This window comes from Ochotona curzoniae, unplaced genomic scaffold (assembly GCF_017591425.1).
Source record: "Ochotona curzoniae isolate NIBS_2020 unplaced genomic scaffold, NIBS_Ocur_1.0 patch341, whole genome shotgun sequence".
In the NCBI taxonomy this organism is placed as follows: domain Eukaryota; kingdom Metazoa; phylum Chordata; class Mammalia; order Lagomorpha; family Ochotonidae; genus Ochotona; species Ochotona curzoniae.
The window spans coordinates 1-71,843 of NW_024466908.1; the positions used below are offsets into that span (position 1 = coordinate 1).

At 43.9% G+C, this 71,843-nt stretch overlaps 1 protein-coding gene across 2 annotated transcripts; it reads left to right on the forward strand.

Annotated features, from left to right (window-relative positions):
* The first annotated feature begins 982 nt into the window (after window positions 1-982).
* LOC121167160 (mediator of RNA polymerase II transcription subunit 20-like) lies at window positions 983-38,557 on the forward strand. Of its 2 annotated transcripts, XR_005885557.1 has the most exons (3): window positions 983-1,354; window positions 3,036-3,547; window positions 38,477-38,557. XR_005885557.1 is itself a non-coding variant. In XM_040996547.1 (2 exons), exons 1-2 carry the CDS (start codon window positions 1,118-1,120, stop codon window positions 3,249-3,251), a joined length of 453 nt encoding a protein of 150 aa, XP_040852481.1. In that variant the 5' UTR covers window positions 983-1,117; the 3' UTR covers window positions 3,252-3,991. The 2 variants fall into 2 exon arrangements, 1 of the variants encoding a protein (XP_040852481.1); XM_040996547.1 differs by lacking the exon at window positions 38,477-38,557 and having other exon boundaries at window positions 3,036-3,991.
* Window positions 38,558-71,843: the final 33,286 nt, after the last annotated feature.

A 71,843-nucleotide genomic window follows, 5' to 3' on the forward strand; every position in this document is an offset into this window, starting at 1 on the left:
CAGCTCCCTGCTTGTGGCCTGGGAAAGCAGTCAAGAACAGCCCAAAGCCTTGGGACCCTGCACCCATGTGGGAGACCTGGAAGAAGTTCTTGGATCCTGGCTTTGGATCGGCATAGCATCAGCCATTGCGCTCACTTGGGGAATGAATCACCGGACGGAAGATCTTCCTCTCTGTCTCTCCTCCTCTCTGTATATCTGACTTTCCAATAAATAAATAAATCTTTAAAAAAAAAAGAATGTATTATGAAAAAAGCATACATGGATTTAACAAAATTGTTTTGTACTGGATTAGACTAAAAAAAAAATAGCTTTGGCGCTGGCTTTTGGTAAAGTCACCAGGTGATACTGGTATCCCCTATGGATGTTGGTCTGAGTCCTGACTGCTCCACTTCCAGATCAGCTCCTTGCTAATGCTCCTGAAAAAGCAGCAAAGGATGTCCCAACTGGCTGGGCCCCTGAACCAATGTGGGAAACCTGGAGAAGGTTCCCATCTCCTGGCTTCAGTCTGGCCCATCCCTGGTCATTGTAGCTAACTGGTGGGTGGGAGACCTTTCTCTCTGTCTGTACCTATACTTGTCAAATAAGTAATTTTAAAAAATTATTTGAAAGAACAACCAAGATCTCTAATCAGCTAGTATATTTCTCTAACAGCCAGGTCTGGGAACTCCATTCTGGGTGGCAGAATGGGTGAGCCATTTCCTGATGCTTTCCCAAGTACACTGGCAGGAAGGTGAATCAAAAATGGAGTAGTTGGGGCTCAAATCAGTTCTCCAGGGTGGATGCGGTATTGTAAGAGGTGGCTTACCTAATGTACCCCAACAGTGGCTTCCAGTCTTCATTGTTAATTGCATTTTCTATGAGCTTTGTGAAGTACCCTCTCATGCAAAAGAGCTTATGGACATTTTATGTGATTTTTTCCCCTGTGTGAGTTACTAATCCTCATAGTGAAGTACTCCCTAAGCCCACCCTCCTCTACCCCATGCCTTTTCAGGACTGATGAAATAGTCCTCAGTTGTCCACTGGCCTTGCTGCATGCATTGAATCCCATTCCCTGGCCTGCCAGTGAAGGTGGGTGTTGAGGAGGTCTCTGTCCCTTGCAGGTCAGTCCGGGAAGCTGATGTATGTCATGCATAACTCGGAGTACCCGCTGAGCTGTTTCGCCCTCTTTGAGAATGGCCCTTGCCTTATTGCCGACACCAACTTTGATGTGCTCATGGTGAAGCTCAAGGGCTTTTTCCAGAGTGCCAAGGCCAGCAAGATTGAGACCCGGGGCACTCGTTACCAGTACTGTGACTTCCTTGTGAAAGTGGGCACAGTCACAATGGGTCCCAGTGCCCGAGGCATCTCTGTGGAGGTAAGACATTGGGGAATGAGGAGCAGATTGTGCTGAAGGATTGTCCTTCAGAGGGCGCTGGAGGTTTTTCCAGCCCAGGCCAATTCAAGCAGATGTTTGCGCCTCCATGACCCTTGATTCCTAGCATCTGGCTTCCTCAGTCAGGGACTTGAGAGCCCAGGATAGGAAATGAGAAGCTAGCCTCAGCTGAGGATGCCTGGCTTTCTGGGCAAGGGAAGCGATAGGTAAAGGAGACAGTGGTCAGGATGTACAGGGAGCAATTACCAGACCTGGGGCAGAGCAGGATAGCATTGGAGAAGTGACTCCGCGTCACATCAAAGATCAGGCTAATTAATATGCTTTGAGATAAGTCTCAGAATCTGTGGAGCAAAAATGTGCCTGCCCCCCCTTTTTTGAAAAGTATTTATTTATTTATTTTTATTACTTACATTGCATTATATGACACAGTTTCATAGGCTGTGCCTGCCTTTTGACATGCTGTCTGATTTCCTCTGTGGTGGAAAACGGAATGTGTGTAAGAGAGCTTCCTCCTTGAACACGAATATACATATTGATGGCCTAGAGGGAGTGAGGCAGTAGCTGACTTTAGGACCAGAGCCTACCACATATGCAGCATTCTGTGAGATTAAAAAATTAGTAAGCTTATAGAGCTGACTTTTTTGAAAAGCTTTAGTAAGAAAGAATTAGTAAGATTTAGAAAGATTTTTTTTAAGAGTGCAAGGGTGGAAAGCTGTTTCTGAAGTTTAATCTATGAAATGCCAGAAGAGGAGCACAGCTTTGCTCGGGGAGTTCAGACCAGTGGTACCTGCTGTCTTGGGTTGTGGTGCAGGAGGAACAGCCTTGAAGTAGGGACTTAAATCATTGAGATCTGGAGAGCAGAAGTCAGTCTGGGATGTGTCCCAGGAGGAAGAAAGGGCATCAGTGGTGTCTTCCGGTCAGGAACCTCTGGAGTGAAGGGCCCCTGACTCTCCAGCTTGTAAGACTGCTTGAGTCGCTGAGACCCAGGGAGCACCCACCACTCATCCTCCACTTCCACTGTTGTGCAGACACACTCAGCAGTGTCCCTGCTTATTTCTCTTTGGGACTACCAGTGATTCCCCTTGCTGTGCGCACAGTGAGAAACTAGGAGAGAGGAGCAGGAAAATCTGAGCTGGAGCTCCTTTGGCCCCTGCCATATTGCTTGGGAAATTTCTTGGACTCAGCATCCAGACGGGACCTGCCATGGGAGTAAAGTTTGGGCTTGAAGAGGCTTGTGAGCATCGATGTCTGCCGTGCCCTCTATTTACACCTTGAGTCCTGCTCTCTGTCTTGCTCTCCCTACACACATATTTTTTCCCCCTTCTCTCTGTTGTCTGTCTCAGATTTTTCCTAAGTTCCCCCTTCAGTCCTCACCCAGCATCACAGCAGGGTCTGCATAGGCCTGGAATCATAAGGAACCCCGATCTGCCTCTGAGGCTAGCATTGAGGGCTGCAGTCGGCACACCTCTGTGCTGAGAGTATCATGAAAGCTTAATGGGAACAAAGCGGGGTGTGTTGACCATTTCCTGCGGAGCATCTCTGCTAGCGGGTATGTTTGTGACTCGGGGCTGGGGAACATGGAGGCAGGGGGCAGCAGAGCAAGAGAGGCAGGCCTCGTCCACCCTGTCCCTTACCTTTGTTCTCTTGTTCTTTCGGTCCCCAGGTGGAGTATGGACCCTGCGTGGTAGCCAGTGACTGCTGGAGCCTGCTGCTTGAGTTCCTGCAGAGTTTTCTAGGCAGCCACACACCAGGGATTCCTGCAGTGTTTGGAAACAGACACGATGCAGTCTATGGCCCAGCAGATACCATGGTCCAGTACATGGAACTCTTCAACAAGATCCGCAAGCAGCAGCAGGTGCCAGTGGCTGGGATTCGTTAAGTGACTGGCAGCTGCCAGCTGAACCTTGCACACCAGGGACACTGCACAGGAGGAGCAGATGCTGCGCTCAGGTCTCCAGACTTCAGAAGTCTGGAACAGACAAGGAAGCTCCTCTTCTTCTCTGGTTTCCAGCTGTGGCTTTTGCTGTGGGACTCTGGACTCCCTGCTGTTGACCTTGTCCCCAACAGCTGTTCCCCCGCCTCCAGGCCTGTCCTCAGGAATGATTTGGCCTGTCTGCAGGAAGGATTATTATGAAGATTGGAATACTTTGGACCTTTCCTGCTTTAGGGGAGAAGGTAGGATGGGGTGTCCCTGCCCAGGATTGGTGGGCAACTCAGTTTGTATTCCTAGGTACTGAGGATTTGGTCTAGGCCCACATGCTCTTTGTTTGGGCTATGAGGGAATAAAAGTCTGTTCCTTAACTCAAAGGAGTAGCTGGGACTCTGTCCTGGAGGTGAAAGGGAAGCCAAGCTTGTTTGGTGCCTGGCATTTTCTGACCTGTGAATCGACTGCTGGGATGTTAGTTGAGTCTGTTGCAGGCTCTTGTTGACATTCTTCCCTCCTGTTGTATGTTAAGCCACGGGCTAAACTGCTGTGATGGAGACCCAAAAGGCCAGTGGCTCTTACGGATAGAAGTTTATTTTTCTCTCACTTGATAGTACATAGGTAATCAAATGGTCCAAAGCAGATTGAACTGTACCAGGTCATTAGGATTCGTTTATTTTTATTGGAAAGCCAGATGTACAAAGAGGAGAGAGAGAGAGACAAAGATCTTGCATCCATTGGCTTACTCCTCAAGTGGCCACACTGGCCAGAGTGAGCCCATCTGATCAGGAGCCAGAAGCTTCTGTCTAGTCTTCCATGTGGGTGCAGGGTCCCAAGGCTTTGGGCCATCCTCTGTTGCCACATTCAGGGAGCTGGATGAGACGTGGAGCAGCTGGGACATGAATTGGCACCCATATGGGATGTTGCCGCTTGGAGGAGGAGGATTAGCGAGTTGAGCCATCATACCAGGCCTCATCAAGAACTTAGTTTCTTTTTGTCTTGATGTTCAGCCACCCCCAGGATATTACCCTTAACTGACAAAGCTCAAAGCAGACTCCTCTGCTCCCATGTCCATATTTCCTGGGAAAGAGAGAAGAAAGTGATTTTTAAAAAAAACTTGTACACTGGAGTGACTCAAATCCCAGGGTCACTCTTTGCTGGAGAAACACTGGAACAAGGAACCTCAGATCCGAGCAGTCGAGGGGCCTGCGATTAGAAGATGGAGAGTACAGACACAGGGGCCCACTTCGTGGTTTTTGCTCTGTGGAGCTCCCTGGGTACATCCAGGAATGTTCTTAGCTGTTACTTTGCAGTCAGTACTGTCTGCAGCCGAAGTCTTTGTTCTGAGTGGCTTAGCATCGGGCTGATCCAGAGGCACTGTGAGCTTAGGGACAAGTCACATGAGGGGGACAGTTCGGCATTCCTCACAGAACTCTGAGCATTTCCATTTCTCATGCATGTGCAGCTCGGGATTAGAACACTTAACCCGGTTACTTGCACTGTGTGTGGTTTCCCAAGCTCTTTTTTCTCATCCATTGCCCCTCCAGGCTACTTGTTTGACCTGCACTGCCTGCCTACTCCGTCTCTGCTGCAGAGTGTTCAGCGAAGCTAATCTGATAGACATAGCGGAGGTCCTAGGGAAGCGGCTCAGCTCGTGTACAAGCCATGCCTGACTCATGGCACCTAAGGAGACGTGGTTTGCAGGCATATGCCAGGACAAGTCAGTGCTCCCTTCCAGTGGTGGCCAGCTGGGAGCTCAGTTCATAACTATGGGACCTGAGGCTTGTATTTTCCTTTCTCACCTCCTCATATTTTGTTAATGTTATTGCTTTTGTTTGTTTTGCTTTTTAAAATGGCAGTATGCTGGGCCCAGTGCAGTAGCCTAGCGGCTTTAGTCCTCACCTTGCATGTGCTAGGATCCCATATGGGCTCCAGTTTGTATCCCAGATGCCCTCCTTCCCATCCAGCTCCCTGCTTGTGGCCTGGGAAAGCAGTCAAGGACGGTCCAAAACTTTGGGACCCTGCACCTGTGTGGAAGACCCAGAAGAGGCTCCTGGGCTCCTGGCTTCGGATTAGTGCAGCTCTGGTTATTGCGGCTGCTTGGGGAGTGAACCATTAGATGGGAGATCTTCCTTTCTGTCTCTCCTCCTCTCTGTATGTCTGCCTTTCCAATAAAGAAAAAATAAATCTTAAAAAATTGCAGGGGCCCGGTGCGGTGGCGCAAGTGGTTAAGGTCCTCGCCTTGCACGCCCGGGAGCCCATATGGGCGCCGGTTCTATCCCGGCAGCCCCGCTTCCCTTCCAGCTCCCTGCCTGTGGCCCGGGAAAGCAGTCGAGGATGGCCCAAAACTTTGGGATCCTGCACCCGCGTGGGAGACCCAGAAGAGGCTCCTGGCTTCGGATCGGCATAGCATCGGCCGTTGTGCTCACTTGGGGAGTGAATCATCAGACCGAAGATCTTCCTCTCTGTGTCTCCTCTCTGTATATCCGCCTTTCCAATAAAAAAATGATAAAATAAATCTTTTTAAAAAATTGCAGTATGCTTTAGATAGCACTTATACCCAATTAAAACAATAAAGTGCTTGTTTTTCCCTTCTGATTTATGTTCTAGTCCAGATTTCCCTGAGTTTTTCTGCAGGCTGTTTCAACTCTTTGATGGAAAGAGATGAAGAATAGGCAGGAGTTGGAGCACAAGGTGTTCTTGAAAGAATGTTGAGGTGGAGTGTGGCCTCTTTGGGCTGAGGCATTCTAAGTAGGAGTTCTGTTCCCTAAAGCTGAAAACACTGATATCAACTCCCTTCTTGGGTTTTGTTCTGTATGTATAGTCTTGGCTCCTGTGTTTCTTTTTCTTTTTATTCATTTATCTTACTTGAACGTAAGAGTTAAAGAGGGAGGGTGAGAGAGAGAGTTTCCATATGCTGATTCACTCCGTACATGTCTCAGTGGCCAGAGCTGGACCAACCTGAAGCTGGGAACCAAGAGCTTCTTTTCAAGGTCTCCCAGATGGGTGCAGGGCCCCCAGCACTTGGACCATCCTCCACTGCTTTCCTGGGCACTTAGATCAGAAGTGGAGTAGCCAGGTCGTGAACAGGCACCAATTTGCCATACCAAAGCACCAGCCCCTAAATAAAATATCCTGAAGTCAGCTAGTTAGTGGAGATGCAGTGTCTTTTGGTTAAAATCTGGTATTCTTCCTTCTACACCAGACTCTTTCTGCACCTCTTGTGACCCTGAATGCTTCAGCCCTCTCCCCATCTGTAGTCACCCAGAAAGAAAAACTGGGAAGATTCTGAGACACCTCTACCCTGTCACTTTTTTGGAACCACAGACATCTGCCAGCCTGGGCTCTCAGAGAACTCCAATTCTTCCTCTCCATCATACAGGGTGCCTGTGGCTCCCACAGATTCTGAAGAGAGATGAGAGTGGAGTCAGAACACACTGCAGCTCAGGACTTGGTTGTGCTAATGTGTACTAAGAGTGTAACTAGTATTGTATTCCTCAGGAAGAGAGGGGAAAATTGGTTTTGATTCATTTTAAAAAGTTTTGTTAAGTTACAGTTCTGGTGACACAAGTGACCAAATCTCTGGGGTTGGTGGAGGGCGGCACAAATGGGGGCCTATTGTCATGCAGATTGTGTTTAATCTGGTTTGGGTGTAGGTTATTGGTTCCTGTTCTGACTGGTTCCCTCATGCCTCTCTGATGTTCTCTTCTTTGTTCCCACACTGCCGCCCCCCATCTCCTTACATTGAAGTCCCAAGGAGTCACATTTCCCCCACCATCAGTGTCACTGCTGCACTGAAGGACGTGCATAGAGACCAACCACTCCTTCCTAGTCCCAGATGTACACAGAAGAGTGTGTCCTGAAACTTCAGGTTGAGGGAAGAAGCTAGAAATTCTCACCTATGGACGTAAGAAGTATCAGAAGTCTCTCTCTCTCTCTTTTTTTTTTTTTTTTGGAAACATCTTTATTTTATTTTTTATTTTTGACAATCTTTACATAGTTAATTAAGGCACAACAGTTCAAGGGCTACAGGAAAGTGGATAAGATTATCTTTTCCACATTTTTTTTCCTGTATCTGGGGTAAAGGGGGAGATAAAGAGAGAAGCCCCACCCAGCCTCCCACCCATCCCAGGTCCCTGATGTGGAGCATGCTCCAAGGGTCTTGCTCAAGTGGTTTTGATAGTTCAGTGGTTATGAATTGCTGCCGTTCTCACCACTCCAAGCACAGAGAGGTCGCTGCGGAATCCTCTGATTGACATAGTCCATCTTAGAGTCTCTGTTTGCCCTGTTTTTCACTGCCAACATATGGCTGGGGTAGTTGATTGATTTGTTCTGTCCTCTGTCTTTTCATGGTTAGGGTTCTGAGTCCGGCAGTTTGATTGGGGGGATCCCTAAAGAAACTTTGTCTGAGGTGAACCCAGACCAGGTTCTTGTGTGTACTTGCAAGTACAGGGCCTGGTACAGTCCATCGCCCCAATCAGCTGGTGGTTGCAATTGCTGGGTCGGTTCTGTTTCCAGCCCTGTCTTCCACTAGAACCAATGGGTGTTGCAGTCCAGCCTGATTCTGCCCAGCACACACTTGGCCCTCACATAAACCAGTGGGAGCTGCAGCCTAGTTGGAGCAACCCACAATAACCCCCACCAGGCCTGCCCCCAGTTTCTCTTTCTTTAACTAAATTTTTTTTTAATATTAAGATTTTCCATTTCCTGGTTCACTAACCAAATAGCTGCAATGGCCAGAGCTGAGCTGATCTGAAGCTAGGGGCCAGGTGCCCTGGGCCAAGAGCTTCTTTGAGGTCTCCCACGTGGGTGCAGGGGCCCAAGGTCTTGGGATATCCTCTGTTGCCTTCCTAAACCACTAGCATGGAACTTCTGGGAAGGAGAAGACCGGGATATGAACCAGTGCCCATATGGATACTTGCACTTGCAAGCTGAGGATTAGCCAGTTCAGCCATTGCACCACCACTTCTTCCTACCATCCCCTGCCCCCTGCTCAAGTCTCACTCCTAAAATATTAGCATATAGAAAGCCAGGTGACAGGCACTTTGAAGACATTGACAGTAGCTGTAGAGCCTAGTGGCACTGATGAATGTCCCTACTGTCCATCTCCCAGTGCATACCTGGTAACTCAACATTGCCTTGCCCTTACCACAGCCACCCTCTCCAACTCTGTTGCTTCTGGGCACCTAAGGTTACAGCCTAAACGCTCTTGCATGTGGAACAGCTGAAGTCCATTGTGACAGTCAGCAATTTGAAAATAGGTCCATTTGGCTTTTGAACAAGGTTTTCCCCTGCCTTTTATTTCTTCCCCAAAATTGGGAGGGGAACTGGCATTGTTGTGTTGGGGGTAAACACCTGTTACCAGCATCGGTTCAAGTCCCGGTTACTCCATTCCAATTCAATTCCCTGTTAATGTGCCTGAAAGAGCAGCAGAGGGTGGTCCAAGTACTTGGGACCTTGCAACCATGTGGGAGACCTGGAGAAAGCTCCTGGCTTTGCACTAGTACAACCCGGGCCATTGCAGCCATCCAGGGAATGAAGCCGTTGATGGAAGATACCTCTCTTTGTCTTTCTCTCTGTCTCTCTAACTCTGCTTCTCAAACAAATAAACAAATAAATCTTTTTTAAAAATTGGGGGAACTGGTGCTGTAGCACAGCTTGTTGAGTAAGCATTCCATATGGGTGCCAGTTCATGTCACAACTGTTCCACTTCCAGTCCAGCTATCTGGTATTGTACTTGGGAAAACAGCAGAAGATGCCCAAGTCCTTGTGCCTCCATGTGGAAGACCCTGAACAACCCCTTTAGCCTGATCTAGACCCAGTTGTTGCTGCCAATTGGGGAGTGAACCAGTAGATGCAAAATCTTGCTCTCTTTCTTGTGACTTTGTCTTCCATATAAATGGTCTTTGTTAACACTTAAAGTTTTATTTATTTATATGAAAGTCAGGATAACAAGAGGAGGAGACATAGAGAGGTACAGAAATCTTCCATTCACTGGTTCACTCCACAAATGCCTGCAACAGCTGGGGCTAGGCCAGGTTGCAACCAGGATCCCAGAATTCCATCTGTGTCTTCCAAATGAGTGGCAGGGACCCAAGTACATTGGCTGTCGTCCACTGCCTTCCCAGGTACATTAGCAGGAAGGTGGATTGGGAGTGTAAAGGGACAAAGAATAACACTTCAACAAGGGATATAGGGGTCCCAAGCTGCAGCCCAGCCTGCTACATCATAAATAACACACATCTAGGCAGGTGTATACATTTTATATTAATTTTATAGTCATTCCTGCAGGATGTCAGACAATTTCTGGGCAGTTGTGCTCTTTTAGAAATAGGCAGGGGTGGACCTGGTGGCTAAAGTCTTCACCTTGCATGTGCTGGTATCCCATATGTACACTGTTCTAATCCTGGCAGCTCCACTTCCCATCCAGCTCCCTACTTGTGGCCTGGGAAAACAGTCGAGGACAGCCCAGAGCCTTGGGACCCTGTACCTGTGTGGAAGACCCAGAAAAAGTTCCTGGCTTCTAGCTTTGGATTAGCTCAGCTCCGGCCATTGCAGCCACTTGGGGAGTGAACCATTGGACAAAAGATCTGTCTCTCCTTCTCTCTGTAAATCTGTTTTTCCAATTTAAAAACAAAATCTATCTATCTATCTATCTATATATATATATAAAGGAATAGGTGGGGGTAAGTATGTGTTAATTCTATAGCTTATTTTGGGGACTTAGTTACTTATCCATTCTGACATACTCCATGGGATCTGAAAAATCCTGTTGTAGTAAAATGTGGCATAATGAATACGTTTTCATTTTTCAGAATTAGGTGACGGATGGCAAAGAAATAGTTCTGTGCCTTGGTGAAATCATCAAATTTAAAAAACTGGAACCTTGAGAGCAGATTCCTAATTTCCTTCTCCATTTCATTTTATAACACACCTCTGTCCCCATCAGTTAGCATAGGCCAGTTTTTAAAGCTAATGCTTACTTTGAATTCTTCGTGAAGGTTTTCAGAAGAATTTAGGGACTGTATTTATGTAGCCTACATTATTCAGAGACCAGAATTCAATTCTGGAAATCACTCCTCACGGAGGAAAGGCAAGGCTGGGTATGTAGAAGTGATAGGCATACCGAAGAGGCAGCCTGCCAGAGGAAAGAGGATGCTGCTTTTGGACACAGGTGACTACGTGATAACCATGGCCATGGCCTGGGCTTGCCAGATAACTTCCATGAGATTGGCGCTCTGGGTTTCATCAGTGTAATGACAATAATAATGCTGCCTCCCATATATCCTAGGATTAAGGAGAATAGAAAAGTGATTTGTAAACAGGGAAATGTCAAATCTGCCTTTGTATCTTTTTTAAAAAAAGATTTATTTATTTTTATTGAAAAGTCAGATTTACAGAGAGGAGAGAAAGATCTTCCACATGCTGCTCCACTCCCCAAGTGGTTCAACAGCTGGAGCTAAGCTAATCCAAATCCAGGAGCTTCTTCTGGGTCTCCCATGTGGGTGCAGGGTCGCAATGGTTTGAGCCATCCTCCACTGCTTTCCCAGGCCACAAGCACGGAGTTGGAAGGGAAGTGGAACAGCAGGACATGAACCAGCACTCGTGTGGGATGCCAGCACTTGAGGGAGAGGATTAACAAGTTGAACCATTATGCTGGCCCCCCAGAACTGCCTAAATTCTGAAGATACTGTGCACCCTTTTTGGTAGGTACTCTTTGTTTCCAAACTCATGATTCTCACACTTTTTGGTGTCATGACCTCTGGATGTTTGTAAGAAGTATTGAGAGACCTGGTGTTGTGGCACAGCAAGGTCAACTGCCTATTGCTGTGCTGGCATCCCATGTCAGAGGCACGTGAGTCCAGCTGCTCAGCTTCCGCACTATGCTCCTGTGAATGCAGATGGGAAGGCAGTGGTTAGTGACCCAAGAACTTGGACTTTTGGGTTCCTGATTTCAGTCTGGCCCAGCCCCTGCCTATTGTGGTCATTTTGGGAATAAACAAGCAAATTGAAATGGATCAGTCTCTCTCTGTCACTTTGCCTTGCAAATGAATACATAAATCTTATTGAGTACCCCCTAAAAAACCTTTGTGTGATTACTTGCTCATTATGAAAGTTTGTAATAAAATTCAGTCGAGGGCAATAATAAACTCACGTTAACAAGATTTTTATGGAAAAATGACTTTGTAAACAAAATTTAGTGATGAGAGATATTTATATTTTGCCAATCTCTTAAATGTCTGGCATCATAGAAGAAAAAAGCTGTATTCTCATATCTTAGGCTTTTGCATTCAAACTTGAAAGTGTTCTGACTGAAGAATATGAAGTAACTGACCTCAGAGATGTATATTTATAAAGGCGCTTGCGTATTTCTGGATCTCCCTTGATACTGCCTTGAGCCTCCACTCAGTCATTGTGGTGTAGAACCGAATTGTGTATCTTAATCACTCATTTATTTTGTACTTTGGATCTTTTACTGAGGCATGATTTTATAGCATTCTGCATGAGTTATTTGGGAACTACTGTTTATCTTGTAAATGTTGATCATTTAAAAAAATCTTGTTGGGCACGGCGGCGTGGCCTAGTGGCTAAAGTCCTTGCCTTGAACGCACCAGGATGGCCGGTTATAATCCCGGCAGCTCCACTTCCCATTCAGCTCCCTGCTTGTAGCCTGGGAAAGCAGTCGAGGATGGCCCTAAGCTTTGGGACCCTGCACCCATGTGGGAAATCCGGAAGAGGTTTCTGGATCCTGGCTTTGGATCGGCGCAGCACCAGCCGTTGTGGTCACTTGGGGAGTGAGTCATTGGACAGAAGATCTTTCTCTCTGTCTCTCCTCCTCTCTGTATATCTGACTTTGTAATACAAATAAATAAATCTTTAAAAAATCTTGTTAGGAAAGTCTTGGTACACCATCAAGGTCACAGCAGCAGATAAAAGTGTCCAAAAATTCTAAGTTTTGCCTGCAAGGTTGAGTTTTATCTTTGCTGAGATGGTGTCTCAGCTTGGCTGACTTTCAAGAAAATGTTTGGCAAATACTCAAAGAACAGCTAAATTTCCTGTTAACTATTCTTTCAGGTAAAACTGGTGTTCTGTGAAGAATGCTGTCCACTTAGCCAAAACTCGAAAAATTTCCCTCCTATTTTTCCTCAAAGCACACAATCCACTTAGTAGTACTCCTTTTCTGTATATGTCCATTTGATCACAGAGGATGGCATTATTACAGACAGACCCATGTACTTTCTGAAGTGGAACACGTATGTTGGTGTGTACAGTGCCCGTGGGGGAGTCTTTCATATATCTTCACCTTGATTTGTGCTAAGGCAGTAGCAGTTTTACCCACTGTTGTTTTTTATCCCCTTGCAAATGTCCTCATAGCGACAGAGGCACATATGTGTTTTGTTCTGAGGGACTGTCATGAAGGGTCCCAGGGCCGCCCAGGCCACGCCTGTGAGAACCACTGATCTAAAAACATGCTCACCACACTGAGAACTTGTTCCACTTGGAGGACTTCTCTCGCAGGGAAATTCTTTACTCAGCAGAGCATCTTGCTAGGAAACTAACACTGAGTAAGCTACAGTCTTTCCTTAAGAATTTTCTTATGAACTCTTCAATGACCACATCATGATTGGGGTGGCGAGACTGGCAACGACCCATGAATGGTGAACTATTGGAACCACTTGATCGAGTATCTCGGAGCGCACCCCACACCCGGGACTTGGGGTGGGCGGGAGACTGGGTGGGGCTTCTTCCTCTATATCCCCCTTTAGACCTTGAACCTTTTTTACCCCAATTAAATTTGTAAGGATTGTCAAAATTAAATAAAAAAAAAAAAAAGAATTTTCTTGGGGATTGTGGAAAGTAGGCAAACAATTTAGGAATTACACTTTAAGAATTCTTTGAGGAGAATTGATAATAATGGTTATGGTACAATAAAGGGAGTGCTAGATGGTGGATCTCCTTCCCACATATTGAACCACATGGCAAATTCTGACCAAAGGATTTTGGTCAAACCCTCCACTCCACATCCTGTTCCTTCAGGCAAACCTAAACATGTCCCAGGTTAATTGTCCTTGGAAAGCTTTCCACAGCTAACCTGACTTCAGCCACTGTCCTTTTCTTTGTCGTTACTCCTTGGCTTTTGTGCTGCCCTGCTTGGTATGTATATACTGTAACCCTGGGCCACTATTGCTGATGTGTTTCTTTTACTTGTCCTTACATTTAAATATATATTGACTTGCCTTACCATGTATGTGTTGGGTGTTACAAAAGTGTGGTAAGGTTTTTGTTGTTGTTGTTTTAAGATTTATTTATCTTGGGCCCGGTGTGGTGACCTAGTGGCTAAAGTCCTTGCCTGGAACACACTGGGATCCCATGTGGGCACTGGTTCTGGTCCCGGTGGCTCCACTTCCCATTCAGCTCCCTGCTTGTAGCCTGGGAAGGCAGTCCAGAATGGCCCAAAGCCTCAGTACCCTGCACCGTGTGGGAGACCTGGAAGAAGTTCCTGGCTTCTAGTTTTGGATTAACACAGCACCGGCCATTGTGGTCACTTGGGGTGTGAATCATCGGATGGAGGATCTTCCTCTCTGTCTTGCCTCCTCTTTATATCTGACTTTGTAATGAAAATAAATAAATCTTTAAAAAAAAGATTTATTTGTTTTGAGTGCCCAACATGGTACTCTAGCGGCTAAAGTCCTCACTTTGCATGTGCCCCGGGATCCCATATGGGTGCCAGTTCTAATCCTGGCAGCCCTGCTTCCCATCCAGCTCCCTGTTTGTGGCCTGGGAAGGACAGCCCAAAGCTTTGGGACCCTGCACCTGCGTGGGAGACCCAGAAGAGCTCCTGGCTCCTGGCTTCGGATTGGCTCAGCCCCAGCCATTACAGCTGCTTGGGCAGTGAATCAATGGGTTGAAGATCTTTCTTTCTGTCTCCTATCTCTGTATGTCTGACTTTCCAATAAAAATAAAAAGATTTATTTTGGGCCCAGTGGTTAAATCCTTGCATTGCAAGTGCTAGGGTCCCATATAATTGCTGGTTCCTGTTCATATTACTCCACTCTTCATCTAGCTCCCTAATTGGGGCCTGGGAATGCAGTAGAGGATAGCCCTAAACCTGTACCCGCGTGGGAGACCTGTAAGAAGCTGCTGGCTTAGGATTAATGGCTCCAGACATTGTGGCTCCAGGAGTGGAGAGGGTTACCAGCAGACAGATCTTTCTCTCTGTCTGTGTAAATCTGCCTTTCCAGTAAAATAAAAATTTTTAAAAGATTTGATTTTTACTTGAGAGGCAGATTTACAGAGAGAAGGAGAGGGAGAGAGAGAGATCATCCATTTGCTGGTCATAGTCAGCTGATCCCAAGCTAAGTGGGTGCAGGGGCCCAAGGACTTGAGTCATCCTCTGCTGCTTCCTAGGCCATGGCCAGGGAGCTGGGTCAGAACTGCAGCAGCCCCGACTTGAATGAGCATCCATACATGCTGGCACTGCAGGTGGAAAATTAGCTTTCTACGTAAGCAAAAGAGCAGGCCCCAACAGTGTTGTGGCAAGTTAGACCAAAACAGGACACCCCAAGAGCCTGACCAGGAAGGGAGCCTTTGAACTAGCTTCAGTCCTTTCTCCCCATGATCTCTATCCCCAGGCCCCTACAAGTTCTTGGAGACCACGACCAACTCCAGCCTGGCTCATTTCCCGTCTTTCATCTGCGCTTAAGTTCACGGAGAGATCTTCGTCCTTTGGGATATTTCCATTTCCAAACAGCTGAATCCCGCTGGGGTCCTCAGTGGCCCAAGTCTGACACGTGCTGGCCGGCCTGGGAGCCAGCTTTCACCAACCGCTGTCCAAAGAAACCTCACAGTTCCCTTGGCTGTTTCTTTAGGAACCACGCTGTTGAAAATAACAAGTATTTTCTTAGAAACAGAACAAAACAGGATAGCGAAGAAGCCTTTTACCCCTCACAGAGGAAAGAGATGTTCAACAAGAGTCCCTTCCTGCAAATGAAGCGCTGGGGAGAAGTGGGCGGATTTGGTCTCTGGCATCTCTGGCCCTTTAAGGAGGAGGGGCGGACACAAGACTCTGCACCTTTAAGAGTTTCTTTGTCTGGAATCCTTATTTACCCCTCGTGTGTTTCAACCAAACTTGGACCGGCGGTTCACAGCGTCCGTCCACACCGCCGCCCCTCACGCCAGGCTCGAGTGGGCCGCGCGTTCGAGGCTGACCCTTCACTCGGGCCCCGGCGCGCGAACCCTCCGGGACACGGTCGGGGCCCTGCGCGGCGCCGTTGGCGCAATGCGGGGCCCGAGGGGCGGGGCCGCGGCGGGCGGGCCAATGGGCGGGCGCGGGGCGGGGCCGGGGCCGGTGGTCTCGCGCTCCGGTGACAGCTCGCGCGTGCTGATGATGGCGGTAAATAGAGGGGGGCCTGGGGAGGGGGCGGAGGTGGGGGACGGGGACGCGGAGGCCGCCCTGGCCAGGGGAGCCCATTCTAACGCGCGGAGGCGGGGACAGGAGTCTCCGCACTCCGGCCCTCCCCTTTAAAGAAGCAAAATCCTCACATTCACACACCGGGTGAGGGGCGACAAAGGCGGCGCGCGCCTCGCGGGCGGGAGGAGCGGCGGTGGCAGGGGGCGGGGCCGCGGCGGCGGCGGGCAGGGGGCGCCCCGGGCGGGGGCCGCGGGAGGCGAGAGCCCGAGCAGGGGCGTGCGGGCGCTGCTGATGGCGGGGTGGGCGACGGGTGGGTAGGGGGTTCTAGCCTGGAGGCAAGAGCTGAAGGGAGCTTCGGGGGACGGCTGAGGAGGAGCCGGGCTGAGAAGGACTTGAGGATTAAGGGGAGAAGGGGCTAGAAGCCAAGGGAGAGCTGGAGTGAGGAAAAAGCCAGTTTAAGGAGGTGGGAAGGAGGGGAACACCAGGGGCGGGTGTCAGGGAAGCCCGGCAGGGAATGGGGTTAGGGAGACGCGGGCTGGGAAGCGGGCTCGGGGGTTGGATGTGAGCGCAGGGGGGTGTATCGAGGTCAGGGATACTGGGGTTGGGGAGTTGAAAGTGGGAATCGAGGAGGGGAAGCTCTGGGTAGTAGGAGTTGGAGTAGGAGGAGAGAGGCGGGAGAGAGAGAGAGTGATTAAGAGCCAGACGTGACAAGGGTGTGAACTAGTGCGGAGCGAGATGAGCTGAAGGACCGGCGAGGACTGCTGGCAAGGCTCTGAGAAAGGTATGGGTTGGGAGGTGGGGCGGGCAGTGGGCGTACATTCTGGAAAGTGAGGGAGAGCAAACGAGACCCCAGACTAGAACCAGGTGGAAGTCGGAACAAGAGCTCTAGAAGCAGGAGGAAAGACGGATGAGAGATGGGCGTTTTGTAAGACAATTCCAGGAACAGAAAGACCCAGAGTTTTTTTTTTTTTTTTTAAATGGTGTTAGAAGTGATGGCGGTCTGGGACCAGGGTAACCGGGGAATTAGGCTCATGGAAAAGGTTCCCCGAGATCCTCGGTAAAAACAAAACAGAACAAAACGGAAAACAGGCGAAGAGAGGGCTAAACCAGGCGGTGAGAAGGGGCAAGGAAGAGATTGGGCCCCCGCGTGTCAAGGGTGGGATAGAGGAGTAAGAGCAGAGGACCCGGTGGAGGGAACCTGATGGATGTCGAGTTGGGGTAGAGCGCACTGGGGAATCGAACGTGCCGGCGCAGGGAGAGGCTGCAGGAGGTATATAAGGATCAGGGCCGGAAAGCTTTAGGACGCGTCCAGTATAGGGAGCCCCTGATGCAGAGGAGGAGGAACCATGGTAAGTGCCAGGGGCCCTAGAGACGAGGAGGAGGAGGTGGGGGGACACTCAAAAGTGAGTGGGGCGGGCGAGGGCGGGAGACAGGAAAGCAATTCTTTGTTGGGAGCTGTGTGTTGAAACTGTGAGTCCTTTTGTCCCTAAAAGTAGAAAATTCCAAGAACTGCTTTTCTGCCTTCCAGGAATCTTGGATTCGTTTCCACCTTGCATAGCTTTTGATTTGACTTTCACGTCCACTTTAAAACCGTGAGACCCATTTTGATTTGATTTTGTGCCTCTGTGACGGTTAACGGAGTCCAGCTTGCATGCTGAAATCCACTGCTTCTCTCCGGTATTGTAATAGAAGGAAAATGGGCTGTGTGTTTCCTCACAGGGTACCTGTCTAGGGTGATAGTTGGGGTATTTTAGCGGCATTGTACCTGACAGGCGCCCAGGCCGGGTACTTTTTAGCAACAGCATTTTCATTTTCCACGGAGATCATACTTTTGTTGGGATAGGGAAACATGAGAATCTTTTTTGTCTCGATTAATCGGCCAGGTTTCTGCTGAATTGTTTTCAGTGGCTGGAGAATACTGAAAACTCATTTCAGAAAAAGGGAATAACCAACCAGGGAAGTTTACTGGGGCAGAGATTTAAATCAGGGCTGGGAGGGTGTTGAGTTCCTCAGCCGCCGTTAGCTTTGTGTGGGACTTTTCATCCTATACTAGAATTAACAGAATGGAATTACGATAGGGAAAATTGTGGACTAGGTGGGAATTTTAGAGGGCTGGACTTGTCTTTTAGGTGAAGTAATGAATTTGCGGTTAATTTTTATGAGAAATCCCTCTAAGATTGCAAACCTTGTGCAAGTGGAGCCTGGACAGCTCCGCTGCTTCTCCTTGTTTTTATGGTTGTGAATAAAGAAGGCTGTACTAATGTTAGTGCTAATATTCTAGAAGCATTTTGATATTTAGGACACCTGGAAATTAAAAGAAAGATAAGAAATTCGGACAACATTTGGGTTATTCTTACCTGGAATTTAGTTTTAATGGTTTTTGTTCTGAAGCCTTTACCTTTAGCTGAGAACATTACTTTTCATTTGAAGGAGACAAAGGAGAACCTATAACTAGGTACAGAACGTGCTGCTCCCGAGGACCTAACTTGGGATTATTTCATTAGTTCATATGCCTTGTATAAATTCTGTTTTGTGAGCATGTGTGTCGATAACAAAGTTAGGTTTGCAGTGTAGTTGGCAAAGATTTGGATTTTGATTTGTGAGTATCAGAAACACTGGTTATTAATTTTTGTGTGTGTGAGTAATTGAAAATTTTAGTGAATTTTGGATTAAGGTGCTGACTGTGTTCATGGCATAGCATTCATTCATGATCTGTGTCACAGATTCTGTGAAGTGTTCAGGACAACCAGATTCATTTAGACATTTAGCAGAAAATTATTTTTAAAATTAGTAGTTTTGCTGCTGTATTTTAAAAGGATTAACCTAAAAATGCTAACTTTCAAACTTTCAAGATGAACAGTAACTTTAATGCGAGACACCTGCTCCTGGGAAATGTGTGTGCATTACTCCCTTTGTGGACGTGCTGGGCTGACATGGTAGTAGATTGTACTTCATATGTGTGGTATCGCCATTTTAAATAAGGTACTTGTTTTGAAGTTGATATCTCTAAATAATTAATATTGGGTAAAAAGAAACTTTGCGACCATCCAAAAGAGATTGGGTCCTGCCTGCTTGTTCTGTCTGATTATTCCACTGATTAAAGTTACGAATGGTTAACTCTCAGCTGATGTTCCTAAATCTGAAAATGTGTATCATTCTTTCGTTCAGATAATACCGTTTCTCCTTAAAGACTCGAATCACAAAACTATGTTTTCATTTGTAGATGAAGTAAAAATCTACCCAAAGTAATTTAATCTTGTCTGAAATCTTATGGGCGAAGCAAAAGACCTTTCAGTATATCCTCGCACATGTGGATGGGCAGGCTGTACATAATTCAGTGCTGCTGGGGGAATCATGGAGTGTTTGGATGGAAACAGACCTTGGCAGGGTCTCTCGTTTACCTTGCAGCGTGGGTCAGTATCATGCCTAAATCATCCCAGGTAGATAAGTTTATCCTGATTTCTTATAAATCTTCAGTTGAAAATGTGGCAGCCTTTATGGGAAGCCATTCTTTGTCAGGAAAGTTTGTCTTCTTCCAGGAGCACTCACACAATGCTTTGTCTGTATTTGTTACCTCTTCCTCCATTTTCAATTATTGAGTGAAAACAAAAAAAACCCACTTACATTGGTGTTGGTAAGACAGTAGTTCTTTTTAAACTTGATAGCAAATGCTGTGTTTTATTTGAGGCACTGTTGAAATACTTTTGCAAATTGTAATTTATTTACTCCTTACAGCAGTCCTAGGAGGTAAGCCCTATCACTATTCTCCCTCCCCTTTTTTTAGATTTATTTTGATTTTGTTGGAAAGGCAGATTTACACAGAGGAGGGACAGAGAAATGTTCCATCTGCTGGTTTACTCCCCTAAATGGTTGCAACATCTGCAGCTGAGCTGCAAAGCTAGGAGCCAGAAGCTTCTTCTGGGTCTCCCATGGAAGTACAGGATCTCAAGGCTTTGGACCATCCTCTGCTGCTTTTCCAGGTCACAAGCAGGGACCTGGATGGGAAGTGGAGCAAATGAGGACATGATCTGGCACACATATGGAATGCCAGCACTTGGAAGTAGAGGCTAGCCAATTGAGCTAATTGAGGACGTCCCACAGCAGGCAGTTCTCTAAGCAGTGAACCAAGTGCTTACTTTCCACATGACATCTTAACCACTGCACCAAATTCCAGCCCCTATGCTCAGGCGTTTTTACAGCTCCTTGTTTTACAGTTGATAATTTTTTTTTTCATTTTGTTTTATTTGAAAGACTTACAGAGCAAGGGAGAGACAGGTTCCATCTGTCACCTCTTCAAGTGGCCACAGTGGCTGCGGCAGGAGAAAGCTAGGAGCCTGGAGCTCCCTTAGGGTCTCCCTTGTGAGTTGTAGGGGGCCAAGCACCTGGACTGTCCTCTGCTACTTTCCAAGGTGCCTTAGCAAACAACAGGGCAGGGTGTGGTAGGCAGCAGTTTGACCACCACAATATCAGTTCCTAGACATTTTTTTAAAAGTCAGAGTTATAGAGAAGGCAAGATAGAAAATTCTTTCATCTGCTAGTTCACTCTCAAAACATCTATGATGGCCAGAGCGGTTTCTGGGTATCCTGTGGGGGTGTAGGAGCCCAAGGTCTTGGGATGTTTTTTTCTGCTTTCCCAGGGGCATTAGCAAGGGGACAGATTGGAAGTGAAGTAAACAGGTCTTGAACCAGCACCCATATGGGATGCTGGCACACAGATGGAGGCTTATCTTACTATACCATAGCACCTACCCCTTGTATACTTTTTTAAGCTGATGAAAAGTTTCCTTCAAAAGAAAGATAGGAGGCCCAGGAAGGAATAAGATGACCCCAAAAGCTAGAGTTAACAGTTAGGCACATAAAAATATAGGATGCCCAGTTAAATCTGAATTCCATACAAAGTATATCCCAAGTACTTTAAGTGTCCTGTATTTTATGTGCCACCCTCCATTTGGGGGTTCTGTTTGTAAAACAGGAGTCCATACCAGCTGTTACATTTCAATACTCGCAGTTCTCCCAGAGCCAAGAATGAGTGGAGAAAGGCTTGGAACATGAGAGCCTGTCACTCGCCAAGCAGACCAGGGGTTTAGCACACAAGAGAATGGTGGACCAGAAGCTATGGGAAAGTTCTAGTTGGGAAAACCAGCTTGTCAGTGATGGGAAGACTTTTCTGAGCTGCAAATGGGCCACGGCTTGAACATGTAGGCCACTGAGTCCTAGGTCCCTTCCCCGGGCTAAGTCTACCTAACAATCCAACAGCAGGCCGGGGGCCGAGGCCACAGCTGTCCACCAGGTGCCTGTGCACACAGCAGTTGATAATTTTTTTTTTGTATGAATAGTGCTACTTTTTTGGTCAGGTATTAACTCAGTAGTACATACAGTCATTATTTTATTCTAGAAGTAGAACTCTACTTCTAGAATGGTATCCTAACCTTGGTGGGAATGGTATTCTAATCTTGACATTTTGCAGGGAGAGGCTGTGCTGTGGTATTACTTCTGCTTGAGTGTTGTGAGGCTAGCCCTCTGTAGTACTGCTTAGTTGATCCTCTTTGCGGACTGTTTGCCAATCCTTAAGGTTATCCCTTTGGTCGTGTTATTAGATTCAGTTAATAGCTCATTTCCTCTCTGGACAGTTTTCCTCCCAGTTCCTGGAACAAACAACATAAGGGTTTTGTATAATGCAAAGATTACATCACAGGTCTTAGATGTTTCTATCTTTATCATTTCAAAATTGTATCTGTAAAATAAAACGACCCCAGAACAATTTAAAAATAGCTTACTATATTGCAGATCATGTGTCTACCTTTCTAGCTAGTCAGAGGCACTGAATGTGTTATAGGCTGTAAGAGGTTTGCAGTTGGAAGATTATTGCTGCTTGAAAACACCCCCCCCCCCAAAAAAAAGGAGCAAAACTTAACCTTGGGAATCAGCAGCAGCAGGGACTTGAACCTGCACTCCAGTCTGGAATGGCAGCATTGCGAGCAGTAGGATCAACCTACCATATTGCAGTATTAGCCCAGTGATTTTTTCCCCCCAATTTTCCAGGCTTAAAAAAAAGAAAAAGTTACAGAAATGATACAAGTATTCATCAGTTGTTTTCATTTGGTTCATTTGCTGTATCATTTTCTCTCACTTCAGTATTTTGAAACAAGTGAAATGAAAGAAAATGCATGGGAAGACCTTAGTTGCTATTTTTTTTTTCAAAGAGTGAAGAATCAGAAAGTGACTGATACTCTTTTTTAAAATAATATGAATATTTACTCTTTTTAAAAAAAATGTATTTCTTTTATTGGAAAGTCAGATATACAGAGAGGAGAAGAGACAGAGAGGAAGATCTTCTGTCTAATGGTTCATTCCCCAAGTGACTGCAATGGTTGAAGCTAAACCAATCCAAAGCCAGGAGCTGCTTCCAGGTCTCCCACGTGGGTGCAGGGTCCCAAGGCTTTGGGCTCTCCTAGACTGCTTTCCCAGGCCACAAGCAGGGAGCAGGATGGGAAGTAGAGTAGCCGAGATTAGAACTGGTGTACATATGGGATCCTGGAGCGTTCAAAGAGAGGACTTTTTTTTTTAAGATTTGTTTATTTTATTACAAAGTCAGATATACAGAGAGGAAGATCTTCTGTCTCATGATTCACTCCCCAAGTGAGCACAATGGCTGTTGCCTTTCCGAAGCTGGGAACCAGGAACCTCTTCTGGGTCTCCCACGTGGGTGCAGGGTCCCAAAGTTTTGGGCCATCCTCGACTGCCTTCCCAGGCTACAAGCAGGGAGCTGGATGGGAAGTGGAGCTGCCGAGATTAGAACCGGCGCCCGTATGGGATCCCGGGGCATTCAAGGCGAGAACTTTAGCCACTAGGCTACACCCTCAGTCCCCCAAAGTGAGGACTTTAGCCACTAGGCCACTGTGCTGATGTTCCCCCACCCCACATACTTGATTTTAATCAAGCACTTGAAGCAAAGCAATCTTGAGATTGGATTTAGAGTGGTTTTGTGATTTGCCATCTTTCAACAGGATCTGAAAAAAAATTCCTTTACTTGTGAATGAGGAGTTTATAGACCTCCCATCAGCAGGAAGCATGTGGTCATATGCCCCTGTGGGGGCCACCTGCATCCCACCAGCCCATGTGGGGTGCTCCCAGTTAGGCCATCCTGAGGACGTGCTAGCTGTCCGTGAGGTGTAGGTCTTACTGTATGAGAAACAGGAGCCCCGGTTCTTTCCAACACATGCCAAGAAGGTTTTAGAGGAAACAACATATTTTAAGGTCTTTAGATCTTTTCAAAGAGCTTGGAAAGATCAAAGTACAAAATATCTTGCTGTTAAGAACATTGGCTGGGATTACTACAGTAGGAGTGCCTTTTGTTGAAGGCCTGAGTAACCATATTGTAACATTCTATTAACTCCGGCCTAAATGATCCTCAGTTTTGGGAGTCTTCATTTGTTAATACAAGGAAGTTGAACTCACCTTCCTATCGCCATTCATCCCCAGTCTTCATTGAATGATCATCTAGCCACTTAATATAAATGTAATCTGCAGAAGGGGCGGCCAAGGTTTAAGTGAAGGAAATACTAGCTGAATTCTGATAAATATAAAATATAGTGCTTATGGGCTTCTCTCCTCGCCCACTACACTGCACTTTTAAGTGGTTATCAAAGCTATGAAATGTAACTCCTTATTCAAGTTCACTGTAATAATTAAAAATCTTCCCTTTCACAAGGACGAGAGAAAAATTGCAAAATTTTTGGCAAGCATTATTTCCAGTCATGCTTTATTGTGTCTGAGACATGGGACTTTTTCAAGACTCTGATATGGTGACTTTTCCACTGCTATGTTAACAGAAGCTGCAAGCAAGGCCTGCTTCTGAACTTGCCGGGACTGTTTTTATTACATGTCAAGTTGTAAACAGCGTTGGGTGACAGGTATTTTCTCTCTTTGTCTTCTGTTGAGCTAATTAGTCATTTACACTCTGGTAGCATCCCTTCCAGCCTTGCTGCTATGTGAAAATGCCTGCTATTTTGTGCTTTTCTTGTAGCCAGGGCTGGCACACGATTGGGGGGCCAGATGTTGGTTAGCACATCAGAAGGCTCAGGGACAAAATTCATTTGTGGACTGTGTGTGTGTGTTTTTTTTTTAAATGGAGACTCTAAGATGGACTATGTCAACTAGAGGATTCCTCAGTGACCTCAGTATGCTTGGAATGGCGAGATTGGCAGCAATTCGTAACTGTTGGACTATCAAAACCACTTGAGCAAGACCCTCGGAGCATGCCCCACATCGGGGACCTGGGATGGGTGGGAGGCTGGGTGGGGCTTCTCCCTTTATCTCCTCCTTTACCCCAGAAACAGGGAAAAAAAAAGTGGAAATGATAGTCTTACCCAACTTTCCTGTAGTCTTTGAACCTTTGTGCCCTAATTAACTAATTAACTATGTAAAGATTGTCAAAAATAAAAATTTTAAAAATGAAAAGTTTATTTTTATTGGAAAGTCAGGTATATAGAGAGAAAGAGAGACAGGAAGATCTTCCGTCTGTTGATTCATTCCCCAAGCAGCCACAGAGGCCAGAGCTGTGCTGATCCGAAGCCTGGATCCTGGAGCCTCTTCCAGGTCTCCCACGCCGGTGCAGGGTCCAAGGCTTTGGTCTGTCCTCGGCTGCCTTCCCAGGCCACAAGCAGGGAGCTGGATGGGAAGTGGGGCTAATGGAGTGTGCAAGGCAAGAACTTTAGGTGCTAGGCTACCACACTGGGCCCTGGGCTATGTTTTAAGAATGTGCTCTCAAGGCTTTTGTATAAGTTGTTCCCCTTCCCCATCAACTGCCTCCTCGTTTCAAGTTGGAGTGTGGTAACCTTCTGTCACCCAGCGCTACTGTCCTTGATTCAGTTTGGAATTGTTTTCTGTTCTGTCCACCACCCCAGCGTACTCTACCCCCACTCCTGTGGTGTGGGATTTGGGGAAGATTAGCAGGGTTCACTGCTACCACCCACTGTGGGCTAGGAAGCCGCAGTCATTGTGCATGGAAAGCAGCCCAGCCTTGCTTGCCTCTCCTGAGGGACAGGAGGGCAGCCGCTTTGTTAGTGAGTTAGGAGGATCTTGCCTGTGACGGTTGCCTCTCCCCAGAGGAAGGATGAGCTCTGCCACTGTTGTCGGCTACTTCAGAATGCAGAGTGGCCAGAAAGTGAGTCGAAGCCTGGCTTTAACATTTTGTCAGTTGGGCTTCCACTCTCTCCTACCTGGTCTATGTCTCTGATGTGAGGAGGATGTGCAGGATCTGTCATGTGTTCCCATGGATGGGCCAGTGTGACTTTGAAATAAAATCTCAAGCATTAGTTTGCTTTATAAATCTAAATTTCAGCTGAAAATATAAGGAAGTATAGCTAAAGATTTACTGATTTGTCAGCTTTGACAAGCCAAAAACCTTTCTAGCCTAGCCAGATGATTTGTGATATTTTTGCAGTTCTGGATACTAATTTATCAGGATGATAAGGTCAGAGTTCCTCTTAGGGCTAATTAGATTCTCCCTGAGAAAAATTGTCACCTGAAAGTGGCCACAAAGAGAATTGGGTAAGAAAGTGTGAGACTAGCTCTCCATTGGCTGTCATTGCTGAGAACAGTGCTTGTGGGCTTGTGGTGACATTGATCTGCATTCGTAAACAGAAGTTGGCTTACTCATGTATGAATTCATAAACTAGGTGAAGCTGTACCATTTTTTTTATAAACTATCTTGAACATCCCCACAAATGGCCATTGCTAACATTTCTTTCTCTTACCCGTTTCTGTGTCCTTATGCAACACCTATACCAAGTGTCTTAATTATATCAGATGCTCATAGTGAGAACCTGATTGCCTAGTTGTAATTTAACATCTAAAAGTAGCAAAAGATCAAATTAATAAATATTGAATATGGAAAAGTAAAGTGGCAATAAAGTGATAGGATTAAAGGGCCCGGTGTGATGGCCTAGCAGCTAAAGTCCTCATCTTGAACGTGCCAGGATCCCATATGGGCGCCGGTTCTAATCCCAGAAGCTCCACTTCCCATCCAGCTCTCTGCTTGTGGCCTGGGAAAGCAGTCGAGGATGGCCCAAAGCCTTGGGACCCTGCACTGGCGTGGGAGACCTGGAGGAAGTTCCTGGCTCCTGGCTTCTGATTGGCTCAATTCCAGCCATTGCAGCCACTTAGGGAGTGAATCATCACATGGAAAATCTTCCTCTCTGTCTCTCCTCCTCTCTGTGTATCTGACTTTCTAATAAAAATAAATAAATCTTTAAAAAAAAGTGAACCGATTAGAATCATAAGCAAAGATGAGAAATCATAGGACAGCAGAATTGAATGTGCCTTTAAAAAGGAAATGTGTCTACAATGTAAGGCATAGCTTGACGGTCTTATAGTAGTGCATTTCAAGCAAAAGTTAAAGTGTTCCTTCATGAAGAATAGATTCTTTTGTGGTTAGCTTCGCTGTCATCTCCATGTCCAAATTTAAATTGGTTAAATGCTACCAGTCTTCTACTTATACTTTTAATGTAGTTCTTGATTTTTTCCCTCCATCTGCAGTTAAGGTTAGCCTATAGCTAATAATAAATTAATCTATTTGAGCTATAAAATCAGTAATCTTAGTCACTTAAATAAGTATAAAATAAAGCATATAATCACTACTTTTACCTATTGGATTGACAAAGATTGATAAAGTCAATGATAGCCAGTAGTAGATGGATAGCTGGAACTCTCACATACTGTAGTAGGCAGGAATGTAAGTTTTCTTAGAGGCAAGTTTGGCACTGTCTGTTGGAATTTAAAATGTGTGTACCTTGGGTCTGGCACAGTGGCCCAGCAGCTAAAGTTCTTGTCTTGAATGCACCGGGAACCTGTATGGGCACCAGTTCTAATCCCGGCAGCTCCACTTCCCATCCAGCTCCCTGCTTGTGGCCTGGGAAGGCAGCCAAGGACGGCCCAAAACTTTGGGACTCTGCGTCTGCGTGGGAGACCCAGAAGAGCTCCTGGCTCCTGGCTTCAGATTGGCTCAGCTCCAGCCATTGTGGCCTCTTGGAGAGTGAATCAAAAGATGGAAGATCTTCCTCTCTATCTCTCCTTTTCTCTGTATATCTGCCTTTTCAATAAAAATACATAAATCTTTAAAAAAATGTATGTACCTTGAGACCCTGCAATTCCATGTCTTAGCATTGTTGTTTTAGGGGAAAAAATGAAGGTTTGCCATTTAGGACTTAAGGATGAATAATATATGATAGGTTCACATAGTGGAATACCATTTATCTGTTAAGAATACATTGGCTATCTTTACTGATGTGGAAATATGTCTGTTGTTAAGTTATAGAAAAAGTCATGTTATGGAATAGTATGTTTAAAATATTATTTTGGGGGGGTGGTTGGTGTTGTGGCACAGTGAGTTAAGCCATGGCTTGGGAAACTGACATCTTAAATCCCAGTGTGGGTTCAAGGCTGGGCTCCTCTGTTTCTCATCTTACTCCGTGCTGATACATCTGGGAAGGCAGCAGATGATAACTTGAGTTATTTTTTTTTAACTTTTAAATATAAAAAAATTGTTTGATGTTGTTTACATAGTTGAGAAGGATACAGCCCGCGTGGACCACTGATTAGGGTGGGAAGGGTTGAGGAATAAGGGAAAGTGGATGAAACCATTGTTTCCAATTTTTATTTCTTCTTCCTGTATATAGAGCAAAGGGAAAGAGAAAAGAAGAGGGCAACTTCCAGTAGCCTAACCCTATCAGTATCCGGGGATGGGGTCAGCTGCTCGATGTCCTCCTAAGGTCCCCAATGTGGAGCATGTTCCAAGGGTACTGCTTATTAGTTTCAATAGTTCTGAAATGCTGTTGATTTCATTGCTCCAAGGATGAGGAAATCCTTCCAAGGTCCATTGGCTGACACAGTCCACCTTAGAGTCTCCATTCTCCAGATACTTGCTGTCAAAGCTTGGCCAAGAGGGCTGTCCAGTTTCTTCTGCCCTCCATGGTACTACACAGCCTCTGCAGGCCTCAATGAACTGTGATGTCCCCCATGTGCATCTGGGCATAACGCTGAATGCACAGGCTTCAACAACCAACGAGGCCCAATTCTGACACATGCACTCCATGGTCAGATCACAGATCCTGTGATTTTTTTTTCCCCCTAGTTGGAGGTTTTTTTTTTAGTCCAGTGGTTCAGTGGGGGTCCTCAAAGAACCTTGCAAGAGGTTACCCCAGACCTGATTCCCGTGTGTACCAGCCAGCGCAGGGTCTGACTCAGACCTTCACCCACATTAGCCTTCACACACACTGGTGGTTGCAGTCATCTCATCAGTTCTGTCCCCAGCCCCATCTCATGTGCAAATAAAAGGATGCTGCAGCCCAGCCCAACCCTGAACACCCCACACATGGCTGTCAAAAATGCCAGCAGGAACTGCAGCCTCGTCGGAGTGGTCCCCAATAACCCTCCCCAGGCCTGTCCCCAGTCTTGGTTCCTACACGTGCTGGTATGGGTAGCAGACTGATCCAGTCTGTCCCAGCTTTTGAATACATCATTGAGTGCTGCAGCCTAGCTCAGTCCAACTGACCCTACTGTGCAGCCCACATTTATGTCCAGCCAAGACCTGGTTCTCATGCTCAGCAGTGGGAGCTGAAACTTATCAGAGAGGGAATGACCTGAGTGCTTGGGCCCCTGCCATCCATGTAGGAGACCCAGTTGGAGCTCCTGGCTCCTGGCTTCAGCCTAGCCCAGCCTCAGCCATTATGACCATTTAGGGAGTAAAGTAGTGGATGGAAGATCTGTCACTCTTTCTGTATCTTTCCCTTTACCCTCTAATTCTGCCTTTCCATATAAAGAAAAAAGAAGCAGAACAGCTGGGACTCAAATCTGCTGGCATTGGAGATGGCAGTTTAACTCCCTGTGTCACAACACTGGCTCCTCAAATGTCGTTTTTTTTTTTTTTTTTAAAGATTTGTTTTTATTTCAAAGACAGAATTACAGAGAGAAAGAGGGAAAAACAAACATCTTCTATCTGCTGGTCCGCTCCCCAAATGGCTGACATCCTGGAGCTTTTCTGAGTCGCCCACATGGGAGTGCATGGGCCCAAGGACTTAGGCCATCACCCACTGTTTTCACTGGTCCAGCAGGGAGCTTAACCAGAAACAGAGCTGCCAGCTTTGCCTGTCCTACCACAGCACCAGTACTCAAGTGTTCACTTTTCACTCCAGCTATTCATTATCTATAGTGTTGAATTTTTGAAACTGTGTAACAATAGATCAGTTTAGCTGAGAACATTTTTTATGAAAGAATATTTTGTAATAAGGGAGGAGGAGGTTAGCCTAAAGAGAAAACTGTTTCATTCATGAGATATTTGAATACAAAATGAAGTTTGAGCTAGGGTTAGTTGGTGGAGCTTCAAAATCAATGGTGTACAGGCTGGCATGTGGCGTAGTAAGGGAAGCCAGTGTGTGTCCCAGCTGTCCCACTCTGCTCCAGCTCCCTGCTTATGACTTGGGGAAGCAGTGCATGGGCCCCTGCACCCATGTGGGAGACTCAGAAGAAGCTCCTGGCTCTGGCCTCTGATCAGTTCAGCTCTGACCATTGCAACCATTTGGGGAGTCTAGCAGCAGACAGAAGACCCCTCTCACTGTCTCTCCTCTCTCTGCTACTGTGTCTTTCAGATAAAAATAAATCTTAAAAAAGTCAACAATGAAGAACATATATTTGATTTGAAAGACGATCTGTAAAATGGAGATAATAATATTACCTAGTTGTTATAAGTACTAAAAAGCACCTAAGTGCTTGGTATGAGTTCTTTTGTAAACCCGTATAAATCAGGGTGTTGTCTCTTACATGTAGTGGTGATTGCACAGACCTCATAGAAAGAGGTGTTTTCAGTGGGGGTAATGGTTGACCCAATCCTTCCTGTGCTTCACTTTTGATCCTTTTACCCATTGATGCCTACTATCAAAATCTGAAGTACTATGGGCAGGCATTGAGCACAGCAGCCGACTTGCTGCACATCACAGTACCCTGCTTCTTGGCGTTGGAGCCAGCTTCCAGCTAATGTGTACCCTGAGAGGCGGCAGATGATAGCTCAAGTATTTGGATTCTTGCCACCTCCATGAGATGAGTTCTGGCCTCCTTGCTTCGGCCTATCCAAGCCCTGGTTATTGTGGGCATTTGGAGACTGAACCAGCAGATGGAACAACTTTCTCTGTCTCTCTGCCTTTAAAAAGGAAAAAAAAGTTTTCAAAGTTAAAAAAAAATCTGACGTGCTGTCATGTATACTAATTAACATTATTTAAGATGTGTGGCATTTCATTCTGAGACATTAAAAAGGGAGGGACAGTTAATTCCTTTTTTTAAAATGTCATTTTCTGTGCCTAGGGGATATGAAATACACGTCACTTGCAGTGAATGTGTTAGTAAGTTTTTGTTAGCAGTGTGGCGTAATGAGCATATTAGCTACAGCAGCTCCACTGGCAGCCTGCAGTCTGTTTGTGAAATCCTTTAGAGCACAGACAATCTGGTGAAAAGTATCTGAGTAGTTGAAATGTATTGGAGATGGTTAGATTACATAGAACAAATAAAACAGAAAAACCTCTCCATCAAAAAGTAATGTTGCAACACTTAGAGCCTCAAGAAAAGTTGTTTTACCTGGGCTGTGACAGTGGTTTATACAGGAGTTTGCAGTTCTTTTGGTATTTTTGACTCATCATTTAAAGAATTTCTAGATATATTTACAGTTCATGAAACCATTTTTAAGTTATTATTTTATTTTGATAATCTTTACGTAGCTGATAAGGGCACAAATGATCAAGGGCTACAGGAAAGTGGATACATGAAATCATTTTTATGAAAATATTTTAAGAGTGCTGAGTTTCTGGGACAGGTGCTTGGTGTAGCGGTGGACCCCACCTTGGGATGCCCACATCACGTACTGGATTTCAGCTCCCAGTTCCACTGCCGTTTCTAGTTTCCTGCTAAGGTGCGTGCTGGGAGGCAGCAGTGAATGGCTCAGAACTGTCACTGCTCCATGTGGGAGGCCTGGATTGAGTTCTTGGCTTATGACTTCAGCCTGGCTCAGCTTTAATGCAGAGGAGTTGAACCAATGAAGGGGAACTCTTTGTCCATCTGTCCCTCTCTCTGCCTTTCAAATCAATATAGTCAATAACTATTAAAAGTTATGAGTTTATTGCTTTTAAATCCGTATATATGTTTATATTTTAATTATTTCTGTCTTGCACCTTCGATTAAAATGTTATCATGAAGAAATTTTTAAAAGATTTATTTATTCTGATTTATTTGTCTTTATTGTGAAGTCAGGATACACAAAGGAGGAACAACAAAGAGAAATGTCTTCCGTCTGATGATTCACTCCCCAAGTAACTACAACGCCACAGCTGAGCCTATCCGAAGCCAGGAGCCCAGGACTTCTTTCAGGACTCACACATGGGTGCAGGGTTCCAAGGCTTTGGACCATCCTTGACTGCTTTCCCAGGCCACAAGCAGGGAGCTGGATAGGAAGCAGGGCCGCTGGGATTAGAACCAGTGTCCATATGGGATCTTGGCGCGTTCAAGGCAAGGACTTTAACTGCTAGGCTACTTCACCAGGCCCTAACTATTTGTTTTATTGCAAAGTCAGATATTCAGAGAGGAAAAGAGACAGAGAGGAAATCTCCCATCTGTTGATTGACTCCCCTAGTAGATGCAATGGCCAGAGCTGCACAGATCTGAAGGACCCTGGAGTCTCTTCCAGGTCTCTCATGAAGATACAGGGTCCCAAGGCTTCGGCCATCCTGAACTGCTTTCCCAGGCCACGAGCAGGGAACTGGGTGGGAAGCGGGGCTGTCGGGATACGAACTAGCGCCCATATGGGATCTCAATGTGTGCAAGGCAAGGACTTTAGCCACTAGGCGACCGTGCTAGGCCTAAGAAAACTTTTTCTTTAAGCATATTTCTTGGAATGTGAGGTAATCAGTAAATTTTTATTGACGAGATGAATATATTCATAAGTGGAAATGTTCTGACTCTGGATGTCATTCATCCGTGACTTGGGCACGAATTTGTGTACAAATGTTCCTGTGATCAGCACTCATTGCCTTGCTCAGTTTCCTATCCCCTGCTTCGTGCACCTCTCATATATTTCTAATGTATGTCTTTAATTATGCATGTTTTTATAAAATATTTAATAATTTTTACATATTTTTAATTACAAAATTTTTCAGTACATCACACTATTGCAGAAATTAGCTATAGCATTCTGCCTGTAAAATGCTGTAAATCTTACTCTTTTTTTTTTTTTAACTATTTTAAGTAAACAGCACATGTTGAGGTGTATTTATGTTCGATGTAGATGTAGTTCCTTGCTCTGAACTGCAGCACATCCATTCCCATGGCAGTGGACACTAGACTACCAGTGATTGTCCTGTCCGTGTCCCTGATGGCCTGCCCACGAGTGGCCTGTCAGGCTGCTTAATGGTTGCATCAGTGCGCAACTCATGTCCCATTCCTGCAGCTTCCTCAACACTTGGCATTGTCTACATTCTAATTAATAGTGTATCATCTTAATTTTTATTGCAAATGGCTTGTGAGTTATTTCCTTTCTGTGAATTGCAGAAATTTTATTAGACATAGGTATGTATTTATAATTCTTCATTAATTTTGGACCATGCAAACAAATATCATCCTCTGGGGCATCATTTGTTAATTATGTCCGTAGTGTTCTTTATTAAACAGAAATGTTTGCTTTTTAAGTATCTTTTTTAAAAAATGTATTTATTTTTGTTGGAAAGGCTGATTTACAGAGAGAAGGATAGACAGAGCTAAAGATCTTCCATCTGCTGGTTCACTCCCCAAGTGGCTGCAATGGCCGGAGCTGAGCCAGTCCACAGCCAGAAACCAGGAGCTTCTTCCGGTTCTCCCACATGGGTGCAGGGTACCAAGACCTTGGACCATCATTCACTGCTTTTCCTGGCCCCAAGCAGGGAGCCTGATGGGAAGTGGAGCACTGGCGCTTGAAACTAGTGCCCATATTGGATCCCGGTGTGTTAGGCCGAGAATTTAGCCACTGAGCCATTGTGCCAGAGCCGAAATGTTTGATTTTGATGTAGTCAAATCCATAATTTTTTAGTTTTAATATGTCCATCATATGAATGGTTATATGACTTTGATCACGTAAAACATCTTTCCAAATTTCTTTCAGCTTTATGACTGAGATGGTGTGAAAGTGGAAGCTGGCATGTAGACAGAGATCTCCTACCTACTGATTTGCTCCTCCAAAAGTATGCAATAGCTCCTGGCTGAGGCTGACGCTGGGAAGCTGGAACTCAATCCTTCTTTCCTGTGGGTGACAGAAACCTATTGCTGAGCCATCACCACAGCCTCCAAGGTTGCACCAATAGGAAGCTGAAGTCAGGAACAGAGGCAGAGGTTAAACTCAGACTCTGCATTAGAGCTAGGCAAGATAACCCCACTATGCATTAAGTTTTTAATGTTTGTGGAACAGTCTATGATTACAGTGCAACATTTGGACCCAGCGTTATTTTTCCCTGTCCAAAAAGCCTGAATTCCTAAGACTCACTGCACTTCTGGCTGAATTTGATTTGTGGTAACATCTTACATTTCTAACTACACGGTGTCTGTCTCTGTCCCCTGTATGACTGGGCTATTTATCTCAGTTTCCAAATTGCACACAGTGGTTATTGTGGGCATGTTTATTATTGCTGACCCTATTCTCTCAGTGCCAATAGTACTGCCCAGTTATTGTGACACCCTGGTGTCCCCCATATTTCTTGGACATACCTTTTAGGCTATCGCACCAGGCCCCATTTGTTCTTTTATTTAAAAACTGGAGGAATTTCTGGTATGCTTTGTATGTTGTAAGATAGTAATATTTTCTAGGGCCCAGCGGTGTGGCCTAGTGGCAAAAGTCCTCGCCTTGAATGCACCGGGATCCCATATGGGCACCAGTTCTAATCCCGGCAGCACCACTTTCCATCCAGCTCCCTGCTTGTGGCCTGGGAAAGCAGTCGGGCATGGCCCAAGACTTTGGGACCTTGCAGCAGTGTGGGAAACCTGGAGGAGGTTCCTGGTTCCGGGCTTCAGATAGGCACAGCACCGACCATTGCGCTCACTTGGGGAGTGATTCATCGGACGGAAGATCTTCCTTTCTGTCTCTCCTCCTCTCTGTATATCTGACTTTATAATATAAATAAATAAATCTTTTAAAAATAAAATAAAATAAAAAAGATAGTAATATTTTCTCAGACTATAAACCAAATATTTTAAAACATACAACTTGAAAACTGTAGAATCTGTTGTAGTTTTTATTCTGTTCTGATTGGCTTCATTTATGCTGAAGAGCGTAGATTTGGTTTGGTTTAGTTTTAGCTCAGTTTAAGAAAAAATCTCCCCTATTCAGAGATCAATAAATTGTCAAAACATGTCAATATTATCCATTTTCCATGTTTATAGTTCCCCAGATGTTAGAAAACCAAATGTTTAAAATAGGCAATACCTATCTATGAAAACCCAACACTTGATCAACAAGTAAGTATAGTTGTAGCACTCATTAATTCTTAGTAGATGACATTAAACCTGATTAGCAAACTGTGTATGGTACAGAGCCCATTGTGCTATGAAAGGACAATGAAGTATGAATTTTAAAAAGACTTGGAGATAAAGAAAACCCCTTTTCCAGGCTGAGCTTTGGTATGGTCTAGAGAAAGTTGGGCAGCGGCCTGCTACTACTCAAGTGTGCCTGAGCGGCCTGCTACTACTGCTTCCTTCCGCTCTTCAGCACGGGATGAGTTCGTGCGACAAAGGATGCTCCTTGCCTGTGCCAACAGATGGACAATATTTGTGCTTTGTTTTCCTGAAGAACCAAAAAGGTGTTTATGGCCACAGTGCGATATGATCAAGTTGTTCTTTTGATTTTTGTTCAGCATCTGAATGAAAAAGAATTTAATTTTTCAAGTGATTGACATAGCCATCATGTCTGAACTTTTCCTAATAATGTGATATGTTAAAAATCTTTTTTCCAGGGCCGAGCACAGTAGCCTGGCAGCTAAAGTCCTTGCCTTGCACATCCTGGGATCCATATGGGCGCCAGTTCGAATAGCAGCAGTCCTGCTTCCTATCCAACTTCCTACTTGTCGCCTGGGAAAGCAGTTGAGGATGGCCCAAAGCCTTGGGACCCTGCACCAGCGTGGGAGACCTGAATGAAGTTTCTGGCTCCAGGCTTTGGATTGGCTCAGCTCTGGCAGTTGTAGTCATTTGGGGAGTGAATCATCAGACGGAAGATCTTCCTCTCTGTCTCTCCTACTTTCTGTATATCTGCCTTTCTAATAAAAAATAAATAAATCTTTTAAAAAATAAAAAAGCAAAAATATTTTTTCTAGCCTGATGTGATGACATAGTGCCTAATTTAGAATTTAGAACTAATTTAGAATTAAGCACTAGTGCCTATACAGAATTATATGATAAAATTCAAAACTTAAAATAAAAATTAGAAATAAATAAAAATAAAACTTTAAGAGTAAATAGATAAAAAAAAAGAAAGAAAGAAGAGCATCAGAGACTCAAACCCAGGCACTTGGATATGGAATGTGGGCATCTCAAATTGTGTCCTAACAGCTTTGCCAAAGTCCACCCCCAATATGTAACATTTTAAATTTGTAAGCTGTATTTTTAAAATATTAAAATTACATATATCTGTTTAATAATAAATCTCTAATTATTAGGCTGTAAGCACATTTTTTTAAGATTTATTTTTACTTTCTTTGGAAATGTAAATTTACAGAGACAAATATCTTCTTTCCTATGGTTCACTCCTCATGCAGACACAACATCCAGAGCTGAGCTGATCTGCAGCCAGGGACTAGGAGCTTCTTCCCAGACTTGCACGCAAGTGCAGGGTCCCAAGGCTTGGCCCATCCTCTGCTGCTTTCCCAGGCCACAGTTGGGGAGCTGGATGGAAAATGGAGCAACCAGGACACAAACTGGCATCTGTATGAGACCCTGGTGTGTGCAAGGCAAGGATTTTTCTACTGGGCCATCATGCCAGGCCCTGTCTGAACTATTTTCTATATTTTCCTAATATTAAAATAAGAGAACTTTTAAGTGGTGTCACCTGGTCGTTAGTTTTTCTTAAGCACAAAAACATATATTTGAATCTTAGTTCTGTACTTATTCTCTATAGAATTTACTTGTGCCTGTTCCTTGGCTGTAAAACGAAATAAAGATAATGTCTGCCTCATAGTTGTGAGGATTGAATGTGCTAATACATGGAGCAGCGCTTGGCTGGCACACGTGCAAGGCAGTGTAAGTGTTATTATCATCATTGCTATTATTGTTTGGCTGCATAAGTTGGGTAGGGCGTCCAGCATGAATTTTTCTCCTATTCACATCCCGAAAATTGCACTAACAGTAGGAAGATCAAGGAAGAAAAACAAATCTTTGTTGCCAGGCAATGTGTTAGTATTTTGTCTGCATTCTCATTTAATCCTTACTCCAATACTTGTGGTCAGTTAGAAAACCAAGTCAGAATTTAGTACAATCTGATACTAGAAAATACACTCTGGTGGTAACTGCTCTCTGTCACTCCACATCCCAAGCTGGAGTTCACCAGTTATACCAACAGGTAGGCTTAACATACGTTGTCCTGCCGGTTGGGGGCTTTATTGACCCTGTTATCCACATTTTTTGGTTCCTACTTATTATAGCGATTTCTTTTATGTATGTATAATTCCATTCTCTTCCCATTCAAATGTATATTTCAGTAATTTAAGCGGTAGATGTGGGACCTAGATGAAAAATATTTGTGTAATGCATATTAATTTTTAGATTTCGGCTAACTTACAATTTCCCAGTTTTCAAAATCACTGTTACAGTTATTATTTTCATCATACTTCAAAGTAAGAACTACTTCCTAGCATGTTAAGTCTAAATTCTATTTGGTCACATATCTTACTTCTTTACAGAACTAGATACTGTGATCTGGTTTGGGACATCATTCAAAGTTCTTAAAATAGCTTGGATTTAATGTAATTTAACTTTTGTGTTTTTTACAGCTTTAAAATTGAAACTAGAGACTTCTTTATAGAAAAGTAGAACATTTTGTGACTGTGAAATCCCCCTCCTGTGGTGCTAGCTTAGTTTTCCAAGGTTACCTAGGCTTGGGTTTCTTGATCTTGCAATCTCCTTTGCCTCCTGGGTCTGTGTTTTCTTTCCTTGTGCCACTGATTTGCATCACAGTGCAACCAAATATGAAACTTACATTTTTTTTTTCCCTTTTCTGATTTTCAGAAGGGATCTTTTTTTCTCACAGGGCATTTGTACATTTTTGTATACTGAACTGAAGAAAGGGGGGAGTAGAGGTGGGGTGGGCCTTGCTTTGCATTGATGCAAATAACTTCCATGTAAAGCGTCCCCATTCGTACAATGTTTCCAGACCTCCCTTGACCTGCGAGCTTCACCCCCACCTAATCCCAGCTTTGCTCTATTATACTAACTCTTCTTTTCTTCTCTCTTTTCCCTCTCCTCATCATTCTTCATCCCGTTCCTTTCAGAGATAAAACAACAAATTCTTCCCCTTATCTAAGGCAAAGCAATTTCCCTTTCTTGACAACCATTCTGGTGTCTTGACAGCCATTCTGCAGTGAACCACCCACTCCAAGAGGACTGGGCAGGAGAGTGGGGGGCCTGTCTCAAGGGAACACACTTTCACAAAGAGTTTCTTCCAAGAGGAATTCTTGTGTAAGTTGTTAGGATTATAAAACAGAGCGTTTTCCAACCTGTTCAATGGCAGCTGAAACTACCAATCTCAAGGTTTGTTAAGTCCTGCTTTTCTGCATAAAGTATCTGATACTTAGGAAAAAAGATTGATTTTGTAATTTATCCAAATAATCAACTAGCTATATTTGACTAATGTCTAATGTGCCGCGTGTAAAAGTAGATTGCCTACAGACTGCTTTTAAAGATGCATGCTCTTGTATAACGGTCATTGAACTCGCTCAGCACAGAGAATTCCCAGTGCCATCTTGCATTGTTATGTATTTCCCTTATTCAACTAGAATTTTACCTTTTGATACTCAAGTATTTTTGTTACAACGAATTTGTGAATTTGATATTTTAGGTTTTTTATGACTTTAGGATACATGCAAAGATCATTTGTAATCATTAAACCCTAAAATAAATGCATAGATGCATTTTTTGGAGAATAAACTTTTTTTCTAAGATTTATTTTGTTTTTATTGGAAAGGTGAATATACAGAGAGTAGAGACAGAGAGGAAGATCTTCTGTCTGATGATTCACTCCTCAAGCAGCCACAATGGCTGGAGCTGAGCCAATCTGAAGCCAGGAACCTCTTCCAGTCTCCCACGTGGGTGCAGGGTCCCAAAGCTTTGGGCTGTTCTCAACTGCTTTCCCAGGCCACAAGCAGAGAGCTGCATGGGAAGTAGGGCTTCTGGGATTAGAACCGGCACTCCTATGGGACCCCAGAATGTGCAAAGTGAGGACCTTAACCACTATGCCATCGTGCCAGGCCCTGAAGAATAAACTTTTAATACTTCCGTTTATGCATTAGTCTACTCATGGTAATTGAATCTTTGCTATTTGCTTCAAAACAACAATAAAGCTTTTTTTTTCTCCCCACATGTTTTACTTTTGCTTTGAGGACTTGCAAGGCACTTACTGCATTGTGATTTACTAATTATTTTCCGGATTTATATAGAAAATTCACAGACTTGTTTTTTTCTTGCCATGTATTAGCTCAAGCTTACAAATTGCTTCCCTTAGGTATTAGAGAAGAAGAAACCTAACAGATGGCTGTGGAGTAGAATGGAAGAAGACAGAAAAAACTTGTTTAATGGGTAAGAGATAAAACCACAATAAAATATTAATGGGAACTAGTCATAGGTAATGTTCTCTATGGCCGGGCTGTAATATCTTAGCCCTGTTCTGAACTTTTATCACCTACTTTTGTTTTACCCTTGTGAGCTTTTTGGTGTCATGAATTATGCTACGAAGGGAACACAACTGTTTTTATACGTGGAGACCAGCAAATGTGCTAAAACACATCTAGGAAGTGTCTGGAAGCTTGCTGGAGGTTGGCTAGAGACCCTGTCTGTCATGACCTGTGGAGAGGAATGCTCCACCCCGTTTTCTGCAAACACTCAGCTGCTTTCATGTTGGGTTCGCTGTGGGGATCCTGTTCATTTGAGCAAGTGCAGAGGTGGTAATCAAGCAGTTTCACAGGAACTCAAAGACTTAAGTTTATGAATTATAAAAAAAAGTTTAGTCATGGTAAATCCATATTCTTGTTCTCAGTAATTCAAACATTATGGAAAGCCAAAACTGTCTCCTTGAATCTTAGTCCCCCAGAGTCGATATGACATATATTTGTACAGCTGCCTTCTTTGCAAAGTGATGAAAAATGTGAACTTTGAAGCCAGGATGGATTTGATCAATCACTATCAATATCTGAGTGTGTTAGTCTCTCTATGGCCAATTCCTTGAAAATAAGGTAGGGACATTAAAATGCCTATCTTATATTGATGTTGAGAATTAATAATAGTAATGTTCTCAAATGTTAGCTATAATTTGCATATCTATCCCGGTTGGCATTTTCAAAAATCCATTCATAAAGGCAGCATGCCAGAAAGACAAGAAACAGAAAGAGAGGACAGAGCGATCGAGCCTTTGTCCACTTGTTCACACAGCTGGGCTTGGTCCAGGCTGAAGCCAGGAGCTAGAAACTCCATCCAGGTCTCTCACGTGGATAGTAGGAACCCAAGTTCTTAGGCCATTACCTGCTGCCTCCCGGGAACATTAGCAAGAAGCTGGATAGGAAGTGGAAAGGCAGGCTCTCTGATCAGACACTGCCATATAGGACATAGGTACCCCAAGCAGTGTTAACTCTGCACCCCAATAACCACTTCCTACTTAGCGGTTTTATGAACTGTCCACACATGAATCTTCCTTTGATACCATCTAAGAGTTAAACTGTCTCAAATAAGGTTAATCCTGGTGGCTGAAGGTTTTTTAAAAAAAGTTTTTCATGAAGGTCTTCTTTTTGGTTTTAAGCTCATTTTTCTCAAAAATTGTTCATGGTTGTGCCCAGTGCAATAGCCTAGTAACTAAAGTCCTTACCTTGCACACGCCAGGATCCCATATGGGCACTAGTTTGTATCCTGGCAGCTCTGCTTCCCATCCAGTTGCCTGCTTGTGGTCTGGGAAAGCAGTTGAGGATGGCCCAAAGCTTTGGGACCCTGCACCTGCGTGGGAGACCCAGAAGAAACTCTAGGCTCCAGACTGCAGATCAGTTCAGTTCTGGCCATTGTCGGAGTGAATCAGCAGACAGAAGATCTTTCCTTTTCTCTGTAATTCTGCCTTTCAAGTAAAAACAAAATGCATCTTTTAAAAAAAGTCAGCGCTTACTGAATATTTGTTGTGAGCCAGACAACATTTTAAGTGCTTTCTTCCTTGTTCCATTCCTGATCTCATTTCATCCTGTCATCTACTTATGAAATAAGTACCATTTTTTCTTTTTAAAGATTTATTTATTTGAAAGGCAGAGTTGCAGACTGGGGATGGGAGGGGAGAGAGAGAAAGCAAGAGAGAGTGAGAAAGCAAGATCTATTTTGAGGTCACTTCCCAAATGTCCACAATGGCCAAGGCTGGGCCTGACTGAAGCCACTTTGTGGGAGCTTTATCCAGTCTCCCAGTAGCACCACAGGAGACCAAGCACTCAGGGCTTCTCCCACTGCGTTCCTAGGCAGTCGCAGAGAGCTGCATTAAAGCTGGAACAGCCAGGACTCAAACCACCACTCATAAAGGATGTAGGCATTGAAGGTAGTGACTTGATGCACTGTGCCATAATACTAGCCCCCCTAATTTGTTTTTGCTTGTCTATGACAAAAACTTTATTATTTTTTTAAAGATTTATTTATTTTTATTGCAAAGTCAGAGAGGAGAAGAGACGGAAAAATCTCTCGTCCGATGATTCACTCGCCATGCAGCCGCAATGGCTGGTCCTGAGCCAATCCGCAGGAGCCAGGAGCTCTTCCAGGTCTCCCAAGCAGGTGCAGGGTCCCAGAGCTTTGGACTGTCCTTGACTGCTTTCCCAGGCCACAAGCAGGGAACTGGATGGAAAGCAGGGCCACTAGGATTAGAACCGGTGCCCATATGGGATCCTGGAGCGTGCAAGGCGAGGACTTTAACTACTATGCTCTCATGCTGGGCCCTGTGATAAAAAATTTAAAGTCATGTGTCTTAAGTCTGGGGAAAATGTGGATATGAAATGATTGTTCATGAATGTTTTTCCTGACTACGCTTAAATGAATGAACTGTTTTTGCTTCATTGTGAATCATAGGTAATAGATAGAAACTGCCTGATCTAAGGAACACCACATGCTTAGAAAGGACTAGAGTGGCCTGATGTGTAGATTACCACGTAGCTGCTATTCATAGTAGCATGCAGCCAGAAAGATTGAACTGCTCAGCAGTTTGGAACTGATTTGTAATTGGAAAATACTCTTTTTGGCCTGTTAAATAATATTTGAATGGCAGTCAGCAGAAACTTTAGCAAGAGAAGAAAAGCTAGGAGAAAGGTGACTTATGGGTCTCATAATTAGAATGTCATTTATAAGAGATGGTCTAAAAAGTAAATGTGCTTGAACAATTGACATTTACATAGGCACTGGGATGGCTTATAATATGTGATTTCTGTTCTGAGCCTGTCTTGTCAGAAGCATGGCTTTTCTTCAAACAGGAAGTCATTTCCTGTTTAAATAGGTAACTGCTTGAAAAAGGTCATAGAAAGCATTATCTTTTAATTCCATTTTCCATAAATTTTCAATGTCTTGTGGTGAAGTACAAATATTAAAGAACATTAAAGTTACGACAGGGTGGCATACGTTGCCACTCAGTAGCCCTGTATATCATGTTGGAGTGCCTGTTTGAGCCCTGAGTTCATTTCCAGTTCAGGTTCCTGCCAGTGTGCACTCTAAAAGGCAGCAGATGATGGCTCAAGTACTTAGATCCTTGCCACTTCTGCAGGAAACCAAGACTGAGTTCCTAGCTTCAGCCTGGTCCAGTCCTAGTAGTTGCAAGCATTGGGAGAATAAACCAGCAGAAGCTCTCCCTAACTTTCTGTGTGTCTGTATTTCAGTTTTTTTTTTTTAAGATTTATTTATTTTATTGAAAAGTCAGAGAGAAGGAGAGACAGACAGAAAGATCTGCGATCCACCGGTTCACTCCATAAGTGGCTGCAATGGCTAAAGTTGAGTCAACCCAAAGCCAGGAACCAGGAGCTGCTTCTGGGTTTCCCACACAGGTGTAGGGTACCAAGGCTTTGGGTTGTCCTCAATTTCTCTCCCAGTCATGAGCAGGGAACTGGATGGGAAGTGGAGCAGCCTGGATACAAACTAGCGTCCTTATGGGAATCCAGCACATGTGAGGCGAGAAAGTTAGCCACTAGGCTCCCACACCAGGCCTTCAAATACATTTTTTTTAAAGGTGTGGTACAGGTTGCAGCTTGAGACACCTTTATTCCTTAGCAGAGTTCATGTCCTGGCTGGCTGTGTGTTCCAGCTTCCTGTTAATACACATCTGAGAAGCAGTAAGTAATGTCTCCAGGACTCGGGTCTCTGCCACCTACTGAGGAGATCCAGATCCAGCTCCTGGCATCAACCTAGTGCGGCCCTGGTTGTTGCAGGCATTGGGGTACATATACATGGGAAGAAGGTCTCTTTTTTTTCCTCTGCCTTTCCAATAAAATGAAGATGAGGGCCCGGCGTGATGGCACAGTGGTTAAGGTCCTCGCCTTGCATGCCCAGGATCCCATATGGGCACCGGTTCTATCCCGGCAGCCCCGCTTCCCATCCAGCTCCCTGCCTGTGGCCTGGGAGGACAGTCAAGGATGGCGCAAAGCTTTGAGACCCAGAAGAGGCTCCTGGCTTCAGACCGGCATAGCATCAGCCGTTGCGCTCACTTGGGGAGTGAATCATCGGACGGAATATCTTCCTCTCTGTCTCTCCTCTCTGTATATCCACCTTTCCAATAAAAATAAAATAAATATTTTAAACAAATGAAGATGAACAAGTGAAGGTTTTTTAGAAAGGAAAATTCATAAACAACAAACGCATTGATGAGATGTCTTGGCTTTCCCATGTTAATAGCATGTGGTCAGTGATATTCTCCTGTCTTTTTTTTTAAGCACCCTCTTTTATTATCCCTTCTGTGTATTGATCAACTTTATGGGTCTTGGTGTGCATGCCTTTTTTTTTTTAATGCTTAGCTTCCTGTTTTACACTGCTGCAGGCATAGGCCTGCTGTACATATCTTTTAAAGCAATGTCTTGGAAAGGTAGTCCAGGGATCTTCAAGACCTTTTAGGGCTGATAACAAATTAAAATCATAGTATTGGGCCCGGCGCAGTGGCGCAAGTGGTTAAAGGTCCTCGCCTTGCACGCCCGGGATCCCATACGGGCGCCGGTTCTAATCCCGGCAGCCCCGCTTCCCTTCCAGCTCCCTGCCTGGGCCTGGGAAAGCAGTCGAGGACGGCCCAAAGTTTTGGGACCCTGCATCCACGTGGGAGACCCAGAAGAGGCTCCTGGCTTCGGATCGGCATAGCATCAGCCCGTTGCGCTCACTTGGGGAGTGAATCATCGGATGGAAGATCTTCCTCTCTGTCTCTCCTCTCTGTATATCCGCCTTTCCAATAAAAAAAAATAATAAAAATAAATCTTTAAAAAAATCATAGTATTTTCGTTATACTGAAAAGTTATTTGCCTTTTTCATCCTCATTTTCTCATGAATGTGGGATGAAGCTCACATAATGTGAACTACATAATGTGCAACTTACTGAATACAGAAGCAGATAGGAAAATCCACCTATTTTTCTTAACAGCGACATGAAAGATTTACATAGCTGTACAGTGAAGTTACTTTTTTCATTGAATTTGCCATGAGAAGCTCTGTGGGTTTTTTTTACATCAGAACATTAAAGCAACTGCTGCTGAGACCAGGAACCATGTTGCCTTCTCCCACTGATCTATACCAAACTTAGAAATGTTCCCCAGTTGGAAAAAGACCTTTCAGGAAAGCTTTTTGTATTGCAGCATGAATAGTAACTGAACGTCTACTGTATTCCAGTCCTGTTCTAGGGGCTGCAAACTAGGCAGTGAACAAAACAAGAGTAAATGTTCTCTGCCCTCTTGGAGCTCACCTTCCAGCCTCTATTCTAGCTTTCTAATCCTTTGCCTTTAGTCACTGCTCCTTTTGCGGGGGGAATGTTTCAGATCTGATAGCAGCTGTGGCTCTTAAATACTGACAGGTGTTTCTTAGTTTGGTGTGCCAAGGATGACATGACTTGAAATTTTGTGGTGTTTGATTATGGAGAAAGGCATGAATTGATTTTTCTTTTTCAAATATTGTATGAAAACCCCATGAATCAAGAAAGATGGACCTAGCCATTCATTATTGTTGTGGTTGATTTAATAATCTTACTTTGTCTTCAGGGTTAGTACCAGTTTCGTCAAGAAATTAAAAAAAAAAAAATTAAATACCAACTGATGTTAGGCTGTTGTTTTTTTTTTCTTAATTTGAAGAAAAATGTTCTCGCGTGCCTGAGCTTTGCCTGGTGAATTGCTCTCAAGACCCTGTAATTTGTTTAATAGGCTTTCATACAGAAAGAGATTACTTGGTTCATTAGATTGAGTCACTTAATAATGACTTGAAGGTTAACTCATACAGCCATCAGACTTCTACTCCCCAGCTAGGTGTCTGTCTTATCATTCACTTACTTCAACCATTTCTTAGTTCATACAATTGGAAATATGATTAGAATATTAATAGAAAAGGAAGCTGACATTCAAAATGTGAATGACCAAAAATTTTTTCTAATGATTATTTTCACCTTAAGATAGACTTTTAATAGAAGCTCTTTTAAAAAGACTTTTTTTTTTTTTTTAATTGGCTAACATTTTGACCTTCCCATCATTCAAGACAGGACAGAAGCTTTTTAATCAGAATAACCAAGTGGCTTTTGAGGATTCATTGTTACTGCCTGCCAGGCAACCTATTCTCACTGGGCCTAATAGACCAAAGACCAGAATGTCTTGAGTTCAGATAAAATCCTAGTCTTCCGTCGAGGGGGAGTTTGGCTTTAGGCTTAGGAGGGGGAACTATGAGGGATTCTACAAACTTACCTCTACTTTGAGAACCTCAAATTCCTGAGCCTTTCCAAGTTCTGAGGTTTTAGCCAGCTTGTATCTTGTTCATTTCTTCTTGATGTAGGTAACATTTACATTTTAGTGTGCTCTTACACAGTGATTTTAATTCTTTGATTTGTGTTACAGCTTCCAGAATTTTCATGAAACTTCTCTTTTGCTGTTGTCTCCCTTTTTCCCATTGTCTCTGTCTTTTGGAAATGTATGACTTTTTCTTTTAAACCCATTAATTGTGATTTGGTGGGAAGGGTTGAGAGGGAAAGGAAATGACTATGTATATTCCTTGTGTTTTACTGGTAGCCCAGAGTTTAATATTCATCGTTAAGCACAAGTACTATACCAAGAATTGTGTTAGATACTTAATCTTCCAATTCTACTGAGGTCTACAAGGTCATTCACATTAGTGGACTTTTTGAGCACTTTTTATATTCAAGGCATCATCATATAATGATCATGTCAACTCTGAGACATTTACATAATTATACTTGATTTAGTGAGTAAAGAAAGAAATTCAGAAAAGTTAAATAACACATTTAAAATCACACAACTAGTAAAAACTCATGCCAGATTTGAAATAAATACGTGTTCTTCTATACCATGCCTATCTCAGTTATCTGTTAGCTTTTTGGGTTTTCAGGTAAAGGAACAATACAGTATGGGATGAAAGGCTGCTTTTTGTGTAATACAATGACAAATTTTAAGATTTACTATAGAAAATAAGTAGAAGGTATCAAGATCAACTAGCAGTTGAAGTAGTAGTAAGGTGAGCATACAGTTAAGGGTGGGGGAAGAAACTGGGGGAAAGGGAAGGATAGCAGTAGAGATGGGAAGAGTCGTCAGACTCTGAGCCCTGGATCCCGTGCATGCCAGCAGGCAGTGGCCCTGCTTGCATTGTTTGCCCTCAGTCCTGGCCTTTGCCATGTGTGGCCAAGTGCTGCAGCCTGGCCTCAGCCTGCCTTCTCCCAGCCCCAACTCCCCAAGTCAGATAGGTTCAATTCCATGGAACAACCTGGCTTAGTCTATCACCACCCACACCTCTCTGTGTAAATCAGCGGGTGCTGTAGTCTAACAGAGGTGAGCCTATAAGTCTCTTACAGAATCTTCCCCCACATCTGGTTCTTTCATGTTGTGGTTGGTACTGTGCCTCAGATTGCCCATCAGCCTGCTGCAACACTCACAGGTGGTTATTGCGGCCTGCCCAGCCAGGCATGCCCCACCTCCAGCACCAGCACCAGCTTTTGTGTGCATCAGTGGGTGGTGGGTGATACTTTTTAGCCCAGCACAGGTCTTCCACGTGTGTGGGTGCCTTGATCTGACCCAAACATGCCCTCCAGTTTTCCCCCTCTAAGCCACTCTGTCTCAGCTCCCTCACCTACCTGTGAGTGCAGTGGCTGTTGCAGGGTGAAAGAGAGATCATGCCGGACAAGTCTAGGATGTATTAAAGAGTCTTTATTAACCAAGCTTGGTGATAACAGGGCCCACTAGAAATTAGCAAATGACAAGTCCATATGGCAATCCAGTCTGAATCAAAACCCCAAGAGGAACAAATGGTCATTACCCTGAAGTCCATCTGTTAAACTGAAGACCTATGTCCCAGCTTCCCCAGCAATAAAAATATCCTAACAGACATGCAGCGAACAACCTGGGCACACTTACAAAGCTGCAGACATTCACCTTTTCCTGGCTTCTCTGTCCACATTCCATTACTGCTAGGCCTCACCTCTCCTAGAACTCTTGAAAGTACACAAATTTAAAAAAAGCATCTTCGCATTTGCATCTTCATTGACTCACCCAAGCCGTGAACAAAAGGTGAGGAATACAGATATACTTGGGAGTATCTGTCCTCAGAGTCTGTTACAGAAGCCAGAGAGCAAGTGGGTACCAGGAAGGCCAGGAGTTGGAGTGCCAGAGCTACAGAAGCACAAAACCGAAAGAGAGCCCCTTCCTAACATAAGCGTTTATGGGGGCTTGGGAAGGATGTGGTTATGCAACAATGTCATACTGCTCTCTCAGGTTGCAGGTGATGATGGGTGAGTGTCATTTGACACACAGGTGGATCATGTAGGTGAGGGAGGCATGGATTCCAAGCTTGTGACCCTGAACTAGCTACCTAAGACCACAATAGAGGCTTGGTCTATGGAAGCCCCCCAAGGTCATTCTTCCTCTGTGAAACATGCCTTCAGCTACTCTCACTCCAGTACATCTCCAGACCCCCTTCCCTTTGCAAACTGCAGCACCCCTACCCCGACCTGGGTGCTGGGTAGTGTGCCTTACCTGGCATTCCCTGCCATCCTCACTTATCTCTTAAAAAAAAAAAAACTATGTTGGCACATTGCTGTAGTTATACAAATTTGACATTAACTAGTCCCAGAGTGCCTGCCAACCACTAGCTGATTTTCTCCCAGCAGTTTAACACTTTCCTAGATACAAGGAAACCTAGGCAGTTGCCTGTAGTTGGGGTGAGCCATTAGTTTTTGAAATATTTGTATATGGTATAAGCCAGTTTATATTAAATATTGTGTGTCTTTTTTTGAGAGATTTATTCTTTTACTTGAAGTCCGTTACAGAGAGGGTAAGAGAGAAAGAGCGGGCTTCCATCTAGTGTGTACTTCCCAGATGACCACAGCAGCCAGAACCAGGCCAGGCCAAACTCAGGAATTTGGAATGCCATTTGGGTCTCTCATGAGCATGCAGGATCCCCAGTACTTGGGCCATCTTCTGTTGGCTTTCCAGGCACATTAGCAGGGAGCTGGATTGGAAGTAGATTAGCCAGGACTCAAAATCAGTTACCTGTAGGGGATGTCAGTATTGCAGGTGACCCACTGAGTCACAACAGCCCCGATATTTTTCAAAATGCATAAAATATTACTGGAACTGTGAAGGATGCTTTATGAACAATAGTTACCTCTAGATGAACTACTATTTTGGAAAGCAGATGACCTAGGCTGTGCTAGTATATTTCTGGACCTTATCATGCCTGAAAGTATTCTGATCAAAAAGATTCTATTTTACAAAATTTCAGATTAAAAATTACTTTAAAAAAAAAAGGACTCAGGGGCCCGAAGAGGTAGCCTAGTGACTGAAGTCCTCACCTCGGACACGCCAGGATCCCATCTTGGCACTGGTTTGTGTCCTGGCAGCCTTTGTCTCTCCTCTTTGTATATCAGACTTTCCAATCAGAATAAAATAAAAATCTTTAAAACAAAAGGATTTATTTATTTTTATTGGAAAGGCAGAGGAGAAACAGAAAAATCTTCCATCCGTTGGTTCATTTCGCAAGTGACCACGACAACCAGAGCTAAGCCAATCCAGAGCCAGGAGCTTTTTCCCAGTCTCCCACGTGAGTGCAGGGTCTTAAGACCATCCTCTACTGCTTTTCCAGGTCACAAGCAGGGAGCTGGAAGGGAAGGGAAGCAACTGGGACACGAACTGGCACCCATACGGGGTCCCAGTGCATGCAAGGTGAGGATTTAATCACTGAGCCATTGCTGCTTGAGTCAAGTGGCCACTGAAGGGGGGAAAGCAGCAGATGGAAGATCTTCCTGTCTCTCCTTCTCTCTATAAATCTGGTTTTCCAATAAAAATAAATATTTTTTAAAATTTATTTTTATTGGAAAGGCATATGTACAGAGAAGAGGAGAGACAGAGAGGAAGATCTTTCTGATGGTTCACTCCCCAAGCAGCAGCAACAGCTGGAGCTAAGCCAATCTGAAGCCAGAAGCCAGGAGCCTTTTCCAGGTCTCCCATGCAATTGCAGGATTCCAAGGCTTTAGGCCATCCTCAACTGGTTTTCCAGGCTACAAGCAGGGAGCTGGATGGGAAGCAGGGCTGCCGGGATTAGACCGGTGCCCATATGAGATCTTGGTGTGTGCAAGGCGAGGTCTTTAGCCACTAGGCTACTGTGCCAGGCATGCAAATCTCTCTTTTATGACAACTTTGGGGAAGAGGTAAGACTGATTACCCCCATTATGAAAGATGAAAGTCTCCCATTTTAGGATGATTTTGGTTCTGCAGGCTCTCCTGAGACAGACTGTTCAGCAATTGGGAAAATATCTGAGTGATGGGACAGCAGTGCAAAGGTAGATATGGATGAAGCCGTGAGGAACCTGAAAACTGCTCCCTCACACGCATTACTGTTGTGCGTACTAAGACACGCACATCCCATTTGCATTTTGCCCTTATCCTCAGTCTGAGATGCCTGCTACTTTCCTGATTAATGTGAAAGTTGTTGAACAGGAGACCAAGCTGCTTCTACTGAGAGGTTATGACTGAACTAAACAGCATTGCTGGGATTCATTTGTTCACCAAATTCTCTCTTACTGACACACCAGGAAATCTCTGCGATGCCTGGGGTATAAAAATGATAGTAATGGGCCCGGCGGCGTGGCCTAGCGGCTAAAGTCCTCGCCTTGAAAGCCCCGGGATCCCATATGGGTGCCGGTTCTAATCCTGGCGGCCCTGCTTCCCATCCAGCTCCCTGCCTGTGACCTGGGAAAGCAGTGGAGGATGGCCCAAAGCTTTGGGACCCTGCACCAAAGTGGGAGACCTGGAGGAAGTTCCTGGTTCCTGGCTTCGGATCGGCGCAGCACCGGCCATTGCGGCTCACTTGGGGAGTGAATTATCGGATGGAAGATCTTCCTCTCTGTCTCTCCTCCTCTCTGTATATCTGACTTTGTAATAAAAATGAATAAATCTTTTTTTAAAAAATGATATTAATATGGTCTCAAAGACCTCAGAGTGGAATCAAGTGGATTAGGATACTAGGGAATTTAGTTAGACATGCCACAATGCTGGGTGTGAAAAAGATATAGGTATACCAATGAGGAGTCCTTCATGCTATAGGTTAACTTCTGAATTGTGGCCTTTTTCGTTCACTGTTGAACATTGTGTGTCACAAGCCCTTCCTCCTCTGTCTTCTCAGCCCTCCAGGCCCATCTCCACAGGTCCCTGCTTGCATTTCTCATTTTTCCTGGCATTCAGTAGATTCTCATAACTGGAAGGGAACAGCTACCAGGTCAGTTAGCAGAAGGAAAACAATAAAAACAAATTCATATATGGTTTATTTTCTGGTATCTTAGAATTAAAATTAATACTGCTGTTACAATAATAGAACTACATTTATGTAAGTAATATTAAAAATACACTGGCTTTTATTCTGTCGAACACTATTTCTGAGATTATTTCTGGTAATATCTCTCGTTAGTGTTTTTCTGTAGGCCAAATTTTTATAAGCTAAAGTCTGTTCGAAACTCTTGCTTTTATATCCACAGTTAGAGATTTTGATATTTTATAAAACATTAAGATAACATATGACTATCAAATTTTAAAAATTATTCCTGGAAGTTTCTGTTTTTTATAAGAAAGAACCAGCATGTGATATAGCAAGTGGGTAAAGGTGCCACCTATGACTCTGGTATCCCATATGGATACTGTTTGGAGTCCTAGCTGCTGCACTTCTGGTCTAGCACCCACATAATGGCCTGGGAAAAGCAACAGAAGACAACCCAAGTGTTTGGGCCCCTACACCCAAGTGACAACCTGGAAGAAGCTCCTGGCTCCTGGGTTTCCTGGCCTCGACCCAGCCATTATGGCTCTCTAGGGGAATAAACCAGCAGATGGGAAACCTGTCTTTCTGTCTCTGTATTTCCTTTTCTCATTGTAACTCTTATGTCCAAATAAATAAATAAATCTTTAAAAAAAAATAAAAGTCACCCCTTTGTACCTAGTCTGCGGCTGAATGCTACTAAGAACATAGCAGTTTGTGAACTTTGAAAAGGGAAGTAGTTTTGGGTGGATTCAAAAAGACCAGGATTTGAAGTGCTTCCAATCCACCCTGGGGCTTCTACCTTTTTTTTGTTGTTTGTTTGTTTGTTTGTTTTCACTGCCCTCTAGCCTAGAGTAAAGGTAACCCAACCCGGAGATGAGCACAGGTGTGGATGGAGAGCTCAGGATAAACCCTCTAGTCTCTTCTGTTTTCTTGCTTTTTCTTCCTCCTCCTTGCTTCTCTGTTCTCTTCCTCTTCCCCCACCCCTCCACTTATTTGAAAGGCAGAGCTACATGGAGTGACATGGAGAGACAGAAAGAGAGATTGTGCATCTACTGTTTCATTCCCTCAGCTGAGAGCTGGTCAGTCCAAATCTAGAAGCCGGGAACTTCTTCTGGGTCTCCCATGTGGATGCAAGAGCCCAAACACTTGGGCCATCTTCCACTGCTTTCCTAGATCATTAGCAGGGAGCTGGATTGGAAATGGGACAGCCAAGACTTGAACCAGTGCCCATGAGGGATGCCAGCACCATAGGCAGCGGTCTGAAGCCACTGTGTCACAGTGCCAGCCCTGGAAATTGAGTTCTAACATCCAGGGAGAGAGAGGTACCTCCCTTGGGAGCCTTGTTCTCTCTGTGCCATAGTGCCAGGGAATCGTGGTGGTGGAAGCCGTAGTGACAGCGTAGTAGCCCATGGCTACTTGGAAACCCTAGGGCAGTTGGAGAGGCTGCACACCTTAAAATTGGAATAAATCTTGATCACTTTTTCTTCTTTCTATCCTCATCCTGTTTTAACCCCCCAAAATATTGCCATAGTTGGGTAATTAAAGCCCTACGTTTCTGATGGGATGACAGAAGAGGAAAGTGTACCGGAAAGAAAGTGGAGAGGGGAAAGCTCAGGAAAGAGAGACCTCCTTAGTTGTCTTTCAACCTCTGGGCCTGCCCCCAGACAACACATGCGTGGATTTGATCCTCAACAGCAATCCCAAAAGACTTTGAGAATTAAATGGATTTGGCTACCCTGACTACTGGGTAGCACTCATACCAGACAAATGTGAAAAACTCAGCATAACTGGTAGATATGTCAATTACTCGCACAGACGTTTGATTGGAACTTGGGACTTGAACAGGCTGATTGCTTTACCCAAACTAACTATTTTTTATAAATAAGACAGTCTTATCTTCAAAATGTCCAGGATACAAAATTAGTAAGGACCAGAACAACCTTACCTCATGTGGAAAAGACAATCAGCTGATGCTATTAACAAGTTAATTGCTATAACCCTGCACTTAGATTGTGCCTGGAACTGGTTTGCCAAGTGTAGGCTCTATCATGTGCATGGCTGGACCAGTGATCTTTGCCAGGGAAGCTGGTGCATTAACTGGCGCAGATCTCTCGGAGCTGAGCTAGTGCTGAAGAAAGTTCTTCCTGATTCACATGGACCTGTGGAAGAAGAAGAGATAGTTACAGTAAAAAACAAACCAAAAAAAGGTCCTACTCAGACTTCATAAAACTTACTGTGCAAGTTCTGGTAAAGGGACTTTGCTCCAGTGAGGTACAGAGTTGAAATAGCATGTCATATGACTCAATACACACTTTGTTAAGCTCTTTGTATGTTTTTACTTTTCATATGATTCTTTCCATTTTTATTTTTTTAGGCATATGGTTAAATATGCTTTGAGGCTATTATTCAATGTTAAAATAGTCAGTTGAACAACACAGTTGTGGAAAGCCATCCCTGATCCTTTGCAGCTAAAAGAGAACTGCTGGAGAGCAGATCGCCCACCAGCTGCAGGCACTGGCCCGTGATTTGTAGCTGCAGAGAATGCACAGCGTATGGCAGAGTTTGCACCTGCCATCTTCTTAGAAAGCATCTAGAGACTCCTCAATTTTCCCTAGCTTATTTGCCATTATGATTTCTTCAAGGCTCCAATGATGCAAATGAGGTGTCCTGTGCTTTAGTGTATCTTCCACATGTTTATTTTGCAAAATCTTCTTCAGTTATATCTGTTGAGTTTATCAAATAGCAACTACTTGGGAATTTAAAGCAGAGAATTCCAGTAAACATTCCTGACAGAGGCTGCCCAAAGTGTTGGAGCTTGTATTATCACAAGTCAAGTCCTTAAATCCTTAAGTGTGTCAGGTTTCCAGTTGTGCATATAAAAAAAAAAAAATACAGAGGTCTGAAAGAAGGTAGTTTTGAATCACAAACAAACCTAATACATTTGAATAGCAGGACCAGGTTGTGTGAAACTACGCAGTTGATTTCTACTTGAGGAAGTGAGTAAGACCCTGGCACAGTAATATGCCCAGAAATGCCCTGTACATTACCTTTATAACATTTGACCCATGTGAAGGGGAATCTGTGGGAGTCTGATGGAAGGATCTCAACAGGGGAATAAGTTTGTCAGAGTCTTAGTTTTGTTAACATTTTCAGCTTGTGATCTGGGACAAGTCAGATCCTTGTATAATGATTGGCGTTTCTTAAACTCTATGCTCTGGGCATTGCTGTACACATTTTATATCCATCCATCAATTTAATATTTACAACCCTATGTAGTAGAAGCATTATTGTTTCCATCCTACAGATAAGGGTACTGAAACCCCAGGGGATCACATACAGCTCCCAAGTCACACACAGTTAATAAAGAGAGAAGTGGAATTATTCCATAGGCAGCTTGGCTTGACCTTGCTATGCTATTTTTCAGTTTATTTTTAAATGACAGATTTTCAGTGTTTGCCTTAACTATTTTATATAGTTGTCAGGAATAGGAAAGGAAATAATAAGCATTTTTAATAAGGAAATAGTACTATACAAAAGAAAAATAAAGTGGAAGAGTCACTGTTTGATAGTTGCCATGAGGATCTCTTCTTTAGAGAGTTCTAAAGAAGGCTAAAAGGCTCTCCAAGGCTTTGTTCTAAGTGGATTTGATCTAAAACAGTAGTTCCCAGGTTTTTGTGATGAAATGGATCTTAAAATACACTTGTGGGGCCCGGCACGGTAGCCTAGTGGCTAAAGTACTCACTTTTCACACGCCAGGATCCCCATATGGGTGCTCTACTTCCCATCTAGCTACCTGCTTGTGGCCTGGGAAAGTAGGAGAGAATGGCCCAAAGCCTTGGGACCCTGCACGCATGTGGAAGACCCAGAAGAAGTTCCTGGTTCCTGGCTTCAGACACCTCAGTTCTGGCCACTGCGGCCACTTTGGGAGTGAACCAGTGGATGGCAGATCTTTCTGTCTCTCCTCTCTCTGTAAATCTGCCTTTCCAATACAAATAAATGAGTCCAAAAAAACAGATATGTGAATGTACTACTGCCCCAATGCAAACAGCCATCCACTGTTTTACCATGAGAGAAAGAATGTTTTAACATCAGGAACACTGGAGAGATGAATCAACCTAACAAAGGACCTATGTTTCCAAGAACAAAACCAGTGGAAATCCGATCCTCACCAGTAAAAGGCCTGGTCTGAAGATTAGTAGTTGGGAAACTTATTCTTCTAGCCTAGTAGATCTGGATTCTGTTTGCGGTTATGGTAAATTCTTGGAATAAAATGAACTTATAAGTGATATAATCTCACCCTTTGAGTAGTGTATTCAGCCACATGCTTGTTAAACTACACATACCTGTAGCTAATCCTGCTTAGGCTCTTATATTTGTCTTGCACCCTGAGATGGCTTACTTATGCAAGTTCTCTGTGTATTTTCGTCTTCTTTTTTTTTTTTAAGATTTATTTATTATTATTTTTTCCTTTGGAAAGTCAGATATACAGAAAGAAGGAAAGACAGAGAGAAAGATCTTCAGTTCACTAATTCATTGTCCAAGTATCTGCAGTGGCTGGAGCTGAGCCGATCCAAAGCAAGCAGCCAGGAGCCAGGAGCTTCCTCTGAGTCTCCCACACATGTGCAGCCTCCCAAGGCTTTGGGCCATCCTTAACTGCTTTCCCAGGCCCCAGGTAGGGAACTGGATGGGAAGCAAGTGGCTGGGACATGGAACAGCACCCACAGGGATTCCAGCATGCAACGCAAGGACTTTAGACACTAGGCTATTGTGCTGGGCCCATTTTTCATCTTCTATATGGATTGTAAACTCTGTGACGTACAGATCTTATTTGTATTGAACAAAAATGTTAATGCTAGCTGCTTTTCTTTATTGTAATAAAAATGTATGCCATACAATTTACCATCTTAATGATACTCAGTATATATTCTTGCTATAATATTTGCGTTACTTAAAACAGATGTTCAAAACTTTCATGGGTCTGGCACGATGGTCCAGTGGCTAAATCCTCACTTTGCACATGCTGGAATACTGTGTGGATGCCAGTTCATGTCCTGGTTGCTCCACTTTTCCATCCAGCTCCCTGCTTGTGGTCTGGGAAAGCAGTAGAGGATGGCTCAAAACCTTGGGACCCTGCACCTGCCTGGGAGACCCGGAAGAAGTTCCTGGTTCCTGGCTTCAGATTGGCTCAGCTCTGGCCATTGCAGCCACTTGGGGAGTGAAGGAGAAAACAGAAATCTTTCTCTATGTATCTCCTTTTCTCTGTAAATCTGCCTTTCTAGCAATAATAAATAAATCTTTAAAAAAAAAAAACTTTTTAAATTTGCAAATCTGAAATGATATACCTACTAAACAACACCCCTCCATTTTCCCCTCTTCCCAGCCCTGAGCAATCATCATTCTATTTTCTTGTTTCTATGAATTTATTTGTTTCTTAATCTGTTTTTGTTATTATTCAAAGTATTTTGAGATCTGGTGATTGATGAAGAGTGAAGGCTACCCAGCTCACCGTTCTGGAGGCTGGGAAGTCTCTGGGCATGGAGGACCGTGGAGTGAGGGCCTTCTTCCTCTTCCTAAAATGCTGGACAGAACGGATGCACCAGGACAGGTCTCCCTTCCTCTGCTTGTAGATCTGCTCATGCCAGTCTGATCAGCTCATCTAATCCTAATAACCTTCCTGATACTATTAGCGTGTGATTTTGGGGATGAAGTTTTCAATCCATGAATCCTGAGTGATGTACAATCTTAGCACTATATAAATGGAATCATACAGTATTTGTTTTGTGCCTGGCTTCATGTAATGTCCTCTGATTCATCCTTGTTGTAGCATATCAGAATTGCTTCCTTGTTTGCAATAGATAAAAATCATTCTCTCTCTCACACACACACACATACACACATACACACACCACATTAACTTCTGCATTCATTCACTGATGGACATTTTAGTTGATTTGATTTCTTGGCTCTCAGAAATAGCACTGCTATGAATATTGGTGTAAATATCTCTTTAAGTCCTGCTTTCAGTTCTTTTGGCTTTGATCCAAGAATGGGATCACTTGATCATGTGGCAATTTTTTTTAAGGTCTGTTTTCTTTACTGGCATAATGACATCTCCATATTGTTTTCCATATAGTTTCATCATTTTCCAATCCCTGCCAGCATAGCACAGAAGTTCCCATCTCTCCATAGTTTTACCCACCCTTGTTACTTTCCATATTTCAGATAAAAGCCATCCTAATGAATGTGAAGTGAAACCTCTTTGTGGTTTTGATTGGCATTTTCCTTTTGATGATGATTTTGAACATTTTTTCATGTGCTTGTTGGCCACTGATATAACATATTTACAAAAATGTCTAGCCAACTACTTTGCTACCTTTTTAGATATTTTTTAAAAGATTTATTTTAATTTTTAATTAATTTATTATTTTTTCAAGTAATGATTACATGGTTGATCAATATGGGAAGGATCAAGGTTTAGGGAAATTTGGGTGAATTCATTGCTTCCAAATAGATACTTTTTTTTTTTTACTTATTTATGTTTTATTTCATTGCAAACATAGGGAGAGAAAGAGAGAGAGATCTTTTCATTTCTCCCTAAGTACGTTGCTTCTAGCTAGGACTGGACCAGGTCAAATTTCCTATGTGAACAGCAGGACTCAAGTATTTGAACCATCATCTTCTGCTTTCAGGTGCTCATTAGCAGGAAGCTGGAATCAGGAGCAGTCAGGAGTAGAACCCAGGTGCTTCAGTTTGGGATGTGAGCATCTGAGCCATTGTGCCAATCACCTATCCTTTTGCCAAAAAAAAATTTTTTTTTGAAGCTCAGCTTCGGCTGTTGCAATCACCTGGGGAGAGAGCAGTGGATGAAAGGTCTTTCTCTCCGTCTCTCCTTCTCCCTGTAAATCTGCCTTTCCAATAAAATCAATCTAAAAAAGAAAAAAAAAACTGCAAGAACATGTCAGCCTTTTTTTTGAAGATTTATTCTTCCATCCACTGGTCCACTCCAAAAATGAACACAATGGCGAGCAGTAGGCCAGTCCAACTCAAGGAGACAGGGAGACAGAAGGTTCTGTGAATGCAGGGGCCCAAACTCTCAGGTCATCCTCTGCTGCTTTCCCAAACCACCAGCAGGGAGTTGGATCCGAAATAGAATAGTGGAGACATAAATCAGTGCACCGCAAGAAAAGGCTTAACATTCTGTATCGTGGCACCGCCCCTATAGTTTTATTTCTTATATTTAGTCCTCCATCTATTTTGAGTTAATTTTTGTATATAGTTTAGAGTAAGGGTCCAGCCAAATTATTTGAGCTTTGGTGTCCAACTTTTGAGCAGTATTTGTTGAAAAGACTGTTTCTTCCTCCACTGAGTGACCTACCTTTGTCAAAGATCATTTACCATATATATACCCAGAGTTTGTTTTGGACTCTGTGCTAGTCCATTGATCTGTTTGTCTTTCATTATAACCTTACCTTAGTGTCCTGATTCCTATCATCTGTAATATGTCTTGAAATCAGCAAGTATAAATCTTCCAACTTGATTCTTCTCAAAAATTATTTTGAACCAATGAGGTCATTTAACATTCCATATGATGTGCCCAATGTGATAGCTCAGTGGCTAAATCCTTGCCTTACATGAGCCAGGATCCCATGTGGGCTGGTTCATGTTCCAGCTGCTCCACTTCCCATCCAATTCTCTGCTTGTGGCTTGGGAAAGCAGTAAAGGATGACTCAAGGCCTTTGGGACCCAGAATGCGTGTGGGAGATCCAGAAAAAGCTCCTGGCTCCTGGCTTCAGATCAGCGCAGCTTCGGCTGTTGCAGTCACCTGGGGAGAGAGCAGTGGGTGAAAGATCTTTCTCTCCGTCTCTCCTTCTCCCTGTAAATCTGCCTTTCCAATAAAAATAAATCTAAAAAAGAAAAAAAACCTGCAAGAACATGTCAGCTGCAAAGATAATCTTGCTTTTTCATTTCCACTTTGAGAATAATTTTATTTAATTTTTTATTTATTTGTATAGGAAAGGCAGCTCAGATTTATAAAGAAAAGAAGAGACCAAGAGAAAAATCTTGTACCTACTGGTTCAATCCCCAAATGGCACTAATAGCTAGAGCTGAGCCAATCCAAAGCCAAAAGCCAGGAACTTCTTCCTGGTCTCACACATGGATGTGGGACCCAAGGTTTCAAACCATCCCCCTCCACTGTAAGGAGCTCAATCCGGTCTCCTAAGTGAGTGACAGGCCCCAACTGCTTGAGCCATCCCCACTGCCGCCAAGGTTTCTTGTTAGCAAGCAACTGGATTTGGGAGTCAGAATCAGAAAGTAAACCTACACACTACAGCATAGAACAGGTGCATCTGAACTGGTGTTTTAAGTACTAGACCAGATTCTAGCCCCATCCCCCTCACCCTTCCATTTTTCATACTTGAGTAACCCAGCAAAATTAAACTGTAATCAATTTGGCTTTCATGAATGCATTTCAGAATCTTGTAATGGAAATATTAATAGCATGAGCATTTGTTTGAGTTGCCTAAAACCTGCTATGCATACTAAATGTGTATTTGTCATCCTTCCATCTATTCATCCATCTTTCTGGAAGGCATTTTAAACCCTTGCCATTTTGGAAGGCACCAAATAAATGCAAGATATTGCTATTCAGAAATAAACTGTGTTCACTCATTGAAGAATTACCCTTTGATGCTGGGTAGGAACTCAGATTGAAGATTTTAGTGGTGACTTGGTCTTAGAATGATGTATCCCAACATCTTGCAAACATCTCCCCATTTCTATTGTTATTTTTTTCCCCTTCCTGTCTCTTAAATACAACCAAGTTTAAATGGTCCCTGAAGTACTTGGGAATCTTCAGCTTGCAACGGTCCATTCAGTAGAACACTGCTACTAACTTTGAGTTTTGATTTTTTTTTCCAGAGTAGCAATTTAGGATGTTAGGCAGCAACTCAGCAACAGTTTTTTGTCAAACACATGATCTTGAGAGTTAGCAACCGATGCCCAAACTGTGATGTTTGGTAGATAAGGTGTTTTAAATGCACTTGAAATGAAGCACTGAAGAACCTGGGTTAGGTTAATAATTGAGGCTTTCCAGGGATTATCCATCAGCCCACTCTTCATATGAGGTAGGAAGTAGAAATTTTCCTGCTATTTCCCGTGTGTCCTTGGAATCCACACAGTGGTTATTTCACCTACCTCTGCTTTGTTTGAGCATAGATTTTCAAACCTGTGATGTATAACAGGTTTAAGAGAGTTGTCACCTTACTTAGGAGAAGTAGTGAGACAGAAGCCCTGGAAGGTGTTCTACCTGGAGCTTTTTAGATGCTTTCTGTTACAAACTGAAGTCATTTTTTTTTGGAGGTTTTATATAGAGTATGGAGGAAGTCTTTACAATAATGTTGCATGTCAGTGGTTAAACATTTCATCATTTATTCCAGCTAGGTCAACAAATAGGATATGTATTTGTTGAGTAGCAACAAATTTATGTCCTTTAAGTGTATCTCTATTTTTTATTGCTTGAGCCATCACTTCCTCCCCAACACACACACACACACACACACACACACACAGACCAGAAAAGTAGCTAAAAATACTACAAGATTTTCAGTCATAAAATAATAAAATATTGAATGATACTAGTGTTTTGAGACATCAAATTAGTCCTTTATTTTAGCTAAGTGATATCTTGTCATGTTTCCTAATCCTGTGGTGGTTTTCATGGCTCAAGCATAGTGCTTGGTAAGTGAGTTATCAGTAAAATATTAGGCCAAAATTAATCCCTAGTGATAAAAAGCTTCTTACAAAAAAAAGTTCAATGAAAGCTGATATCTTTGAACATCATATTCCTTCCAGTTGGAAAAGAATAACTTTGTTTAAATGTACTATGTTGTTGGGAGCCATTAAAAGTGACATCCTTACTGAGCTTTTATTTTTTCTTTCCAAGCAGCACACAATGTGCATGAGCCAAGCCTTTTTAAACATTTGCTTTTTTTTGCCAGCACAGATTTGATTTGGGTAAACTAGGGTGTAGAAATTGGCCAGTGCATCCATGTGTCATGAGGAAAGCTGACAGTCCTGTACGGTGCTCTGCACCAGAGCCAGGACTGGGAGGAGCAGGTTAGTGAGCAGCCAACACAGAATTCCACAAGGTAGTTATCTCTTTCTGATGCAAAATAGTTCCATTTATTATCCAATAAAAGTATTTCATGTAGGATGAAAAGTCAAGACTGGGAGCTAGGGGCTGGTGCTATGGGAGAGCAGGTTAAGCCACCACACGCAGGACTTGCATCTTATATGGCTGCTGTTTTGAGTGCTGCCTGCTTCATTTCTGTTCCAACCCCCTGTTACTATGCCTGGGAAAGGCCCGAATGTTTGTTCCCCTACACATACATGGGAAACCCACATGAAGCTCCTGGCTCCTGATTTCATCCTGGCCCAGCCTGGCTGTGTAAGGTCATATGAGGAGTGAACCCGCAGATGAAGATTATCTCTTGCTGTTTCTATAACTCTGCCTTTCATATAAATAAATAAATCTAAAAAAAAAAAAAAAAAAGACTAGCAGTTAACAAGAGTAAAACATGTCCAGGAAAGAAATGGAACTCAGCTCTTTGTTCTTTTTATTTATTTATTTTTCTAATTGGAAAGTCAGATATACCAAGAGGAGGAGAGAGAGAGAGGAAGATTATCCATCCGATGGTTCACGCTCCAAGTGGCCGCAACAGCAGGAGCTGAGCTGTTCCGAAGCCAGGAGCTTCTTCTGGGGCTCCCACATAGGTGCAACCTCCCAAGGCTTTGGCCCACCATCTGCTGCTTTCCCAGGCCATAGGTAGGGAGCTGGATGGGAAGTGGGGCTGCTGGAACACAAACCGGGAACCCATATGTTCAAAACAAGGACTTTAGGCATTAGGCTACCGTGCTGGGTCCTATTTTTTTTTAAGATTTATTTTATTTTTTAATTGGAAAAGCAGATATACAGAGAGGAGAAAGGTCTTTCATCTGCTGATTCACTCCTCAAGTGGCCACAACACCTGGAGCTAAGTCAATCCAGAGCCAGGAGCTTTTTCTGGGTGTCTCACGCAGGTGCTGGTTCTAAAGCATTGGGCCATCCTTGACTGCTTTCCCAGGCAAAAGGAAGGAAGCTGGATGAGAAGTGAAACAACCAGGGTACTAACCAATGTCCATAAGGAATTCTGGTGCATCCAAGGCAAAGATCTAGCCACTCGGCTATTACACTAGGCCCCAGCTCTTTGTTCTGTAAGAGCCCTGGATAGGGAGTGAGTGGTAAAAAGCATTTAATTATAGCATCTGCTGCAAGGAGCTTGGAATGTGGTTAGGAAACCAGATAAACAAGTATGGCTTTGGGCAACAAGGTGTTCTTTGAGGGGGAGATTCACTGTGTGGTATAGTGGTCAGCAAAGGCTTTATGAAATTAATAGGACCTATACTAGACTCAGTATTAGCATGGAAGGGGGAGGATACTATGTCAGGGAAGTTTCCTGGGGACTTTTGAGGAAATACTGAGTAGCCATTGGTTGGTTGCATGCAAAAAATAATAATAATAATAATAATAATAATAATGGGAGATAATCTTACTAGCTAGTTTGGATCCAGCTCCCTAGATAATCATGAAATGCTTTTATATGTCTGGCTAGGGAAAGTAGACTGGACAAGGCTGAAATCAGGAGGCAGGAACTCCCCCCAGGTCTCTCATATGGATAGCAAGGGCCCAAGCACTTGGGGCATCTTCCAGTGCCTTCCTAGGTACATCAGCAGGAAGCTGCCTTAGAAGCAGAGCAACCAGAACTTGAACCAGCACTCCAATATGGGATGCTGGTGTTTGGTGTTGTAGGTGGCAGCTTAACTTGCAGTGCCCCTGTGTTAGCTCCCACAAGTGGTGTCTTAACAGCTAGGCCAAACTGCTGCTCTAGTGGCACTACTTTTAAAAATGATAATACTGGTAATACTATAAGGAGGTACCTAATCTTGTTTTCAAAAAAACTAGAGAAAAAAACCCAAATATATAAACAACCCAAGGGTGAACTTTAAAACTTTTGGAAGAAACGTAAGAGACTATATTACTCTGAGATAAGAAGGGATTTCATGGGCCCAGTGTGGTAGCCTAGTGGCTAAAGTCCTTGCCTTGAACACGCCAGGATCCCATATGGGCACTGGTTCTAATCCCAACGGCCCCACTTCCCATCTAGCTCTGCTTGTGGCCCGGGAAAGCAGTCGAGGATGGCCCAAAGCTTTGGGACCCTGCACCCATGTGGGAGAGGTGGAGGAGACTCCAGGTTCCTGGCTTTAGATCAGCACAGCTCCAGCTGTTGCAGCCACTCAGGGAGTGAATCATCAGACGGAAGATCTTCCTCCTCTCAGTCTCCTCTGTATATCTGACTTTCCAATAAAAATAATTTAAAAATAAAGAAGGGATTTCATTGGGACTACTGTATTGGCATAGGTTACGCCTCTGTCTACAATGCTAACATCCCATATGGACACTGTTTGATGTTCTGGCTGTTCTGCTTCTGATCCAGCTCCCTATTAATGACCTGAGAAAGCAATGGAGAACGGATCAAAGTCTGGGGATCCTATAAATCTTATGTATGACAAAAGTTACCTTGAGCAGAAGACAAGCAATAGGAGATATTATAACTTGTCCTACTGGCAGGGACTTTGTATTCAGAATATATAAAGAACTCTCATCATTCTATAAGAAATGTTCAACAGCCCTATCAAAATGTGGATGAAGTTTGAGCTCTTAGAAGATGTAGTGTTTTTGTTTTGTTTGCCAGTGTTAAAAATATTTCTATTTTTGATGCCTTCAGAGCAGCTCAATTCTTTAGTTCTGATGTGAGCAGTTAGTGATCAATGTATGTTTTGTTGGTTACTCAGAGAGAAAGGAAAATGGGCAAAAATATATGTAAAGTTATTTGACTTTACTGTTATAATCCAGAAAATTTTTTAGACATTTTAAGTTCTGATAATAGACAATCCCATTTGGCTATAAAAGCTGTCTCACAGCTCGGCCATGTCCCAGCGGCGCACCCTTAGAGAGGTTTTAGAGTGACTGATGGACTCAGGCCCTCATCTGATGGCAGCCGTCTCAAGCAGTTGTGTTTGCAAGTTGTGCTCCCTTTCAGCTCTGTGGGAAGAGCACTGCCCAATTGTGCCTCTTTCTTTCTCTAAGCCTACTTGTTCTGCTTAAAATGCACTTAAAGTCACTAGCTCATCAGATTGTTGTGGGAAGTAAATGATATACACTGTTCTAAAATAGCATATAGATGTGGTAAGCGTTCAATAATTTATGATTGATGCAATTATTGATTATGTGAATTGATGTGAAAATTATCTCACCCAGCCAAATTTTGTTGGCTCTATTTTATTTGGGAAGATCTTTAAGAGCTACCTAGCACTACTGTTTCCCACTGCATTTTGTCATAGATGGTTGGTTGCAAATGATGATCCAAGTGTTTGGGTCCCTGCCATCCTACGGGGAAACCCAGATGGAATTCTAGGATGCTGGTTTTGCCTTGACCCAGTCCCGGCTGCTATAAGCATTTGGGGATGAGCCAGCAGATGGAAGACCTCTTGCTCCTCTGCCTCTTTCTCTGTCATTCTGGCTTTTAAGTAGATGGGATGTAAACATCAAACTAAATAAATAAATAGAATGGTTTTGAAAATACTTGCAGAGGTGACTAGGATTTTGATACTTAAACAACATAAAGTTCCTTGCCTGGGTATGTATTGGCCCTGTTTCTATGGTGAGCCAGTTTTATTCTTGCATGAATTAGGACTCAGTCCTCGCTCACCTCTTGTGCCTGCTTGCTATAGCTGTTCTCTTACTATAGAGTTCCAGAAGTACTTCTGCTTTTCTTCTTACACAAGAGATGCGGGTTCATCCACAGTTCACGTCTTTGAAATGCCTTCTATGCCTTATTTGAAAGAAGGCTCCTTTTATATTTTTGCCACACAGCAAATTCTGTTGGACCTGTAAATATTCAATGGGCATACCCCCCAGTGGAGAGCAAGCTCCAGCTGATTCTGATGCTGCTGCTTCAATTCAGCTTCAGTTTATGATCCTCTTGGTTTGTTTTTAATGTCTTAATTGGATTTTTACTATCATTACACAGTTTTTAAAGACCCAGGAAAATAGATTGTATGAGGAAAAACCTTTCGGTTTGCTTTTAGATCATAATTTTTCTCATGTTTAACATAAAAAGTACCCTCTGATTTTTTTAAATTCTCAGACTGACTTATTAGAAATGCCTTAATAGATTAAGACAGTTACTGTAAGAGGTTCAGCTAACCAGCCTGACTTTGGCCCTTTAGACCAGAAGATAATTGGCCCCAGCAGCACATCTTCAGAGGGTGATGAGATTGGCCAGTATTTTGGTTAAGCTGTTTTCACCATTGATGTAGTAGTTGGATATCTTGTCTGAATCTGCCTCAGAACAATTTTTTAAGAGATCTGTTGTTCCCCAGGTTTACAGACTGAGAAAATGTGGCTTGAGACATCAGAAAGTTAAGTGAATATAAGAGGTCCTTGAACTAAATGTTTTGCATCAAAGTAAGCTTATCTTGAAAATTTGTAATTTATTGGAAGTCAGAGATCTTTCATCTGTTAGTTCAATCCCCGGGTACCCACAACCCCAGGAGCAAGCATCTCAGTCTGGGTCTCCCATGAGGGTAGTAAGAACCCAATTTCTTTATTTTATTATTGATAATGTTTATATAGTTGATCGGGGTGGAAAGGGCCAAGGATCAGGGGATAGTGGGTGAGACCCTTTGTTTACACGTTTTCTTTTTCTTCTTCCCGCATATGAGTGGGGGAGTGGATTCAAAAGGAGAAACCACACCCAGCCTCCCAACTGCCATATTACCTGGGGGATGGGGAACTACCCCCCCCTCGTGTCATCCCAGGTTTCCCATTATGGAGCATTCTCTGAAGGTTTTGTTCATGTGTTTTCCATAGTTCTGAGAGGATGCTGATACCGCTGCTCCAAGGATGAGGAAATCTTTCTGAGGTCAATTGGCTGTCATAATCTGCCTCTGAGTCTCCATTGGCCCAGAAATTTGCTGTCAAGCTTCACTGGGGTAGTTGATCAATTTGTTCTGCCCTCCATCTTCAGCAAACCAATGGGTGCTTTGGCCAAGCCCAGCCCTGCCCAACACATGCTCATGTATCAGGGGGTGTTGCAACCTAGTCAGAGTGACCCCAGGTAACCCCCACTCAGCTCTCCCCCTGCCTCTGGCTCCTGTGGAAACCCAACTTCTTGAACCCTTATTGCTGCCTCCCAAGACATTAGCAGGGCGCTGGATTGGAAGTGGAGTCAGGATATGAACATGCAGTGCATAAGCATTGCCCCTAGACTTATCTCTTAATTCCATTTTGCCATGAGCTTTTTGAGTAATCTCCTAATACTTGGGACAATATATACTGTCCAGCTGATTTCCTTTATCATCCACGTCCACATATACATGCAATTTCTGTCTCTGTATTTGCCTCTTTTTCTCTCCCAAATGTGATTGGACGTTGAGAAATGTGTTTTACTTATTAATTGTGATGGTGAAGGAAAGATCTCTTGAGATTTGGAGAAGAGAATGAGTTTGCCCACAAATTCACTTCCATGGATTATTTCAGTAGTAGCCCCTGGGGAAGAAAGGCAGAAATTATCTTTGTACTTTGGTTGATATTAAATATCAAATGATTGACATTGAGATTCTGCTCTATTGCCACTCTGCAGTGAGCTGAAGAGGCATATACTTTACCAGTCATAAACTCATAGAGTGGTGATTGCCAGGCGGTTCATTCTGCCATGACTAGTGATACTAGCATATAATGTCTAGGATATACTGAGTGACATCAGACTGCTTATCCTTAAATCATATTTCCTAATGAAGACATAGTAGATCATATTTGTTATGTGCTTGCAGATGTTTGATTTTAAAAAGATTTATTTTTATTGGGAAGTTAGGTTTACAGAGAGGAGAGATAAAGATCTTCCATCTGCTGGTTCACTCCTCAAGTAGCCACAATGGCCAGAGCTACACCATCTGAAGCCAGGAGCTTCTTCTGGGTCTCCCATGCAGGTGCAACATCTAAGGCTTTGGGCCATCCTCAACTGCTTTCCCAGGCCACAAGCTGGGAACTGGATGAGAAGTAGAGCAGCCAAGACATGAACTGGTACCCATATAGAATGCCAGCACTTGGAAATAGAGGATTAGTGAATTGAGCCATAGCACTCCCCATCCCAAGCAGCTTTATATATATATATATATATATATATTTTATAATATATATAATATTAATATATATTAATATTATTATGATGATATTATATATTATATATTATATTATTGTATAATATTAATATTATATAATATATATAATTTTTACATAGTTGATTAGGGTGTGAAGGGTCAAGAGCTAGAGGAAAGTGGATGAGACCATTGTTTTCACATTCTCTTTTTTTTTTTTTTCCCCTGTATCTGGGGACCAGATCTGTCCAGTTTTTCACTGCCAACACATGGCTGGGGTAGTTGATTGATTTGTTCTGTCCTTCATACTGTCAGGGTACCAGTGTCCTCTGTAGACTCCAAAGTATTGCCATATTCTCCATGTCCACCTGGATATGCTGTCCACTGCTCTGTCTAAGCCTCCTCTGTCAGAGGAGATCCAGCTCTGACACATGCATTCCATGGTCAGACCACAGAACCTGCAATTTTCTCCATGGCTGGAGTTCTGAGTCCAGCAGTTCAACTGGGGAGTTTCCCAAAGACCAGACCTGATTCTTGTGTGTGCTTGCCCAATATATGGTCTGGCACAGTCTGTCACCCAGATCACCTTATGCCTATGCTGGTGATTGCAATTGCTGGGTCAGTTCTTCCAGCCCTGTCTGCTACACAAACTAATGGGTATTGGAGTCCAGCCCTATCCTGCCCACCACACACTCAGCCCTTACACAAACCAATGGGAGCTGCAGCCTAGTTGGAGCAACTTGCAGTAACCCCCACCAGGCCTGCCTCCTGAACTGGTTCCCGTGCTTGCAAGCATGAACAACAGACTGGTCCAGTCTGTCCCGCAACTCATTCTGCTCTCATACGTGTCAATGGACATTGAAGCCTAGTTCAACCCAGTTAGCCCCACTATCCAGCCCACACTTACACTGGCAGGTGCCACTCTGTCTAGCCATGCCTGTTTCCATGCTCACCAGTGGGAGTTGCAGCCCATCAGAGAGGAACCCACAATTTCCCTAAAGGGCTCACTCCCACTTCCGAATCTTGCACTCTCCAGGTGGTTCTGCAGTTTGGCATGACAGAGTTTGTCCCCCCGCCCCATGCCGACATCTGTTAGTTGATGCTGTGGCAAAGCCAAACCAACCCATACCCACTCTAGCTTATGCATGTACCAATAGGCACAGTCCACCCAGCCTGGCTTTCCCCCGATCCAGTTTACATGAAGGTCAGTAGGTGTTGTAGCCCTCTCCAGTCTGGTCACTCCCTATCCCAGCTCTCACACTCACCAGTAGGTGCTAAAGCTCAGCTCACCCCTGCTATAGCTCAGCTCACCCCCAGTTCCCAGCTCACGCTGGTGGGAGCCACAGCCTAGCCAGCCCAGCCAGCCCCAGTCCCAACCCTGTTGTGAACTGGCTGGTATTATGGCCAGACCTGGCATGACCCACACACCATTCTGGCTCTCAGATTTGCCAGCAGGTGATATGAACTGGCCCAGCCTGGCTCGCCCCAGACCTGAGCCAAATGTATGCCAGTGGTCTGGGCTGCTCCCTTTCTTGGTTCTTACACTTAACTGCAGGGACTGTGTCCGAGAGAGGAGTTCCTCAAGCTCCTCCATCAGAACCTCTCCCAATGCCAGATCTCACACTTATTGATGGGTCCATGGGCCAGCTCTACTTATTCCACTTCCTGTCCTAGTAGGAACAGTGGCCTTTCCTGACTGGCCCTCACCCATTCTGGTTCTTACTTTTGGGTGCTACAGCCCAGCCAAGCCTAGTCCACACCCAGACACAGCTCACGCATGGCTCAGCAGGGGCAGAGACTTAGCCCAGCCAGTCCTACACTCACCCTGGTTCCCACGAGCACTAATCTGACACAACCCAGACCCAGTCCACACCCATGCTGAGGGACACTGCAGCTATGTCCAGACCAGATCGCAGTCCCCACTCTGGCCCCTGCACTCACCAGTGGGAACCACAACCCAGCTAGGGCATCCCCTTGGCTCCCCAGTCAGGCCTAATCCCAGCCAGAGAACTCACTTGTGCCAGTGATTGCTCTGACCCAGCTTGGCATAGCCCCTCACCTGTCTTTGGACATTTGTCATCTTTGCTGTTAAAATCAAATGCTTAATAGTTGTCTCCCTATTTATACAAAATCTGATGGGCCTCCTTCCTGAGAGGTAATCTTCAGTGTGCTGCGGGGCAGGCATGGCACTAAGTGTGCTGCTGCCATTTCAGGACATGGGGACAGCCACTGAAATAACCAACATCAGCATCCAGTTTTGAGGTTCCATTTGTAAACTCTAGTCAGATTTTATTTTCTATTCACAGAAATTGTTCTTCTTCTCTCTGCAGGAAGTTCCTAATGTATACATGGGGCTGTCTTCCATACAAATGACCATATGTGGAAAGCCCTTTTAAGCCATGTGAAGAAAGAGGGAGGAGGGGAAGTCCCATTTCACTGCCTCGCCTGCAGCTGGAAAAGCAATTCTTAGCATCTCCAGTTGCAAGTTTTAATTACTTTTCTCAGAGAAAATACATTTTGGTAGTTAGCTGCCGTAGTGATAGCAGTAGTATGCTAGTATTATATTGTAGATGTATTTTGGGTTCAACATGCTTTTTAGTCCAAGTACTATTCATAACTCAGTTTCCATGAGAAATACACCAAAGTCCCAAATGGAAAAACTGTTTGTTTGTTAGTGTTTATGAATGTTGTGCTAGATCTTTGTGGCCAGACTGTGCTTTCAAAATCAAGCATCATGTGGGCTGTGAGTAATTTTTATGTGACTGGGGTGGCAGGAAGAGGACTTTGTACAGGCAATGCTGCTGTAGACCTCATGCTGCATCATGTCAGGGAGGTCTGGTTGTCCTACATTTAGTGTAACATTAGTAAGTGCAGTCAGATGGTGTCCACCTTTGCCACCTTGTTACAATTTTCTGTTTCTCTCTCTGTGTAACTCTCTTTCTCTGCAACTCTTTTAAGTAAAATAAAGTTTCTTGTTGGTTTTCACAAAATAACCTAAGAACTGCTGTTGAGACCTATTTATTAGGGATAAATTCTTCACTTGTATATGTCTGTGTAATTTTTAATAGTTGTATTGAAGCATACTTTATATGTAAGAGATATATTTATTTTTTCTAATTTAAAAAAATTCCCCTACTCTTTAAAGTGTATTTGCAAGATAGAAATACAGAAAGAGACATATGTAACTGCTGATTAGCTCCCAAAATGCCTGCAATAGCTAGGACTGGACCACGCTAATGCCAGGAGCTTGGAGCTCAATCCAGATCTCCCATGTAGGTGGCAGAAACCCAACTACATGAGCTATTCCCTTCTGCCTCCCAGAGTACACATTAGTAGGAAGCTGGGTTAGAAGCAGAGCCAGGACTTGAACCCATGTCCTCCAGTTTGGGGTGTGAACATCCCAAGTGCAATCTTAACTGCTGTGCCAAATGCCGATCTCATAAACATTATGTATTTGAAGGTCACAATTCAAGAAGTCTTGACAGACAAGGACTTTTTTTTTTAGGATTTACTTATTTTTATTGCAAAGTCAGATAGACAGAGAAGAGGAGAGATAGAGAGGAAGCTCTTCCATCCAATGATTCACTCCCCAAATGACCTCAATGACCAGTGCTGCTCGGATCCAAAGCCAGGAGCCAGGAACTTTCTCCAGGTCTCCCACACGGGTGCAGGGTCCCAAGGCTTTGGGCCGTCCTCGACTGCTTTCCCAGGCCACAAGCAGGGAACTGGATGGGAAGCGGGGCTGTTGGGACCAGAACGTGCACCCATACAGACGAGGACTTTAGCCACTAGGCCACTGCACTGGGCCCTAATTGATTCTTAGGGTTGTGAGAATAGATAAAATCCTAGTGAAGACAGCTGAGAACAGAATCTTAAGGCAAGCTGTTGTTTTTGTTTGTTTGTTTTTAAGATTTATTTATTTATTTGAAAGAGTTAAGAGCTACACAGAGAAAGAGATCTTTCATCCACTGGTTCATTCCTCAAATGACTGTTGTGGCCATAGCTGGGCCAGTCAGAAGCCACAAGCTTCTTCCCAGTCTCCCACATGGGTGCAAGGCCCCTATCCTTGGACATCTTTCACTGCTTTAAAAGACCATTAACCTGAAACTGGATGGGAAGTGGAGCAGCCAGGACTCCAGCACTGAAGGCAGCAGCTTAACATGATTTACCAAGGTGCCAACCCAAAACTGTCTCTCAAGGAAAGAGGGTCACAGGAAAACAAAGATATGACTACACAGAAAACCGGAAAAAATCACTAGCCTAAAATTCAGCTGAGGAGACGGTATTGCTGGACTGTCACCTATAGCTAGCATCCCGTGTCAGAACACCGGCTGCTCTGCTCCTCATTAACACACCTGGCAAAGCAGCAGAGGGTGGTGGAAGAACTGGGGTCCCTACCACCCATATGAGAGACCTGGAAAGAGTTCTTGGCTCCTGGCTTCAATTTGTTCGATCCACAGCTATCCCTGTTCAGCCATTTGGGAAGTGAACTAGCAGATGGGAGATATTAGGTCTCTGTGTTTCTCTCTCAAACAAATAAATGCATATTTTAAGAAAATAACAAAATTCAGGGGAGAATGATTGTTGAATGTCAAATACAGAATGAATATGAATGGAGATTGAAAAAAGGTTAGTTAATTCTAAGGAAATTGCCATCAACCTTTAAGAAAAGTCTCCATGAGATGAAGGTGTTAAGGAATGAGTTTTGAGGGATGTGAAATTGAACACAACTCATGCCCAAAACAAAGCAAGCAGGAGAGGAAGGGCATGCTTGTGTGTCTGTGTCTCTTTTTGCACAGAAGACAGTTGAAAATAATGGTAGTGGCAGGAAGGAGGTAAACAAGACAGCAGAGAATGAAGAAACAAGGTCCCCATTCTGGCTCTTTCTGTGGTTAGAGAAGTTGGTATACAGTGTGAAACAAAGCATCTATACCCTGCCAGTTGATGTGTCTTTTGTCAAAAAGCTGGGTTGGCCCTTCCCATAGGCAAATCAGTGTGTGTGCAGGGCACGGTGTTCTAGGTGAACTCTGCTGCATTCTCACTGTGGACAGCAGATCTCAGTGAAGTGAGACGTTGCTTCGTCAGGATAACTCAGCATTAGATGCACTTGCTTAGTAATGACAGATGAGTGAAGGCACAGCTGGCAAGAGCTCTGGCACCTCTGGCACGGGAGGTTCTGTCTCTGGAGACCTGCAGCCCCTGCCTGGGGGAACTTTCAGCTCTTCTGTCAGAGCTCCAGGAGCCCTCTCCGAAAGCTGAGCATCTCCAGAGGCCTCTACACCAGGCCCTTCCCCAACCCTTAGGGAGAGTGATGAAGAAGGGAAAAGTTGAAGTTCCGCAACCTGGACAATATGCCACCTGCTCAGCGATTCCCCAGGCTCCCATGCTCCTGTACCAAAGGACTTCTGAGCAGTTTCTTTCCCTGAGTCCACCCTTCTCAATGACTGCCTCTACTTTTATGCTTTTGTTTTAGCTGTAAATATAAAAATGAAAATTCAAAAGGCCAGTGTTACTGCACTTTTAAAGGTCTATACAACACTCTAGAATGTGGCGTTCTTGTCTTTTGAGTTATTAACTATATATGTTTTGAAGCTTTGTTTGTTTGTTTGAAAAGTAGAGTTACAGAGAGA

Coding starts and splice junctions, on each gene's coding strand:
- LOC121167160 (XM_040996547.1), top strand. CDS start 1,118: ATGTATGTCATGCATAACTCGGAGTACCCGCTGAGCTGTTTCGCCCTC. Junction 1,355..3,035: donor CCCGAGGCATCTCTGTGGAG/GTAAGACATTGG, acceptor TTCGGTCCCCAG/GTGGAGTATGGACCCTGCGT.